Source organism: Rhincodon typus, chromosome 15, assembly GCF_021869965.1.
Source record: "Rhincodon typus isolate 14 chromosome 15, sRhiTyp1.1, whole genome shotgun sequence".
Taxonomy (NCBI): Eukaryota; Metazoa; Chordata; class Chondrichthyes; order Orectolobiformes; family Rhincodontidae; genus Rhincodon; species Rhincodon typus.
The window spans coordinates 61,807,680-61,879,768 of record NC_063346.1 but is presented as its reverse complement, the minus strand read 5'-3'; the positions used below and the strand labels follow the sequence as shown (position 1 = coordinate 61,879,768).

General features: G+C 41.0%; 3 protein-coding genes across 3 annotated transcripts; all 3 read right to left on the bottom strand.

Moving 5' to 3' along the window:
* Positions 1-10,854: 10,854 nt before the first annotated feature.
* On the bottom strand, positions 10,855-11,670 carry LOC125484939 (probable G-protein coupled receptor 139). Its single transcript, XM_048605582.1, has one exon. The coding sequence runs from the start codon at positions 11,668-11,670 to the stop codon at positions 10,855-10,857; it is 816 nt and encodes a 271-aa protein (XP_048461539.1).
* A 24,512-nt stretch (positions 11,671-36,182) lies between these two features.
* On the bottom strand, positions 36,183-41,770 carry LOC125484938 (probable G-protein coupled receptor 139). The gene is made up of 2 exons (XM_048605580.1): positions 41,686-41,770; positions 36,183-37,078 (listed from the first exon to the last, which is right to left on the bottom strand). Exons 1-2 carry the CDS (start codon positions 41,768-41,770, stop codon positions 36,183-36,185), a joined length of 981 nt encoding a protein of 326 aa, XP_048461537.1.
* A 27,425-nt stretch (positions 41,771-69,195) lies between these two features.
* Positions 69,196-71,412, bottom strand: LOC109935094 (probable G-protein coupled receptor 139). Its single transcript, XM_020533780.2, has 2 exons — positions 71,328-71,412; positions 69,196-70,088 (listed from the first exon to the last, which is right to left on the bottom strand). Exons 1-2 carry the CDS (start codon positions 71,410-71,412, stop codon positions 69,196-69,198), a joined length of 978 nt encoding a protein of 325 aa, XP_020389369.2.
* Positions 71,413-72,089: the final 677 nt, after the last annotated feature.

Below are 72,089 nucleotides of genomic sequence, written 5' to 3'. Positions count from 1 at the left end.
GTTACCCTGCTGGGTAATATCATGAGTGCAGCCTCCGATGAAGCGCCGTTGTGTTTTTCCACCTTGTTTTTAAACTCTGGAGTCCATTGAGCTGGATTACTTCACTTCCAGTTTTCCTTCACAATGGAGTGTATTTGGGGTCGAGTTCTATTTGTTTGTTTGTTGATGGCTTTCTGCGTGAATTACCAGGCTTCTAGGAAGTCCTGTGCCTAACTCTGCTTTGCTATTCCCAGAATTTTGGTGTTGTCCCAATCGAATTGGTGGTTCTCCTTATCCATGTGGATTGAGATGAGTGAGTATTGGTTGTGTCTTTTTGCAGCCAATTGGTGCTCGTGTACCCTTGTTGTTAATTTCCTTCCTGTTTGTCCAATGTAGTGTTTGTCACAGATTCTGTAGGGAATCTTGAATATGACATTGGTCCTGTTCATAGTGGGTAGTGGGTCTTTAGTTCAGGTGAGCAGTTGTCGTAGGGTTGATGTGGGTTTGTGTGCTACTCTGATGCCCAGTGCCCAGTTCCGATGTGTTCCTGATGTAAGGTAGCGTGATGAGTGTGTCGGAGCGTGTAGTATCTTCCTGGTGTTGTTCATGTAATAGGCATCTTCTGACCCAGTTTTTTGGATATCCATTATCCTTGAATACCTGGAAGAGGTATTCTTCTTCTTCTCAGAATAGTTCTGTGCTGCTGCAGTATGTTCTTGCCTGTTTAAATACTGTTCACATGCAACTTCGTTTGTGTGTGTTAGGATGGTTAATGTTGAAGTTAAGTACTTGGTCAGTGTGTGAGTCTTTTCTGTGTACTTTCATTTAGAATTCCCCATTTGTCCTGCGCACTACCATGATATCCAGGAATGGGAGCTGATTGTTCTTCTCCTCCTCTCTGGTGAATTTGATTCCGGTGAGGGTGTTGTTTATTAGTTTGTGTGTCTCTTCTAGTTTGGTCCATTTAATGATGACAAAGGTGTCGTCCACGTAGCGTATTCATAGTTTTGGTTGGATTAGCAGAAGGACCGTATTTTCCAGTCTTTGCATCACCACCGGGCTATTAGTCTGGAGATAGGTGATCCCACGGGTGTCCCGTTGATCTGTTCGTATGTTTGGCCATTGAAAGTGAAATGGTGATGAGGCATACGTCCAGTGGCTTCAGCATGTTGTCTGTGGAGATGGTTTCACTGGGGTCTTGTTCTTGTTCTTGTTCTTGTTCTAGTAGTGCTGTCATTGTTTTCCTTGCTAGTGGTATGTCTATTGATGTGAATAGGGCAGCGTCGTCAAAGGATACCATGGTCTCATCGTCATCTATCATTATGTTTTTGATGGAGTTGGGGAATTCTTGGGCTGGGAGGATTGAGTGGGGTGACTTGTTGACTAGGTGCCTTAGTCTCTTTTGTAGTTCCTTGGCTAATCTGTGTGATGACGTGCCTGGTAAGGAGACTATGGGTCTAAGCGGTACTTCCAGTCTGTGTACTTTGTGTACCCCTTGTTTGTTTTACCAAAACGTAATACCTCACACCTATCCAAATTAAACTCCATTTTCCAGTCCTCAGCATTTGACCCAATTGATCCAGGTGTCCGTGTAATCTTAAAAAGCCTTCTTTACTGCCCACTCAACCACCAGTTTTGGCATCATTCACAAAATTACCAACCACACATTCTATATTCTAGTCTAAATCACTTACATAAATGACAAACAAAAATGGAATCAACACAGATCACTGAGGAAAACTGCTGGTCACAGGCTTCCAACCTGAAAAACAACACTCCACCACCACTCTCTGTGTCCAGCCATTAAGCCAACTTTGTATCCAGTTGGCAAGATCACCTTGAATCCCATATGATTCAACTTTACTAATTAGTCTGCTTTGGAGAACATTGTGAAAGGCTTTACAAAAGTAAACCTTCTTCACTTATTCACTCTATTCTACTATAACCGAGCAAAGAAAACCAAGTGCTTTATCAGCAGTCTTCTCAATTTTTACTCCCATCTTCAAAATATATTTCAGACTTCTGTTCCATTCCCACTTCTAGGGGTGATTCTGACATTTTACAACTTGTGTCCAATTTGTGTCCAAGTAGCTGATCCTATATTTTCTGCCTAAGACTGTTTGAATTCAATTTATCCAGAATGAGCATTGGTCTCAATAATAATCACAAGCAGTTGCATGCCTATCCCAGCCTGAAACTAATACATCAACAGGTTCATTTTCCTCTGTGCTCACACCACAGCCACTGATCCACTGCTCCCATGAATGTCAACTTAACTGGTAAATAGTTCAGTTGCATTCTCCCAAATCCTTGTTACTTCTTTAAAATAAGGTTGTACACAGGCTGTAAATGAGTCAGTTAGCATTCCAATAATTATATTTTGTGATAAGCACAATGTAGTTATATCAAAACATTACAATGTTATAATCTTAAATATGTCAAGATTAATAAGTGATTCATGATGGATAGTACATTCTTAAATTCAACATGATAGTGGCTCAAGGCAGATTTTGTGCTCAAGAAAGAAGCAAGGTATTTTGCATGAAAACATGACAAAACAGTTTGATATTCTAACGCAGTTTTGAGCACAATTTGCAACTGAGTTGTGCATTGTAGTCAAAGTACAAACATTTGTCTAATTACAAAATGCTCACAGATATTAGTAATTTCGTGGGGACTCCAACAGCCCCAAGTACAGGGAAATAAATGAATTCAATATCGGTGAGTGTTGGAAGCAGATTGAATGAATAATTCATACTCAGAGGAAAGTGATTCGTCCATGGTTATCTGGAAATGTGATCACCATTGACACATCCTCCAGGAGTACAGATTGGCTGGATGTTTATTGATATTAGTTAGAATCATAGAATCCCTACAGTATGGAAACAGGCCCTTCGGCCCAACAAGTCCACACCGACACTTGGAGAATCCCACCCAGACCCATCCCCCTATAACCCACCTCAGCTACACATCCCTGGACACTATGGGGCAATTTAGCATGGCTAATCCACCTAACCTGCACATCTTTCGACTGTGGGAGGAAACCAGAGCACCTGGAAGAAACCCACGCAGACACGGGGAGAATGTGCAAACTCCACACAGACAGTTGCCCAAGAGTGGAATTGAACCCGGGTCCCTGGTGCTGTGAGGCAGCAGTGCTAACCACTGAGCCACCGTGCCACCCAGTTACAGTTCTTTTAACAAACTATCTGAGAAAGACATACAGTATCAGAATCAATATTAATTCTGAGACAGCAGTGTTGAATGATGGAGAGAAATAAGGATAATTTGAGGACAGCACACACTGAAGTCATGAGTATTAGAGTAGTGCTGTGAAAAATAGTGATCCTACTTTTTGGTTTAGCTTTTACAACCCCATCAGCATTTCAGATACTAAATGGTTCATTTATTTCTTTTTGTCATTCTCACCATTACCAAAATGAACAAGTGAGCCAGTAAAGTGTCAGTAAACAATTGAACTCATTCAAAAAAGAAAAGTAGCAGAAGAAAGTGGAGATATTCCATGAAGAAGAAAACAGGGTTAGTGTTAGGAGTTCTTTCACCCTTGACAAATGGAGTTCTTTGAATTAATTAGCATTTGGAGATTATCAAGAAAAGGAAAGGATTCATGCTCAAAAATAATCAGTTCTAAATATGTTTCAGAAGCAGGTCTAACACAGGAGATACAAAAGAAACATCAAATTGAGAACAAAAGAGACAAATGTAGATCAAGAGAAATGATAGTAAGAAGACTTTTGATTTTATCTAATGGGTTTTAGAGTTCTGGAGTAACTGATAGTTCGCATTTTTGTTGCCTCATTATTGACAGAGCATGCGAGCTACACTGCGAATTCATCTCAGCTTTCGAACAAAGTTTGTTTTGGGCTTATAAACTGTAACTTTACAATTTAGATAAAAACTGGGAATGGTTTTAATTCCAGAACTTTGTTCGTCCGGTGACCAACAGTGTGCCACAAGGATCAGTGCTGGGTCCACTGCTTTTTATCATTTATGTAAATGATTTGGATGTGAACAGCGGAGGTATCGCTAGTAAGTTTACAGACGACAACAAAATTGGAGTTGTAGCGAACAACGAAAAAGGTTGCTTCACAATACAATGGGACCTTGTTCAATAGACCAAAGGGCTGATGACTGGTAAATGGAAAAGCCCTGGGGAAAATTGATGCACAGAGAGATCTGGGTGTTCAGGTCCATTGTACCTTGAACGCAGGTTGATAGCCTGGTCAAGAAGGCATACGGCATGCTTTCATTCATCGGACGGGGCATTGAGTACAAGAATTGGTAGGTCATGTTACAGTTGTATAGGACTTTGGTTCAACCACGTTTGGAATACTGCATACAGTTCTGGTTGCCACATTACCAAGAGGATGTGGATGCTTTGAAGAGTGCAGAGGAGGTTCACCAGGATGTTGCCTGGTATGGAGGGTGCTAGCTATGATGAGAGGTTGAGTAGATTAGGATTATTTACGTTAGAAAGACGGAGGTTGAGGGGGGACCTGATTGAGGTCTACAAAATCATGAGAGGTATAGATAGGGTGGATAGCAAGAAGCTTTTTCCCAGAGTGGGGGACTCAATTACTAGGGGTCACAATTTCAAGGCAGGAGGGGAAAAGTTTAACGGAGATATGTGTGGAAAGTTCTTTAAGCAGAGGGTGTTGGGTGCCTGGAACGCGCTGCCAGTGGAGGTGGTAGAGGTAGGCATGATAGCATCATTTAAGATGTATCGAGACAGATACATGAATGGGCAGGGAGCAGAGGGATACAGATCCTTGGAAAATAGGTGACAGGTTTAGATAGAGGATCTGGATGGGTGCAGGCTTGGAGGGCTGAAGGGCCTGTTCCTGTGCTGTAATTTTTTTTGTTCTTTGTTCCTTGACTGGCAGTTGGAGTTTAATTTAAATAAATGTGAGATGCTACATTTTGGAAACGCAAATCAGGGCAGGACTTGTACATTTCATGGTAAGGTCCTGGGAAGTGTTTCTAAACAAAGAGTCCAGCTTCTTAGTTCCTTGAAAGTGGATTCACAATTAGATAGGATAGTGAAGAATTCATTTGGTATACTTGCCTTTATTGGTCAGTGTGTGAAGAATGGGAGTTGGGAGGTCATTTTGCAGCTGTACAGGACATTGGTTAGGCCATTAATGGAATACTGCGAGCAAATCTGGTCTCCCTGCTATAGGAAGGGTGTTGTGAAACTTGAAACTGTTCAGAAAAGATTGACAAGGATGTTGCCAAGGTTGCAGAGTTTGAGTTACAGGGAGAGGCTGAATAGGTTTGGACTACTTTTCCTGGAGCGTCGGAGACTGTGGGGTGACCTTATCGAGTTTTATAAAGTTATGCGGGGCATGGATAGTGTAAATAGACAAGGTCTTTTCCCTGGGTTGGGACAGTCAAAAATTAGAGGGCATAGGTTTAAGGTGGGAGGGGAATAAATGTAAAAGGACCTAAGGGGCAGCTTTTTTATGCAGTGGATGGTGCGCGTACAGAATGAGCTGCCATAGGAAATGATGGAGTCTGGTACAGTTACAACATTTAAAAGGCATCTCGATGCATATATGAATAGAAAAGGTTGGGAGGGATATGGGCCAACTACTGGCAAATGGGGCTAGATTTATTTAGGATATCTAGTCGCCATGGACAAGTTGGACCAAAAGGTCTGTTTCCATGCTGTACACCTCTATAATTAGCATTCGTGTTGAACAATTTATGATCTATATTTAATGATTCGGATGAAGTGACCAAATACTTTGTCATCAGATTTGCTCATCATACAGGTTGTTGAGAAAGCTTGTTGTGAAGATACAGTGAGTTTGTTTTGATATAGAGGTAGGTGAAGTGGTTGGACAACATTTGGGAGATAAAATATAATTTGGGAAAACGTACAGCAGTCCACATTCAAAGGAAGAATCGAAAAGCAAAGCCTTAATTAAAAGACCCTTTTCCAACAGAATGCTGCTGCCTAATTGCACTGTAAGGGAATAACAAATAAGTCAAATTTTCTAAAACTGCATGTACGTGGTATTGTATGGGGAGGCAATCACCTAGTCGTATGGGCAGGCAATGGCCTAGTGGTATTATAGCTGGATTGTTAATTTAGAGACCCAGATATTATTCTGGGGACCCAGGTTTGGATCCCAACATGGCAGACAACAGAATTTGAATCCATTGTCAATTGTCAGAAAAACTCTTCTATTCAGTAATGCCCTTTAGGGAAAGAAACTGCCCGCCTTACCTGGTCTGGCCTCCATGTGACTCCAGACTCACAGCTATGTGGTTGACTATTAACCATCCTTTGGGCAATTAGGGATGGGCAATAAATGCTGCCTGGTCAGCAACACCCTCATCCTGTGAATGAATAAAGGGGGCAAAAAATTCTTCAAAAGATAAATTGTATTTTAATTGTTCTTACAAAGTGTCAAGGTGCCGGTGTGGAACTGTGGTAGACAAAATCAGAAGTCACTCGACAGCAGGTAATAGACTGTGACAATCCTCTCACTGTAAAAAGGTTATTTTTTCCCGGGTTTTTTGAAGAGACCTGGTAAAGGCAGAGGCTTTGAATGTCAAGTTTAAAAAGCCTTTTCTGCTTTGTTAAAAAATAAACAGCTTAACAATGGAAGGGGAGTGGTCTGTTCTCACAGAACGGGCTTTCTAGTTTTATTAGCTCTAGAAATCACGAGATGTTTGAGACCAAAAAGGGTTACAAGCTTCAGGAAATGATTCCCAGCTGGGACTTGGTCTGAAATCTCTCTTGATGGTGTTCCCTTCTGGTTTGGAAACATGCCCATTAGAATCTGTGTTTGAATTTACCTTTTTAGCAAGGGGTGTATTTATGGGATGTTACTTTATTGGAACAGTTAATTAGTAATACTTACTGTATCTAGTGCACGGTTAAGTATTCCAACAGTTAAATTAGTCTCAATTCCCCTTTCTTTGGTTTGTGTTTTAACTACAGTGCTTAAATTTTTTTTTTGCTTAACATGGAGTGGTTTGACAAGTTGCATCACACCTGGAGCATCCACTTCACATATGCCTTAAAAAATTAGAAAAAGTTAGGGTCTGGGCTACCTTTTTAAAATATTCTGAAGGGTTCTGGCTTGGTCCATAACAAGTACAACAGGTTTTGTTCGTAATCACAAGCTTTCAAAGTGCTGCTCCTTCATCAGGTGAGGCATTACTCCTTTATCACATCACCTGATGTAGGAGTAGCGCTGTGAAAGCTTGTGATTTCAAATAAACCTGTTGGACTATAACCTGGTGTCATCTGATAGCGCATTGTTACTTTTCTCGAATTCCATACCTGTGTTCTTCTTTACCAGGGTGAAGATGAAGAGAGGTATTCATTCAACACAATTCCTATATGCTTTGGCTTCACACACAAGTTGCCCTCTTGGTCCATCATGGCCCTACTTCTTATCTTGTTAACTTCTACCCTTTAATATATTTATAAAACATCTTAGGAGTCTTCTTAATCCTGTGTGAAAGTCCTTTCTCATGACTTGTTTTTGCGCTTCTCATTACTTTCTTAAGTACCCTTCTGCGCTTCCTATTTCCCTGTCGGGCCACAGGTGAATTGCTCCCTTTGGACTTGCTAAAAGTCTTTATCTGGTCATGAATTTTCCTAAGTTAGAAGTCACATGATGCCAGGTTACAGTCCAACAGGTTTATTTGAAATCTCAAGCTTTCAGAGCATAGCTCGTTCATCAGGTGACATCACCAGTTTCTTCTGACTTTGTACTCACCAGTCCAACACCAGCACTTCCGCATCATGAATTATCCTAGACATCCAGATTTCTCTGAACTTATTCCGACTTTATTTCCCTCTAAAGCATATAATTGGACTTGTACACTCCCCAGCTCCTTTTAAAATGCCCCCAACTGCTCCACTGTAGAAATATCTTCAAGAAGTTGTTTGAATTCTCAATGCAAGATCTCATTCCTCACTTTGGCCATATCATTGATATCAACCTGTGCAAAGGCTTCTAACTCACCACCCTCTACTTTCAGTGACTCTCAGTGACATCCCTGACACTGGCATGAAAGAGGCAACACACCATCCTGGTGTTACGTCTTCCAGTGCAGAATCGTCTGTCTGCTCCTGTGCCTAAAGAACCCCCAGTCCCTGTTGCTCTTCCTTTCTCCTTCCTCCTACTCTGTACAGTCAAGATGCTTGTGGTGCCATTAGCAGCCACACTATCTTCCAAAATGTAATACCAGTTATTGATGCATCCCCATGGGACTCGTGCACATCTTGCCTTTTCGTTCTGGATTGTCTGGTTAGTTATTCACTCCTTTCCTTTAGCCCCTTGAATTGCAGTGTAAACACATCTCTAAATATGTTATACACGTAACTGTCAGCCTTACGGATGCACCACAATGTCACAAACAGTTTTTCAATCTTTAAGACCTGGAGCTCCAGCTTCTGAAGTTGGAAACACTTCTTGCACATGTGTTCATCCAGAACACTGGCAAGACCCAGGACTCCCCACATACAGCAAGCTGCACATTCTGCTTGGTTCGCCTCTCCTGGCATCCCTCATTTTGTTAGACTGCATACTCTATCAGTTGGGTCATGAAATGGTGAAATCTAACTCAGAACCTAGGCCTCTAAAACAATAGGATAAGATAAAGTTAACCGGTAATTGACAGTTGACCAGTACTCCCCACAAAGACCCTTTCTCAACTTTTGAATTTGTAACAATAACAGAAACTGCACTGCAGATTCTTGCTCTTTCCCTGCAGCTTATCGATTGCAATGTCCCTCCCCGCCTCCTATCTGTTGTTGCTGGGTTTCCCATCTGCTAGTCCAAGCTAACTCCCCTTCTGGATGTAATGTCAATCAAACAGGCTGCTTTATACTGGATGGTGTCATGCCTCTTGACTATCATTGGAGATGCACTCATCCAGACAAGTAGAGAGTATTCCATCACAATCTTGACTTGTGCATTCTAGATGGTGGTCAGGCTTTGCCGAGTCAGAAGGTGAGTTATTCACTGCAGTATTCTTAGCCTCTGTTCCCTAGCTGTTGTTCCCACTGTATTTATATGACGAGCCCAGTTTATTTTCTGGTCAGTCGTAATCCCCTGGATGTTGAGTACAGAGGATTTTGTGATGATAGTGCAAATGAATGTCAAGTGTCAGTGATTAGATTTTCTACTTTTGGAGATAGTTGGGGCCTAGCATTTGTGATGGAAATGTTACTTGCCACTTTTCAGGCAAAGTCTGAATATTAGCCCATCTCAATCCAAGTGCTTTTGTGCTACAAAGAGTGGAGTAAATAAAGTCTATGTACTACCAGGAAATAAATGGCCTAAACAGAGAGGTAGACTCTTGTGGTGGATGCCATTTGTGTGCTGCAAACATGTTCACAGTTGCTATTTAATGGTATAAACAACAGGGTGGACTGTCTCATTGTACAGATGTCTGGCGATCTGAATGGGAGGAAACAGTTTCATCCTTTGAGTGTGGCTGATACTTTGATTTGAAGGCATCCTGTCCAAATGCATTCTATCTTGGTATGTCAACTGCTCTGCCCAAGACTGCAGGAAATTATAGAGATTTGGGAACGCAGCACAGTCCATCACAAACAGCAGCCTTCCTTCACTTGTCACGGTCTACACTTCTGGGTGCCTCAGAAAAGCAGCAAACATAATCAAAGGCAATCCTGCCCTGTTATATTTTCTCCCAACCTCTTCCAATGGGTAGAAGATCAAAAAAGATTGAAAATGTGAACGAACAGATTTAAGCACAGCTTCTTCCCTGCAGTTATCAGACTAAAGAATGGACCTTTCCTATATTAATCTTTCTCTGCACTTTCTCTGTAGCTGTAACATTATATTCTGCATTCTGTTCTTTTAGCCTGACATATCTTTGCAAGTTATGATTTGTCTGGATAGCACTCAATGCAATACTTTTCACTCTATCTTGGTACATTTGACAATAATATGTCAAATCAGATCAGATCATAACTGGCCACTTACATTATTGCCCAAAACCTGTTCTGCCCAATTTTCCCTTAATATTATGAGAAGAGTAAGAACAGAAAAGTAAAGTAGAACTTCATTTAAGGGCATGTAGACTGCAGAGAAAAACATAAAGGAGAAGAGACTGAGTATTCACATACAAGGTGCTTTCTATGGATAAGGCACATGAAGCAAGTTGTTCTGTAAGCAAAGTGAGCATTTGCAGATGTAGAAATCAAAGCACAGTTAGCATATAATAATATGTTCTTTGTCTCCTTCCCTATCCAAATAGAGGTGTTAAATTGATGGTTTTCTACTCCACTGGAACTTATCTTGAAACGAATAATTCTTTGAAGATTACTACCAATCCATCCAATAACTCTGTAGTTACTTCTCTTCGGATCTCTGGATGTACACTCAGCATAAGTTGAAGGGGTTTGTGATGTTGTGTTTGGGATTAACTGCTTATACAAGGTTGAGGAATTTCGGTTCAGTGATGGGACTGCTGAAATAGAGGCAGTTCTTCAGAATCAGTTAAGAGGAATTGAACAGAAGTAGGCAAGATGATATACTGAATGAGAAGAAAATATCACACTGACATATTTGTAATAGCCATAAAGCAATTGAAAAGTGAGGTCAAAGGAAGCTGGAAATTAAAATATTTACTCACTGAGTTGTTACAATGTGGAATTGCCTGATTAGTGGATGGCGGAGGCTGATATAAGAGTCACTTCCAGAAGGAAAATGGATAAGTCCTTGAAAAGAAAAATGAAGAAAGACTTTCTCTGACCTCTGTTCTATGGGCTGAACCTGCTCCACTGTGTCGTAGGCTCAGCTCAGCGATAAGAAGATTTATGTGATGGAACCAAAATCTATTCCATGCAAACTGTCGCATTTACTGTTTGATGGATCTGAGAATCAGAGTGAAAGGGAGATTCACAACTGCTTTCAGCTGCTCTCGGAATTGCGTCTGGGTCACTGTGTACAAACACGTGTTTGTGCATGTACTAAGGAGCTGCAGCAGGTATCCGATGGTGCCTACAGTTGGGGAAAGTGGAGAATAATCATGTAGTATTGCAATTCGTTGATAAAGAAAACATGTACTATAGGGGGACCATAAAATAATGAAGCTTCCTGAGATAGAAAAGAGTAAAATGATGGATTTTCTGCGTTTGACCATCTCTGGGTCACTGTTTTTCTCCCTGTCACTGTCCTTCTGGAGTCTCCTGCGGGCTTTGCTTGCTAGTAACACATATCTGACAGTCAGAGTATTTAAAACAAGAATAATAATGAATGGCAGTGTCGGAGATAGAGCACGATGGAATATACCATATAATGTCCAGAAAATTGAAGTGTAATACTCTGGTTTTATGTCACAAAGCCATGGCAGGTTATTGAAGATATACTTGGATTGGAACTTGAAATACCAGGGAATGCTTTCCAAAAAGCTCAGCACACTCACTGTTGCAATAATCCTGACTGCAGTTTTCTCAGTGCAGTACTTAGTTTTAAGCTTCTGGCAGCAAATAGCCACAAATCTATCAAATGTGAAAGCAACAGTCAACCAGATAGAATTCATTGTCGTTGCAGGAATAAGAATCATAATCAAACAACAGACATAAGTAATATCCAGGAACGACACTGGGAAATACATCATAAGCCACCTCAGCATCACATCAGATATGACAACGAGGAAATCAGCCACCGCCATTGCTATCAGGTAGCACATCATACATCTAGAGAGACCGCAGCTCCTCCACGACAGAATCACAATCGCCAGCAAGTTAACTTGAACACATAAAGAAAACCAGGTGGTTATATATAATGCATAAGGTTAAACAGATCTGCTTTTCTGAAGAAGGGTCCTGACCTGAAACGTCAGCTATCCTGCTCTTCTGATGCTGCCTGGCCTGATGTGTTCCTCCAACTGCACACTGTGTTAGCTGAGACTTCAGCATCGGCAGTTCTTACTATCTCTATTGCTGAATTTGTTGCATCAAATATTTGCAAATTATATTTGATTCTACATGTGATTTTCACAGGCAATGGTTTGAGAAAATTATTCTTTACTGCAATTCTTAGACTTTGAAGCAATATCAATTTCAAAAACATGCATGGATGCTCAAATATATCACTGCAGACAATGTCACAGCCACCACTGTCACCATCCCTGGATATGACTTGTCCTGCTTGCAGGACTGACCCAGCAGAGATGGCGACACAGTGGTATACATTCAGAAGGGAATTTTCCCTGGAAGACCAAAACATTGACTCTGGATGTCATCAAGTCTCATAGAATCAGATTAAACATGGGCAAGTAAACATCCGAGTGATTACCATGATCTGCTCTTACTCAGCTGTTGAATTAGCTTTCTTCCACAAGCACTAAGAAAGTATGGATGGTGGCATTTGTGCAAAATGTACTCTGGCTGGGGAACTTAAATGTTCACCACTAACATTAGCTCAGCACTGCAGATCAAGCTGTTCAGGACTGAATGGACATAGCTGCTAGATTGTATCTGCAGTGAGTGATGATGGAATCAACATTAAGGGGAAAAGCATACTTAGCCTCATCCTTATCAATCTGCTGGCTGCAGATGCTTCAGTCCATGTCAGTACCTGTGAGAGTGACCACTGCACAGTCCTTGTGGAAATGAAGCTCCACGTTCATATTGAGAATAACCTCCATCATGGTGCATGGCACTATCATGGTGCTAAATGAGACAGATTACAAGCAGTTGTAGCAACTCAAGACTGGGCTTCTGTGAGGGACTGGGGGCCATTAGCAGCTGCAGATTTATATTCTAAAACAACTTGTTACCTCACTGCCCAGCATATGCACCACTGTACTATTACCATCAAGCCTGAGGATCAACTCTTGTTCACTGGAGAGTGGAGGACAGCCTGACAGGAGCAGGTCAAGGCACACTGGAAGATGAGGTATCAACCTGGCTAAGCTATCAAACAGGACTGCATGCGTATCGTACAGCATAAGCAACAAGTGACAGAAAGAGCTCAGTGATCCCACAACCTATGACACAAATCTACCATATCCAATTAAAAAACACACTGGAGAAGTAGAAGGCTACACACATGTCATACGTGGCATTGTTTTGAGTACCATTCTTGCCCAGATCCATTTCATTCTCAAACAGAAATGGTTGACAAAGTACACAGAAGTGGACAGATGTTACTTACCAGACACTCCAATAACCACAAGCACAGGACAGTAAATAAACTCAACATCAGCAAGTGTTGGTAGTGCATTGGAAGTATACTTCATTTTCTGTGTCAAATATTTCAACCTTCATTTGAATCTGGCACTAACACAAGGAGTTGATATACATAGCAACAAATTCCTCCAAGGACATAATTAGGTCAAGATTACTTACAGCCATATGAACAAACAGAAGTAAAACCTACACAGAAATGGTATCAGTATAGATTGAAGAAATGTCTAATGTGAATTTAGGATCACAGAAATGTAAGGCAGCCAGAACAAAATTCCGCAAAGCATCTGTGTGAATATCTGTAAAATGTTCCAAAAGGATGCAGGCCTGTTTTTGCAAGCAGGTGCACACTTCGTCAAGATGGGATGTGAGGTAGTTGATTCAGAGAATTCATACCTGAATCTTAATAAGGGAAATTACAGTGCAATGAAGTATGAGAAAGCTATGATGGATTGGAAAAGCTGGCTGAAAGGAATAACAGTTGATAGACAATGACAAACTTCGAAAGAATAAGTGGGTGAACTTCAAGAATAGCTTATTCCTGTCTGGTGCTGGAGTGCTATGAGAATAGTGGTCAAACAGTGGCATAGGAGGGAAGTTAGAGAGTCTTAGATGCAAAAAAGAGACATTCAAATTTGCCACAAAGAGGAATAGACCTGACAATTGGGAAGTCAGCAACATAGCTTCACCGACTTTCTTAAGAAGGGGAAATACAACATGAGAGAAAGGCTGTGTGGGAGAACATAGAAACTGACTGTAAAACTTTCTATGAGCAAATAAAGCGGAAAAAGACTGATGAAAACTAATAAAGGCCCATTACAATTAATCCACAAAACAGTAACCCCTCTTTATCTTAATTTGTCTAATTGTTCTGCCATTTCGTATGGATTTCACTTCTGCATTAAACATTTCAAAATGCATTAGCTCGCATTTGTGCAGATTAAGTTCCATCTTCCATTTCTTAAATAGGCGAGAGACTGAAGTAATGTCCTGTCGTGTCCTCTGGCAATCTTCCTCTCTATCCGCAGCTCCCCAAGTATACATGCCAATGACAATATTATGAATCAGAAAACCTACATTCTCCTCTAAATGACCAGTGTTTACCATCTTACCAGCTCATGGTTCCCATGTGAGTTCATCTTTTGTTCCAGCCTGGCATGAGGGACCATCACAAACATTTTATTAAAGTACATATAGATAAAATCTACTGCCCTCAACAATCATCTTTGTCACTTCCTCAAAGAACTCAATCAAGTTTGTGAGACACAAACTCCACCACTCCAATTCATGCTGCCTATCACTTATAAGCCCACATGTTTCCAACTTTGTGTAAATCCTATCCCTCCAAATCTTCTCCAATAATTTCCCTGACACTGCCCTAAGGATTACCAGCCTTTAATTGTCCGGATTGTTCCTGCTGCCCTTCAAAACAAAGAAACAATGTTGGCTCCTCTCCAGTCCTCCAGGACCTCTCCTTTGATTAAACAGGATACAGAGATTTCATACAAGGCCCCATCAATGTCCTTGATTAGATCCCTCAGTATCCTGGAAAAAATCCCAGATGATTTCCAAACAAGTGAATCTACCTATTTGCACTTGACTTTCTACAACACAGACCATAATAAATACCCAACTATCATGACCTTGAGGGTTAGAATTCACAAGTAACATGACTGGTACAGCCATGTAAGAGACAAAGTCTACAACTACTGTGATGGAAGAAACACCCCCTGACTTTCCAATGTTCACAATCAAGAAGCCAGATATGGAATGAAAATTATACATTTCTCTGAAAGAACAAATATGCTGAAAACTTTCAGTTGGTCAGGCAGAATCTACGCAGAGAAACAGAAAACATTTCATGATAATCATTTATCAGATTAGCCTTTACCAATCAGGAAAAATACCTTCAATTCTACATTTCAACAATACTTGACAGTTATCATGATCTCATGCATTTTCCATGTAATGCCCCTCTCATTCAGAGTCTGATTGTTGTCCAAGTTGCATTCTCCTCTCATGCAGGATAAATTTTCTTTTCAATTTGCGTTGCAATTTCTTGTGATTTATCTTGACAAGTGCAAAATGAAGAGCTACCACAGAATAAATCATTTTCCAGCAGTGTAGAAGGCTTATGTTTGATTTCATTTGATCAGATTTATTGTAGTCACATGTACCGAATTACAGTGAAAAGCTTTGTTTTGCAAACAGTGCAGGTAGAACATAAGGTGCTTAGACAGAGGTGACGGCTGCTCAGGAGATGCACAAAGCAAGATTAACATTAGCAGGATCACCATTACTTGAAGTTGAAGATTTCCATTCCGAAGTCTCATAATATCATGTAAGAAACTATTCTTGAAACTATTGGTTCAAGTGTGTTCAAGCTTCTGTATCTTCTGCCCAACAGAAGGTATTGGAAGAGAACATTACCTGGGTCTGAGGGTCTTTGATGGTGTTGGCAGCCTTTCCGCAGCAAAGACAATTATAAGTGAAGTCCATGGATGGGAAGTCAGCTTAGGTGATGGTCTGGGCTGTGCATGCAACTTTCTGCATTTATGGTCCTGGTCAGAGCAGTTGCTGTGCCAGACCATAATGCACCGGGATAGAATGCTTTCTATGGTGTAACTATAAAGGTTGTTAAGGGTCCTCGTGGACATGCTGCCTTTCCTAAACTTTCTTAAAAACAGGAAGTGTTTTGTGCCTCTTTGTGTGTCAGTGTTTATTTTCTCATTTCCCTGGGTGAGTGACACTTCAACTACACTCCAAATTCTTCATGTCATCCATGACAAAGCAATTATCTTGTTCCACATCTGCCCCCATCAGACGTTTGATTCTTCGGCACTGGAACAACTGAAAGAGGGTTCTTTGATAATCCCCTCCCAAACACTTTTGAAATTTGGGTAAGAAATTCAATTCAGCTTTATTCTCTTTGCCCAATGATGAAATGATTGAAGTGACTAAATCTTATTCAATATAAATAAGATTTGTCACATGCTAATATCTGAATTGTACAATGAAGTGCAACAATTTTATTATTTATACATTGGGTGTAAGTGTGATTTCCACGCAGTTCATTCATGTTCTTTCTATTTAATTCTGCAACTACAAATGTGTCAGCTACCTCGGCCCCATTCCTTTGTGATTTTCTGTCTGAAGGATAGTCTCTGATCCTTGGCTGACTGTCCCTGTCTCCCTTTCCAGGGGATTCCTTTTTGCATTGCCTTTCATAGGAAAGTTCATGGAGACTGATTTGTCTCAAGAGCAAAATACTGTAGATGCTGGAAAATATGAAAAAAAAAGCAGAAGGTACTGAATTAACTCAGCAAGTTTGTAGTGGAACATAATTAGCATTTTGAATTTCTTCTGTACTGAAGAGAAAGGTGGAAGAGTGATGGGACTTGTACAGGGAAAAGTTGGGGAGAAGTGAGTGGGACCTAAAAGCAGACTAGAGGGAGGTTGCAGAATGATGGAAAGTAGAGATCATAGTTTTCACAGGCAAAAAGGGTGAAGGGAGATGTATGGAGGTATGGATGACAGATCTTGGGAGAATGAGGGAAATATACCAAGAATACAAGATACTGAGGTAGGGGTAGGTGGAAGGCAATGGGAATGGAGAACAGGGTTCACAGTTTGAAGTTTTGGAATTCAATGTTAATACTGAAGGTTGCAGAGGGAAATATGCTGCTATTCTTCCAGCCTGCTTTGGGATTCACCAACAGAAATGTGAATGTGAGGACAAAATGGTATGTGGTCTCCATGGATTTTAGCCAGGCAATAGTTAGATTCTGACTCTCAATTCTATATCTGCATCTCATAATTTTATTCACTTCTTAAAAAGGCTTACCCTCAGCCACTGCCACTCCAGAGAAAAGAAACTGAGTTTTACCAGCCTCTCCTTATATCTCATACCCTCTAATCCAGAAAACAATCTGGTAAACCTCTCCTGTGCCTTATCCAAATCCTTCATATCCTTCTTGTAATGTGGCGACCAGAATTGAAGGCAATACTGCAAGTGTGGCCGAACCAAAGTCTTGTAAATCTGCAACATGACATCCTGACACTTGTATTCAATTCCCTGATAAATAACAGCAAGCATGCCATGCACCTTCTTTACCACCCAGTCTATTAGTGTGGCGAAATTCAGGGAGCTATGATGTTGAACCCCAAGATCCCTGTGCATCTTGTCTGAAACAGCAAAAACCTGGAAATTTCAGTCGCCAGTCCCATCCCTCTCTCAATCATACCTCTGCAATGGCCCATTGTCCCATGTGCAGATCTGGGCTCTAAGCTCATCTGTCTTGACTATAATACTTGTTGTGTTGACATAAAAAAATTTCTTTAGCCCATTAGTAAAATCATGTTCATTTACTTGTCTCTGCCTGCTGTGTCTTTCTGACTCACTGATCATAACATCTAACTTTCCCTCAATCCATCTACTTGCTAACTTGCTGCTCTGTTTCCCAGCGACCTGCCGCTCAAGTTTCAACCCTCCCACGTTGCACTAGCGAACATCCCTTCAAGGATTTATCCTTCTTGAACCACGGCAGTGCATAGGGGCTGTTGGTACTCACGTACTGCCCTTCTGGAGAGAATTCCTGGATTTCGACCCAGCAACAGCAAAGTAACAGTGATATATTTCCAAGTCTGGATGGAGATTCGCATGAGAATGGATCTTGTAGATTGTGGTGTTCACATGGCTCTGTTGCCCTTGTCCTTTCAAATGGAAGTGGTTGTGCGTTTTGAAGCAATACTTCACCTGCACTTCACACAATCTAGTCTACTGCATTTGCTGCTCACAATGTGATCTCCTCTACATTGGGGAAACAAAGCATAGACTGTATGACCGCTTTGCAGAAAGTCTAAGTTCTATATGCAAAAATGACCCTGAGCTTCCATTTGACTGCCACTTTAACACATCTGTTACCTGGCAAACGTCTCTGTCTTCGGCCTGCTGCAGTGTTCCAATGAAGCTCAGGTCAAGCTGGAAAAACCACACCTCATTTCACTCTTCAGGCCCCTGCAACCCTCCGGACTCAATATCAGGTTCAATAATTTCAGGCCTCGACACTCTCGTGTCCTAGCCCCCTACCCACACATAAGACTGTGTTATCACACAGTCTGCCATTATACACTACCCATTGTTAGCCATTAATAGTCTCCATTAACAGCAATTCACGCTCATTGCTGGATTGTTATCAACTCATTTCTCGGTCCAACTACTCTTCTTTCTCCTCAGACTCTGTCCCTGATATCGTCTACTCCTTACTGCTCCTCCACACTATATTCTCCATATAAGCCAACATTTTCCTTGCTTTGTAGGGACAGGACACATAAAGCAAGCTGTTACAAAAAGAAGTTGAGAACCCGTAAAATTATAAATTAATGTACATTTAGCCTATTTTTATATTTATGTCTTCATTACTTCCTTTCCTGTCTAAATAAAGGTTCACAATAGTAGTTTTCCAGTGCTCTGGGACTTGTCATGAATACAGGGATTCTTGGAAGATTACTCCCAATACTTCCATTATCTAGATAGATAGTTATCAACTCCTTTCTCTGTTAACAGCTCTTCACTCAATTTAGGCTCTAACCGCACCAATCATTTATTCATTATCCCTCCACCCACACTATCATCTGCATATAAAACAACATTTTATGAGCTACTATCAGTTCTGAGGAAGGGTAACCAGACCCGAAACGTTATCTCTGATTTCTCTTCACACCTGCTGAGCTTGTGCAGCATTTCTTTTATTTTGTGTTAAATTTCCTCCAATAGGAGATGGTCATTGCCTCGTATTTATTTGGTGCAAATGTTACATATCACTTGTCAGGCGAATTTTGGATATTCACCAATCTTAATCTAACTCTTTGTGTGCTATAAAGAGCAGTGTAAATAAAGTTTATATACCACCAAAAATGTATATGGCCTGAACAGTGAGCTCGACTCTTGCAGTCAACTCGATCTGTTTGCTGCAAACAGGTTCAGGGGAACTCGACTCAGAGTAAGAGTGGTGGGTCAGTTGTATAATTAGTGGGCTGGTTTGTCTCAGTATAACAGCGAAGAGGTCTGTGATTTGATGAGTTCGGTAGACTGTCTCACATTGCTAGAAGCAAGGTTGCATTCTGTGACCTTGTAACATAATCCAAATGTGGTGAAAACATTTCAATAGAGTGTAACAGGGTAACACTGTTACATCAATGCAATAAGTGGTGAGACCAATTATGTCAGTGTAGCCCTATCAAACTATGCTATAAACAGCTACATTGTCTCAGGTTCATTGTTTGTATTTGAAGGTATACTCAACACGGTGGACAGACTCATCGGAGCGATGTCTGGAGATCTGAATGGGAGGAAGCAGTTTCTTTCATTGAATGTGCCTCATCATTTGATTAGAAAGCATCCTATCCAAATGCATCATAGCTTGATATGGCAACTGCTCTGCTCAAGACTGCAAGAAATCACCAAGAGTTGTGAACACTGCCCAGTCCACCATGCAAACCAGCTTTCCTTCAATTGACATGGTCTACACTTCCTGCTCCAATGGGAAAACAGCCAACAGAATCAAAGACTCTCCCGCCCCTGTTGCACTCTCTTCCACTCTCTTCCATCAGGCAGAAGATACAAAAGTTTGAATACACATACCAATAGATTTAAGAACAGCTTCTTCCCCAGTTTTATCAGACTTAGGAACAGACCTCTCCTATATCAGGATGAATCTTTCTCTTGACATTCTCTGTCGCTGTCACACTATATTCTGCATTCCGTTCGATGGGCCTGATATACTGATGTAATCTTGGTACATGTGATAATAATAAATCAAATCAGATCATGGCTGGTCATTGACAGTATTGCCAAAATTCTATTCTATCCACTTTTCAAATTGACATCATTTGAAGAGGAAGAACAGAAAAGTAAAATAGAACTTCACTTAAAGGCATGCAGACAGAAGAGATAGAGAGAAATGCAAAAGAGTCCCGACTATTCACATACAAGCTGCTTTGTAGGGACAGGACACATGAAGTGAGCTGTTACAAAAGGAAGTTGAGTACCTGTAAAATTATGAATCAAAGCACGTTTAGCCTATATTTATATCTTCCTTGTCTCCTTTCCTGTCAAGATAAAGGTGTCACATTAGGAGATTTCCAGTCCCCTGGGATTTCTCATGACTCTAGGGATTCTTGGAAGATTACTACCAATACATCCATTATTTCTGTAGGTACTTCTCGTAGTATCCCAGGATGCAGTATTCATGAGTACACTAGGCATAAGTTGAAGTAGTTTTATGAGATCAGAGGGAGGTGGAAGATCTACTGTTTCACACAGGGATGAGGAATTCTAATTAAGTGGTGATACTGCAGAAATAGGGCCTGCTCTTTATATAGTCAGTCAAGAGAAATTGAAGACAAGTAGTCATGATGATGATGATGTAATCAATGAGGAGGAAATGTTCATACTGACATATCTGTAGTGGCCAGATAACCCAAGGGGAAAGTAATTGAAATTTGAAGTAGAAACATAGAAACGTAGAAGATAGGAGCAGGAGAAGGACATTCAGCCCTTTGCGGCTGCCCAGCCATTCATCACAATCATGGCTGATCATCCAACTCAACAGCCTGATCCTGCTTTCTCCCCATAACCTTTGATCCAATTCACCCCAAGTGCTATATCTTGATGTCTCTTGAATACATTCAATGTTTTGGCATTAACTACTTCCTGTGGTAATGAATTCCAAAGGCTCAACACTCTTTGGGTGAAGAAATGTCTCCTCATCTCTGTCTGAAATGGTCGACCCTGAATCCTCAGACTATGGCCCCTGGTTCTAGACACACCCACCATCAGGCACATCCTCCTTGCATTTACCCTGTCTTGTCCAAAAGAATTTTACAGTTTAAGTCTCCATGAGATCCCCCCTCATTCATCTGGACTGCAGCAAAAACAATCCTCACCTGAACAATAAAGGAATTAAGGGATACGGTGAGAATGGGGGGAAGTGGATCTGAGTCCACAAAAGGATCAGCCATGATCTTATTGAATGGCAGAGCAGGCTCGAAGGGCCAGACGGCCTACTCCTGCTCCTAGTTCTTATGTTCTTATGACCTAACAATCGCTCCTCGTATATCAGTACCACCATCTCCAGAACCAGCCAGGTAAACCTTAGCAGCACTCCCTCACGAAGAAGAGCAGTCTTCCAAAGAAAATGACACCAAAACTGTGTGCAAAATTCTACATGAAGCTTCACCAAAGCCCTGTATAACTATAACAACACATCCCTGCTCCTGTACTCAAAACATCTCACAATGATTGCCAACATATCTTTTGCCTTCTTTAACGGCCGCTGCACCTGCATGCTTACCTCCTGGGACTGGTGCACAAAGACACCCAGGCCCCACTGCACACTCCCCTCTCCCAATTTACCGCCGCATGATATCTGTAAATGCATTTTTTATTGCACCTGCATTCTTGGTAGGAAAAATGAAAATGCTCATGTTTAATTACAAAAACAAAGAGAAATACTAAATCTTTAGAAAGAGATGCAAACTGTGCAGTGTTTCACACATCACACAGATGAAAACAAGAATGTCGATTTGATCCAATTTAATTCCATTATTGAGAAATACCACATTTTATACTGGATTTTTCCCTGGCCAGGTAATTCTTTCTGAAGTGTAGATGGGAGTTGCAGACTGTGACCTCCTGGTGGCCCCAGGATAGCAGATTCAGTGAGTGAAGATTCCACTGGAAATTACCATATGCTTGAAACCGTCTAAAAGTACCAGTTTACCTTAGAGAATTTACAGGGTTCTACTGCAGTTAAGTAAATTGTAACTCACAAAATATTAGACTATTAAATACCTAATCTGACTCCTGAGCAAACTAATCATCTGAGTCCACAAATTACACAGAGTGGATGTTGGGAAGGTATTTCCATTTGTTGGAGAGACTTGGACTGAGGGCACAGCCTTAGAGTAAAGGGAAGACCATTTAGAATGGAGATAAGGAGAAACTTCTTCAGCCAGAGAGTGGTGAATTTATGGAATTCACTACTACAGAAGGCTGTGGAGGTCAGGTCATTGAGTACATTTATGACTGAGATAGATAGGTTCTTGTTTATAAAGGGGATCAAGGGTTACAGGGAGAAAGTGGGAGAATGGGGTTGAGGAACTTATCAGCCATGATTTAATGGCGGAGCAGACTCGATGGGCTGAATGGCCTAATGGCCTAGTTTCTGCACCTATTTCTTATGGTCTTATGGTCTTCTGTAAACACACATCCAGAACTGCTCCATCTTCACGCACGCCCTAACAATGCATACACACATTTACGCACAGACACAGATACAAACACATGCATACACCTGGAGAAGCCGTGAACTTGAGCCTACACCTACCCCCTTACATCTGGGTTCCACAACACATACAACTTTAAGACACTGTTCCCACAATCCCTGAAATCTGACTCCCATTCTCCCCTGCTGCCATATCTGATATCTCCCCTACTTTTCTGGGACCTGACATGCATTGGCACCCCTCCTCTAATCAGTCCTCACACATACATGAGACTTAACAAACTCCAACCACCAGAACCAACAAGCCCTTGCTCGAGATCCGACATCATGTCACCACTCCATCAGCACCTGAGAACTCTTTCTCACCATCTTAAACAACTCTTCCCAGCTATCAGTCATGGCCCTCTCCACCTAAACTTTAGGAACCTGATGACCTGGCACATCACTTACCTTGCACCCTACCCCTACGCACTTGAAAATTTGCCTCCTGGCACCATGCCCTGTAGAGATCTCACACCCTATTTATCTGTCACCCTACGCCTCCTACCTACCAAACACTTACCTACCTGAACGCCTACCGCCGACTTACCTGATACTCACCTTATCTGACCACCTAACCTTATGACCAGGGTTTTTACCAATCTGGCACCCTACCCAATTGGAAACTAACCCTCCCAGCAGCCTAACCTCACACTTGGCTCACATATGCAAACTTTCATAGAAGCTTTCAAGTGATGCTGGACCTTTAAATTATAGAATACAGCAACTGACTGGTGTGAGAAATACGTCATGCTTTACCCTTTGCATAACTGTTTTGCTGAATCTGTCAGAATGGAAGTACGTCCAATGGAGTCCTGATCAGAACATCCTCTCAAAAATGCAAACGTTTCATTCTGTGAAATTGTAGGAATACTGTGGCAATCTGTATATGGTATATAGTTGCCATCGTTGCAGAGGGCTGCTCTCAGAGAGAGAACGAGAGAGAGGACTGGTGATGGTTTAACTGATGGTCAGCATGCATCTGGCAAGGGTGAGGTTGAGAACTTCCCAGCTCGATCAGGGAGTTGAACCAATGCTGCTGGCAATAAGCTGCATGGCAAACCAGCCAAATGAGCTCAATTACTCGCAGTCTAAAAGGTAACTACATTCCTGAACAGTAACATAGATGTGTTGATCTCCAGGTTGGATCTGTGATGGCTTTGTAGTCCATCTTGGTTTGTTTAGAAACTGGGTCCAAAATATCATTGTTATTTTGTATTAGAATATGAAATAACTGTCTATAAATTTCCTGCATCAGTGATTTGTCATTTACCCCACTAAAAGCTGTCAATCCCAAACTGCTTTTCCAGTTTTTCTTCAGAATATCAGATCATACCCTGAAAGAATAACTATGCAAACTATGCCAAATACTTAGTTTGATGGTTAGGGTTACTTGGCCATACATGCTTCAGTATTTCAGTTTATTGTGATGTGTGTTGCTCATCAGAAATGGATAACTAACTATTGGGTCCTTTCAATATCTGCAACTTTATTCCTGGAAGATAGGAGATTGAGGGGTGAACTTATTGAAGTGTGTAAAATCATGAGGGGTATAGATAGGAGGAATGCATTTCATCTTTTTGCGAGGGATTGTGAATTGAAAACTAGAGGGCTTAGGTTTAAGATGAGAGGGGAAAGATTTAAGAAGGATCTGAGGGGCAACTTCTTCACGCAGAGAGTGGTTGAGGCAGGTACAATAGCAACGTTTAAAAAAACATTTTGATAGGTCCATGGATGGAAAGGGTTTAGAGGGTCAAGGACCAAATGTGGGTAATTAGCACTAGCTGAGTAGGCACCATAGTGCACACAGAGCAGATTTGGCCGAAGGAGCTGTTTCCATGCTGTATTACTCTATGACTCTATAAATGTTCATGACAATTTCACCGCCATTTTTGTTTGCATGGTAAACAAAAACACTGATTGTAGTTTCTTGAATTAATGCCACCATCTATCGAATGAGCATGCAACATACTTGACCCATTTATTAGTTTGAGGTTCAGCGAGTTAAGTTGGTTTGAGAGTTGGTTTTCAATGCATTGTAATGCCTATAGCATTGGTTCAGTTCCAAGATGCATCGGTCCTTTGGTGATACTATATATTTAATTAAGATTGTGAATGCCTGACCTTTTACTCAACAGTCAGTATCCTTATTCCTCTGACATATTAGGATCTATTTGAACTGATCCTGGTGATTAATAAACTTTATGTAAACCAACATATGTGACAGCAAGTCTTTGTCTGTGGTTTTCACTTATTGTTACTAATTAGTCATAGAGTCATAGAATTGTACAGCATGGAAACAGAATGCTCAGTCTAACAATTCCATGCTGATAATGTTCCCAAGCAAAACTAGTTCCACCTGCCTTCCCTCAATATGTATCACTTCAAACATTTCTTATTCATCTAGTGATCTAAATGTCTTCTGAAGTTATAACTGTACCCTCATCCATCACTTCCTACGAAAGGACATTTGACACATAAACCAAATTGATTTTCATGTCATTTTTTACACCTTTCTCCTCTCACCTTAAAAATATGTTCGCTGGTCTTGAAATACACCACCCAAGAGAAAAGTCACATCCATTCACCTTATCTATAACCCTCATTAGTTTATAAACCTATGTCAGGTCACCCCTTAAACTCACATGCTTCAGTGAAAAGCATCCCAGCCTACCCAGGCTCTCATTATAACTCAAACCCTCCATTCCTGGCAACATCCTGGTAAACCTTTTCTGAACACCCTCCAGCTTAATAATATCCTTCCTGTAACAAGGTGCCCAGAACTTGACACAGTACTCCAGGACAGATCTTGCCAATGTCCTATACAATTTCAAAAAAGTCCCAACTCCGATATTCAAAGGCCTGAGCAACGAAGGCAAGTGTGCTAAAAAATCTTGTCTCCCATCCTGTCTACATATGACGCAAACCTCAAAGAATTATGCACCTGAAACACCTAGGTCTCGCTGTTCTACAACACCACTCAAAGTCCTACATTTAATTGTATAAATCTTGCCCTTGTTTATTTTATCAAAACATAATACCTCACATCTGTCCAAATTATCTCCATCTGCCACACCTCAGCCCATTGACCGAATTGATCAAGGTGCCTGTGTATTCTTTGACAACCTTCTTTACTGTCCATTTAACCACCAATTTTTGTGTCATTCACAAAATTACTAACCACGCATTCTATATTCTCATCTAAATCACTAGTATAAATGACAAGCAAAAATGGAGCCAACAGCGATCCCTGTGGAATACTGCGAGTCACAAGCCTCCAGTCTGAAAAACAACATTCCATCACCACTCTCTGTGTCCAGCCGTTAGGCCAACTTTATATCCAATTTACAAGATCACCTTGAATCCCATATGGTCCAATTTTATTTATTAGCCTACTACGGGGAACATTGTCAAAGTCTTTACAAAAGTAAACCTTCTTCACTTATTCATTCCATTCTGCTATTACCGAGCTAAGAAAACTAAGTGCCTTATCAACAGTCTTCTCAATTTGTACTCCTGATCTAAAATATATTTTCGACTCCTATTCCATTCCCACTTCTAGGGTTGATTCTGACATTCTACAATTTCCCTCCAATTAGCTGATCCTGTAATTTCCGCCTGAGAAAATTTGAATTCAGTTTATCCAGAAAGAGCATTGGTTTCAATACTAATCACAAGCAGTTGCATACATAGCCCAGCCTGAAATTAAAACAATCATACATCTATACCTTCATTTTTCTCTGTGATCACACAGCCACTGATGCACTGCTCCCACAAATGTAAGCTTAGCTGGTAAATAGTTTTGTTGTATTCTTCCAGATCAGTTTTACTTATTTAAAATAAGGTTATACATGGGCAGTGAATGAGTCGGTTAGCATTCCAATAATTACATTTTATAATAAGCACAATGTTAACTGTAGTTGAATCAAAACATTACAATTTTATAATCTTAAAATGTCAAGATTTATAATTAATTCATGAAGTACAGTATATTCTTAAATTCAACATGACAGTGACTCAAGGCAAATTTAGTCAGACCGCACTTGATAGAATTCTTTGAGGAAGTGACAAAGTTGATAGATGAGGGAAGGGCTGTGGATGTCATATACATGGACTTCAGTAAGGTGTTTGACAAGGTTCCCCATGGTAGGCTGATGGAGAAAGTGAAGTCACATGGGGTCCAGGGTGTACTGGCTAGGTGGCTGGGCAACAGGTGACAGAGAGTTGTAGTGGAAGGGAGTTAATCAAAATGGAGAACTGTGAACAGTGGTGTTGGGATCCGTGTTGGGACCACTGTTGTTTGTGATATAGATAAATGATCTGGAGGAAGGTATAGATGATCTGATTAGCAAGTTTGCAGATGACATTAAGATTGGTGGAGTAGCAGATAGTGAAGGGGACTGTCGGAGAATGCAGCAGAATATAGATAGGTTGGAGAGATGGGCGGAGAAATGGCAGATGGAGGTCAATCCATGCAAATGCGAGATGATGCATTTTGGAAGATCCAATTCAAGAGCAAACTATACAGTAAATGGAAAAGCCCTGGGAAAAATTGATGCACAGAGAGATCTGGGTGTTCAGGTCTATTGTACCTTGAAGGTGGCAACACAGGTTGATAGAGTCGTCAAGGAGGCATATGGCATGCTTTCATTCATCGGACGGGTATTGAGTACAAGAGTTGGCAGGTCATTTTCCAGTTGTATCGGACTTTAGTTCAAACACATTTGGAATACTGTGTACAGTTCTGGTCGCCACATTACCAAAAGGATGTGGATGCTTTGGAGAGGGTGCAGAGGAGGTTCACCAGGATGTTGCCTGGTATGGAGAGTGCTAGCTATGAAGAGAGGTTGAGTAGATTAGGATTATTTATGTTAGAAAGACGGAGGTTGAGGGGGGACCTGATTGAGGTCTACAAAATCATAAGAGGTATAGACAGGGCGGATAGCAAGAAGCTTTTTCCCAGAGTGGGGGACTCAATTACTAGGGATCATGATTTCAAGGTGAGCGGGGAAAAGTTTAACAGAGATATGCGTGGAAAGTTCTTTACACAGAGGGTGTTGGGTGCCTGGAACGTGTTGCCAGCGGAGGTGGTAGAGGTGGGCATGATAGCAACATTTAAGATGTATCTAGACAGATACATGAATGGGCAGGGAGCAGAGGGAAACAGATCCTTGGAAAATAGGCAACAGGTTTAGATACAGGATCTGGATCGGCGCAGGCTTGGAGGGCCAAAGGGCCTGTTCCTGTGCTGTAATTTTCTTTGTTCTTTGTTCTTTGTTTTCAAGAAAGAAGCAAGTTATTTTGCATGAAAAAAAAACATAACAAAGCAGTTATATATTCTGACAGTTTGAAGAACAATTTGCAGCTGTGTTGTGCATTGTAGTCAAAGCATAAACATTTGTCTCATTGCAAAATAGTGAACTGGTATTAGTAACTTACTGTGTATTCCAATAGACCCAACTGCAGGGCAATAAATGAATTCAACGTCGGTGAGTGTTGGAAGCAGATTGAATGGATACTTCTTACTCAGAGGGAAGTGATTAGTCCACACTTATCTGAAAAGGTGATCACCATTTACACATACAAAACACATCCTCCAGGAGTACATCTTGGTTGGATAATAATTGATATTAGTTACAGTTCTTTTTACAAACTATCTAAGAGAGATATATAGTATCAGAATAAGCATTAATTCTGAGAGAGAAGAGTTGAATGATGGGGAGATATAAGGATAATTTGAAGATAGCACACACTGAAGTCATGAGTAACAGAATAGTGGTGTGAAAAATAATCATTCTCTTTTGTGATTTAACCTGTACAACCCCAACAACATTTCAGATACTAAATTGTTCATTTACTTCTTCTTGTCATTATCACCATTACCAAAATGAACATTGAATGTCAAGTGTCAGTGTTTAGATTTTCTGTTATTGGTGAAGTGTAAGTAAACAATTGAACTGATTCAAAAAAGAAAATTAGCAGAAGAAATGGTAATATTCCATGAAGCAGAAACCAGGGTAACTGACAGATGGAGTTCTCTGAGTAAATAGACATTTGGAGATTATCAAGAACAGGAAAGGATTCATGTTAAATAATAATCAGTTCTAAATACATTTCAGAACCAAGTCTGACAAAGGACGTACAAAAGAGCCATTAAACTGAGAACAAGAGAGACAAGGATAGATCCAGAGAAATGAGTGTAAGAACACTTTTATTTTTATATGTTGAATTTTGGAGTTCTGGAATGACTGTTAGTTCGCAATTTTTGTTGCCTCATTATTGACAAGACATGCAAGCCACAATGCAAATTCATGTGAACTTTCAAACAAAGTTTGCTTAGGCCTTATAAACTGTAACTTAATAGTTTAGATAAACACAGGAATGGTTCAAATTCCAGAACTTTCTTCCTCCAGTGAGCAGCAGTGTGCCTCAGGTATTGGTGCTGGGTCCACTGCATTATATCATATATCTAAATGATTTGGATGTGAACGTAGGAGATCTGGTGAGTAAGTTTGCAGGTGACACCAAAATTGGAGTTGTAGCAAACAGCGAAGAAGGTTGCCTCACAACACAATGGGATCTTGATCAACAGACCAATGGGCTGAAGACTGGCAGATGGCGTTTTAATTAGATACTTGTGAGATGCTACATTTTGGAAAGACAAGTCAGGGCAGGACCTATACAATTAATAGTAAGGTCCTGTGAAGTGTTGCTGAACAAAGAGCCCTTGGAGTGCTGGTTCATAGTTCCTTTTAAGTGGAGTCACCTGTAGATAGGTTAGTGAAGAAGGCATTTGTAATACTTGCCTTTATTGGTCAGTGCTCTGAGTATATGAGGTGGGTGGTCATTTTGCGGCTGTACAGGACATTGGTTAGGCCACTAGTGGAACACTGTACAAATCTGGTCTCCGTGCTATAGGGAGGATGTTGTGAAACTTGAAACTGTTCAGAAAAGATTTACAAGAATGTTGCCACGGTTGGAGGGCTTGAGCTACAGGGAGAGGCTGAATAGAACAAAGAACAAGAACAAAGAAAATTACAGCACAGGAACAGGCTCTTCAGCCCTCCAAGCCTGCGCCGATTCAGGTCCTCTATCTAAACCTGTTGCCTATTTTCCAAGGATCTGTACTCCTCTGCTCCCTGCCCATTCACCTATTTGTCTGGATACATCTTAAATGACACTATTGTGCCCACCTCTACCACCTCCACTGGCAACGCATTCCAGGCACCCACTACTCTCTGCGTAAAGAATAGGTTGGGACTATTTTGCCTCGAGCATCAGAGACTGAGGGGCGGTGTTACAGAGTTTTATAAAGTCATGAGGGGCATGGATAGGGTAAATAGACAAGGTCTTTTCCTTGAGTTGGGGAGAATCCAAAATTAGACAGCATAGGTGTAAGATGAGAGGTGAGCAATTGAAAAGGACTTAAGGGGCAGCTTTTTCACACAGTCAGTGGCGCGTGAATGATACAATTATAACATTTAAAAGGCATCTGGATAGGTACATGAATAGAAAATGTTTAGAGGGATATGGGCCAAATGCTGGCAAATGGGACTAGATTTATTTAGGATATCTAGTCGCAATGGGCAAGTTGGACCAAAAGGTCTGTTTACATGCTGTACATCTGTACAATTAGCACTCGAGTTCAACAATATATGGTCTATATTTAATGACTCGGATGAAGTGACCAAATACTTTGTCATAAGATTTGCTGATCATGCAGGATTTGAGAAAGCTTGTTGTGAAGATGACTGAGTCTGTTTAGAGGTAGTGATAAGTGAAGTGGTTGGACAAAAATTGGGAGATAGAATACAATTTGGGAAAACGTATAGGAGTCCACATTCAAAGGAAGAATTGAAAAGCAAAGCCATAAATAAAGAGCATTTTCTGACAGAATGCTGCTACGTAGAGGGACCTAATTGCACTGTAAAGGAATAACAAAAAAATAAAATTCTGAAATACTGCATGTATGTAATATGGTATGGGGAGTTACAGGGAGACAATGGCCTAGTGGCATGGGGAGACAATGGCCTAGTGGCATGGGGAGGCAATGGCCTCATGGTATTATCGCTGGACTGTTAATCCAGAGACCCAGAAAACATGCTGGGGTGCGAGGTTCAACACCCACCATGGCAGACAATAGAATTTGGATTCAATAAGTAGCTGGAATTAAAAACTAATGATGACCGTGAATCCATTATCAATTGTCGGAAACCCCACTTGGCTCACTATTGTCCATTAACTGTCCTTATAAGGTGTCGTGGAACTGGGGTAGATAAAATCAGAAGTCACACAACACCAGGTTATAGACTGTGACAATCTTCTCACTTTAAAAAGATAATTTTGTCCTTTTTTTTGAAGAGTTATGGTAAAGGCAGAGGTGTCTAAGTGTCTAGGTTAAGAACCCCTATGTTTTTTTTTAAAAATCAATTTAACAATGGAAGTGGAGTGGCCTGTTCTCCCAGATTAGGTTTTCTATTTCTTTTTTAGCTGTACAAGTCATTACATGTTTGAGACTGAGAAGGGTTACAAGCTTCAGAAAATGACTCTTAACTGGACCATTCTCTGAAGTCTCTCTTGATGATGTTCCCTTCTGGTTTGGAAACTTGGCTATAAGAATCTGCTTTTGAATTTACCTTTTTGGCAAGGGGTATGTTTGTGGGATGTCACTTTACTGGAACAGTAAATCAGTAATAGTTACTATATCTACTATATGGTTAAGTCCTCCAATCATTAAATTCATCTGAATCCCTCTTTCTTTCCTTTGTGTTTTAACTCTACTGTTGAATTTTTTTTTGCTTAACGTGGAGTGGTTTGACTAGTTGCATCACACCTGGAGCATCCACTTCACAGCTACCATTAAAATAAGAAAACTTTAGCGGCTAGACTACCTTCTTAAAGGAGGAGTTCTGGCTTTGTCCATAATGAGTCCGACAGATTTATTTGTAATCACAAGCCTTCAAAGTGCTGAGGCAATACTCCTTCATCACTTCACCTGATGAAGGAGGAGTGCTGCGAAAGCTTGTGATTTCAAATAAACCTGTTAGTCTATAAGCTGGTGTAATCTGATTCCTCATTGCCACTTTTCTTGAATTCCATACCTATGTTCTTCTTTACAAGGGTGAAGGTGAAGAGAGGTATTCATTCAACACCCTTCCAATATCCTGTGGCTTCACACACAGGTTGGCCTCTTGGCCCATCATGGCCCTACACTTCCCCTTGTTAACCACTTCCCTTTAATATGTTTATAAAATATCTTTGGAGTCTACTTAATCCTGTTCGCAAGTCCTTTCTCATACCTCTCTTTGCGTTTCTAATTGATTTCTTAAGTTCTCTCCTGCATTTCCCGTATTCATGTAGGGTACAATTGAATTGCTCCCTTTGGACTTGATAAAAGTCTTTATCCAGTCGTGAATTGTCCTTAGTCAGAAGTCACATGACTCCAGGTTACAGTCCAACAGGTTTATTTGAAATCTCAACTTTCAGAATATAGACAATTCATCAGGTGATATCGTGTTGTGGTTGTTGTCGCCGAAATGTTACTCTCCTGCCACATCAAACACTTGTCCGGCTTCTTTCCCCAGAAGCAGATGTCCCGTCACACCATGTCTTGTTGGGTCTCGTATGTATTGAGACAAAAAACTCCCCTGGATACATTACAAGAAATCCAACCCCTCTAAAATGCTTGACATTATGCCTGTGTCAATTTATGTTGGGAAAGTTGAAATTCCCTCATATAATTATCTGATCATTGCTTTTGCAAACCTCTGTAAACTGTTGACATGTTTGCACCTCTATTTCCCGCTCAATCTTTGGGGGCCAGTAAAGTAGCTGCCTCGTTATCATTCCTAAATTCTACTCCCAAAGCCTCTTTTGTGCATCCTACAAGAATGTCATCCCTCCTTATTGTAGTAAGTGACTCCTTAGTTAATCCTGTTACATCACCACACTTTCTTACACTCGTCTCTGCTTTGCCTCATGATTCAATACTCTGGATGTTGAGTTGCCAGTCCAGACCTTCCCTCAACCATGTTTCTGTGATGGCATAGTATCATACTTCGCTGCATCAATCTACACTAGCTACTCTGCAGTCTTACCTATTAAACACCTCTCATTAAAGTAAAGACGATCCAGCCTTACCTTTCTCTCTTGACACTCAACATAGCTGAGCTTACCATGAATTGTTTACTTCACTGTAACATGATGGGTCTCAGTTTCATCGATATGCTGTGTCTCCTGTGCCAGGCTGGTTTAAACTCCTCCCAATAACACGAGCAAACCACCCTGAAAAACTCTTGGTACCTTTGAGGTTCAGGTGCAGACTGTCCCATTTGTACATGTCCCACTTTCCCCAGAAACAGTCCCAGTGATTCAGGAATCTAAAACCCTCCCTCTTTCATCCACTCTTGAGCCACACATTACATGTCCTACTTCTAAACTCACTACCATGTGGTACTGGCAATAATCCAGAGATTACAATGATTGAATTATTGTTTTTCAATCTACTGCCTAGCTCCCCGAATTCTCTATGCAAGACCTCATTCCTCACTTTGGCCATATCATTGATATCATCATGTGCAAAGACTTCTAACTCATCACCCTCCACATTCAGGATGCCCTGAAGACTCTCAGTGATATCCCTGAACCTGGCACGAATGAGGCCACACACCATCCTGGTGTTATGTCTTCCGGTGCAGAATTGTTTGTCTGCTCCTGTGACTAAAGAACCCTCAATTCCTGTTGCTCTTCCTTTCTACCTCCTCCCATTCTGTACAGTCAAGATTCTAGTGAGGTCAGAAACTTGTCTCTGACTTCATTCCTCCGAGACAGCAGCAGACACACCATCTTCCAAAATGTAATACCAGTCAGTGATGTGCCCCCGTGGGACTCATGCACCACTTGCCTGTTCTTTCTGGGTTGCCTGGTGACCTATTCACTCCTTTCCTCTAGCCCCTTGAATTGCGATGTCAACACATCTCCAAACATGCTATCCATGTAATCCTCAGCCTGGTGGATATGCCGGAATGTTGCAATCAGTTTCTCAAACTTTGAGACCTGGAGCTCCAGCTTCTGAAATTGGGAACATTTTCTGCATATGTGGTCATCTAGGACACTGGAAGAATCAGGGACTCTCCACATAATCAAGCTTCACATTCCGTTTGGCTGGCCTCTCATGACATCTCTTATTTTGTGAGGCTTCATACTCTATCACTTGTGCCATGAAAGGGTGAACTCCAACTCAGATTCTAGGCCTATTAAACAAAAGGTTAATCAGTAATTGTTAGTTGACCACTACTCACCAACCAGAGCCTTTCTCAACTTTTGAATTTATAACAATAACTGGAGCCATACTGCAGATTCTTGTACTGTCCCTGCAGCTTATCGATTACTGTGTCCTTCCCCACCTCCCGGCTGTTACTGCGGGGTTGACCATCTCCTACTCCAAGCTAAGTCCCCTTATGGATGTAATGTCAGTCAAGCAGGCTGCTTTATACTGGATGGTGTCATGCTTCTTGACTATCATTGGAGATGCACTCATCCAGACAAGTAGGGAATATTCCATCACAATCTTGACTCGAGTATTGTAGATATTGGACAGGCTTTGGCGAGTCAGAAGGATAGTTCCTCACTGCAGCATTCCTTGACTCTGTTCCCTAGCTTTTGTTCCCACTCTGTTTATATGACTAGCCCAACTCACTTTCTGGTCAGTCATAAACGCCTGGATGTTGAGTACAAAGGATTTTGTGATGATAATACCATCGAATGTCAAGTGTCAGTGTTTAGATTTTCTGTTATTGGTGATGGTTATTGCCTAGCATTTGTAGCGCAAATGTTACTTGCCACTTTTCAGGCAAAGTCTGTAAAATAAGTGATTGTTTGTTATAAAGAGCAGAGTAAATAATGTGTATGTACCACCAGGAAATAAATGGCCGAAACAGAGAGATAGACTCTTGCAGTGGACTCCATTTGTGTGGTGCAAACAGGTTCATAGCTGCTATTTAATGGTATAAAAAACAGGGTGGACTGTCTCATTGGAGGGAAGTCTGGAGAGATGAATGTGAGGGAACAGTTTCATCCATTAAGTGTGGCCAGCCATTTGATTGGAAAGCATCCTATCCAAATGCATCATCACTTGGTATGGCAACTGCTCTGCCCAAGACTGCAAGAAATTTCAGAGATTTGTGAATGCAGCCCAGTCCATCACGAAAAGCAGCCCTCTTTCAATTGTCACGATCTACACTTCCGGGTGCCTCGGAAAAGAAGCGAACATAATCAAAGACTCTCCTGTCCTGTTCTGTTATACTCTCTCCCTCCCTCTTCCATCAGGCGGAAGATTTAAAAAAGAGTTTGAAAATGTGAACCAACAGATTTAAGCACAGGTTCTTCCCTGCTGTTAACAGACTTATGAATGGACATCTCCTATTTTAAACTTTCTCTGCACTTTCTCTGTCTGCATTCTGTTCCATTAGCCTGATATACCTTTGTAAGTCATGATTTGTCTGGGTAGCACACGATACAATACTCTTCAGTCCAACTTGGTACATGTGACAATAATAAATCAAATCATATTATGACTGGTCATTGACATTATTGCTCAAAACCTGTTCTGACAATTATCCTTTCATGTCATTAGAAGAGTAAGGGAAGGAAACTGCCATCCTTCGCTGGTCTGGCCAACATGTCACTCCAGACCCGCAGCAATGTGTTTGTCTCTGAGCTACCCTCTGGGCAATTAGGGATCAGCAATAAATGCTGCCTGGTCAGCAATGCCCTCATCCTGTGAATGGATAGAGGAAAACAAAATTTTCTTCAAAAGGCAAATTATATGCTAACTGTCATGATAAGGTGCCGAGGTCCTGGTTTGGAACTGGGGTAGACAAAATCAGAAGTCATGCAACACCCGGCTGTAGACTGTGACAATCCTCTCACTTTAAAAAGATTCTTTTATCCTGGTTCTTTTTTGAAGAGAGGTGGTAAAGACAGAGGTGTCAAAGTGTCTAGGTTAAGAAGCATTTTTTTAAAAAAAACAGTTTAACAATGGAAGGGGAGTGGTCTGTTCTCCCAGATCAGGCTTTCTACTTCTTTTTTAGCTGTACAAGTCACAACATGTTTGAGACGGAGACCTTCAGAAAATGATTCCTAACTGGGCCTTTCTCTGAAATCTCTCTTGATGGTGTTCCCTTCTGGATTGGAAACTTGCCTATAAGAATCTGTGTTTAAATTTGCCTTTTTCACAAGGTGTATGTTTATGGGATGTCACTTTATTGGAACAGTTAATTAGTAATAGTTACTGTACATACTACACGGTTAAGTTTTCCAGCAGTTAAATTCATCTGAATTCCTCTTTCTTTCCTTTGTGTTTTAACTCTATTGTTTATTTTTTTTTGCTTGACGTGGAGTGGTTTGACTAGTTGCATCACACCTGGAGCATCCACTTCACATCTACCATTAAAATAAGAAAATGTCAGTGTCTAAGCCACCTTCCTAAAATATTCTGAGGAGCTCTGGCTTTGTCCATAATGAGTCCAACAGGTTTATATGTAATCGCAAGCCTTCAAAGTGCCGAGGCAATATTCCTTCATTACTTCACCTGATGAAGCTGCGAAAGCATGTGATTTCAAATAAACCTGTTAGCCTATAAGCTGGTGTCATCTGATTCCTCATTGTCACATCCTATTGATGGATCTGAGAATCACAGTGAAAGGGAGCTTCACAACTGCTTTTAGCTGCTCTCGGAATTGCGTCTGGGTCACTGTGTATATGCAAGTGTTTGTGCAAGTACAGAGGAGCTGGAGCAGGTATCCGATGGTACCTGCAGCTGGGGAAAGTGGAGGATAATCATGCAGTAATGCAATTCGTTGATAAAGTAAGCATGTATTATAAGGGGACCATAAAATAATGAAGCTGCCTGCAATCGCAAAGAGTAAAATGATGGATTTTCTGCGTTTGACCATCTCTGGGTCACTGTGCTTCTCGTTGTCACTGTCCTTCTGGAGTCTCCTGCGGGCTTTACTTGCTACTAAAACATGTCTGACAGTCAAAGTATTCAGAACAAGAATGATAACGAATGGCAGTAAAGGGGATAGAACGCGATGGAATACACCATATAATGTCCAGAAGTTTGAAATGTAATACTCTGCTTTTGTGATGCAAAACCATGGCAGGTTATCAAAGATATACTTGGATTGGAACTTGAAATACCAGGGAATGCTTTCAATATAGCTCAGCACACTCACTGTTACAATAATCATGACTGCAGTTTTCTCGGTGCAGTATTTGATTTTAAGCTCCTGGCAGCAAATAGCCACAAATCGATCAAAGGTGAAAGCAACAGTCAACCAGACAGAATTCATTGTGGTTGCAGGAATGAGCACCATAACCAAACTGCAGACATAAGTAATATCAAGGAAGGATACTGGGAAATACATGATAAGCCACCTCAGCATCACATCAGAGATGACAACAAGGAGGTCAGCTGCCGCCATAGCTGTCAGGTAACACGTGATACATCTCGAGAGACCGCAATTCCTCCGCGACAGAATCACAATCGCCAACAAGTTAACTTGAACACATAAAGAAAACCAGGTGGTTGTATTTAATAAAGAGATAACAAGGTGTATATCTGGATGAACACATGAGTTTAACCATATCTTCTGCTGAATTTACCTCATCAAATATTTGATAATTATATTTGATTCTACAGCTGTTTTTCACAGGCAATGTTTTGAAAAAATATTATTATATGCATTTGTAAGAAACTGAAGGAATATATATCTCAAATAAATGCATGATTACTCAAATATTACACTGCAGACAAAGTCACAGACACCACTGTCACCATTTGTGGATATGTCCTGTCCCACTGGCACAACTGACCCATCAGAGATGGTGACACAGTGGTAAACACTCTGAAGGGATTTTTCTCTGGAAGTCAAAAACATTGACTCTGGATGTCATCAAGTCTCATATAATCACATTAAACTTGGGCAAGGAAATATGTCAGTGATTATCATGATCTGCTCTTACTCAGCTGTTGAATTGGCATTCTTCAACAATGAATAACACATCAAGAAAGTACTGACAGTTGCTATTGCGCAAAATGCACTCTGTCTGGGGAACTTCAATGTTCACCACCAGCAATGGCTCAGCACTACCGATCAAGTTGTTCAGGTCCGAAAGGACATAGCTGCTAGACTGTGTCTGCAGTGAGTGATGAAGGAACCAACATTAAGGGAAAAAGTATACTTATCAATCTGCTGGCTGCAGATGCATTGGTCCATAACAGTATCTTTAAGAGTGGCCAGTGCAGAGCCCTTGTGGAAACAAAGTCTCACATTCTCTTTGAGAATACCCTCCGTCCTGTTTCATGGCACTATCATGGTGCTAAATCAGACAGATTTCAAACAGTTCTATCAATTCAAGACTGGGCTTCCGTTAGGCACAGTGGGCCATCGGCAGCTGCAAATTCATACTCTAAAACAACTTGCAAACTCATGGCCCAGCATATCCTCCAATATACCATTACCATCAAGCCTGAGGATCAATCTTCCTTCACTGGAGAGTGGAGAAGGCCATGACAGGAGCAGGAGCACATCAGAAAATGCGGTGTCAACCTGGTGAAGCTATCAAACAGGACGACATGCGTAAAAAAACAGCATAAGCAACAAGTGAAAGAAGGAACTAAGTGATCCCACAACCAATGACTGAAATCTACCATGTCCAATTAAAAAAAAATCTTGAGGAGTAGGAGGCTACACAAATATCCCCATCCTTCATGTTGAAAGAGCTAAGCTCATCAGTGTAAAAGATAAATATGAAGTATTCATCACAAACTTTAGCCAAAAATGCCAACAGAATAATCCATCTTGGCCTGCCCCAGTGATCCCCAGCATTCCAAAGACACATTTCAGCCAATTTGATTCACTCTATATGATTTCAAGAAGCAATTGGAGGCACTGGAAGCTGCAAACGATACAGGTGCTGACAACGTAACAGCAGTCATACTGAAGATTTCTGCTTCCGAACCCCAGCCATGCTGATTCAGTTCAGTGACAACATTGGCATTTATGCGACAATGTGGAAAGTTGTCTGGCAGTGTTTGACATGTGAAAAGCAGGACAAATCCTCCAGATCATCCAATTGATAGAAGTTGTCATCAACAGTGCTATCAAACAGCAGTGACCTGCCCACTGACACCCAATTGGATTCCGCCAGAGCTACTCAGCTCCTGACTTCAAAAATGAACGAAAGAGCTGAATTCCAGAGGCGAGGTGACCATGACAGTCTTTGACCAAGTGTGGCATTAAGGACTCAAGCAAAGCTGGAATCAATGGGTATCAAGATGCAAACTCCCATTGGTTACAGTTATTCCTGGGATCTAGGATAACGTTGCTGTTGGAAATCAGTCATCTCAGCTCCAGGATATATCTGAAGGATGATTGATTGATTGATTTATTGTCACGTGTACCGAATACCATGAAAAGCTTTGTTAACGAGCAGTATGTGAAGGTCACAGCAAGCAAAAGATATACGGATCAAAAAGACTTAAAGGCATACAAGTTACATTGCAGGTTACATTATTTGAGCCGACAGTTTGTTCAATCATCTGATAACAGCTGGGAAGAAGCTGTTCCTGAATCTGCTCATGCGTGTGTTCATGCTTATGTATCTTCTGTCCGACGTAAGAGGTTGTAGGAGGTCATTACCAGGGTGCGATGGGTTTTGATGATGTTGCCCACCTTTCTGTGGCAGTGAGCCATATAAATAGAATCCAATAATGCAAGCTTGGTTTCCATGATGATCTGGGCTTTGCGCATGAACCTCTGTAGATTTTTACGGACCTGGGCAGAGCAGTTGCCGTACCAAGCCATTATGCACCCGAACAGAATGCTTTCAATGGTGCATCTGTAGAAGTTGGTGAGGGACTTTCTGGACATGCCCAATTTCCTGAGGTACCTGAGGAAGAAGAGGCATTGTTGTGCCTTCTTGACTGCTGCATTTGCATGGGAAGCCCAGGACAGCTCATTGGTTATCTTCACTCTGAGGGAACTTGATACTCTTCACTCTGTCAACCTCAGTTCCACTGATGTAGATGGAGGTGTGTTCTCATCCTTGCTTTCTGAAGTTGATGATCAGTTATTTCATTTTGCCGACACTGAGACACAAATTGTTTTCATTGCACCAGATCACCAAGGCCTCTATCTCCCATTTGTGTTTTGACTCATAATTGTTAGGTATCGTCGCCCTACGGTGGTGTCATCAGTGATTTTGTAGATGGCATTCATTCAGAATTTGACAACACATTTGTAAGTGTGGAGGAAGTACAGGAGGGGACTGAGGACGCATCTTTGGTGAGCTCCAATGATGTATGTTATTGTGGAATAGGTGCAGTTACCTTCACTGATTGCAGCCTGTGGGTCAGAAAGCTGAAGATCCAGCTGCAGAAGGCGTAGCTGAGACCATGGCCACACAGTTTTGAGACTGATCTGCTGTTCCTCAGAATAAAGTTCTATGCCCAACGTTCTTCAGCTGCTTTATCAATGACATTCCCTCCATCACAACATCAGAAGTGGGGATGTTCGCTGATGATTGTACAATGTTCAGCACCATTCATGACTCCTCAGATACTGAAGCAGTCTATTTTCAAATTCAACAAGACCTGGTCAATAAATACAATGGCTACAAGACTTCTTCACACAGAGAGTGGTGTGTATATGGAATAGGCTTCCAGAGAAAGTGATTGAGGCAGGCATGATAGCAAATTGAAAAAAACATTTGGATAGGTACATCGATGGGAAAGGTTTAGAGGGATATGTATCAAGGGTCGGCAGTTGGAACTAGCTGAGTGGGCACCATAATCAGCATGGAGCAGTTTGGGCCAAAGGGCCTCTTTATACGCTGCATTACTGTATGAATCTATGAAACTTAGAGCAAATCAGAATCTAAGAATGCTGCAGCGAATAACCTACCTCCTGAATCCCAGAGCCTGTCCACCATCTACAATTCACAATTCAGGAATGTGCTGGAATACTCCCCATTTGACTGGATGGTTGCAGCTCCTACAGCTCTCAAGATGCTTGACACCATCCAGGACAAAACAACCTCATTGTAATCCCTCCACCAACAAAGTTTCATCTCTGCAGTCTGTATTATCTACAAGATGTACTGCAGAAATTTGTCCAAGATCCTCTGACTCCACCTTCAAAATCAGTGAGTGCTTCCATTCAGAACTATCTAGCTGACACATGGGAAATTCAGCCCCTGCTAGTTACCCACAGGGTCAGTCACTATCTTGACTTGAAAATATATCACTACTCCTTCACTGTTGATGGGCCAAAATTCTTCAATTTTCAGCTGGGAGTCTACCTGTAACATGAGGACTGCAGTGTCAGCTACCACCACCTTCTCAAAGTCATACTAGTGTTGGGCAATAAATGCTGGGCAGCCAGCAACATCCATATTCCACAAGGTCAAGGAGAAATGGTAAATACTTTGTTCAACACCAAAGTATGTCCAAGAATGAGTTGCCATTTAGTACTTGAGCCTGAAGACCATGGATAAAATTATGGCTAAGCAGGTTGTGGTGATAACTTCACTAAGCTGTATGACCCTAAGGTAGGAAATTCCAATCAGTGGAAGTGGCTTTTCAGCATAACTCACCTGCAAACAATGAAACAGTTGCCAATGATCACTAAATTATGAGCTCAATTATGATTCTTTTTCATTCAAGTGCACTATTTTCTTCTTAAATATTGGCTTTTTCCTCAAAGTTGCATGTTTCCATGTCTAATCAATGACTGTAGGCTGTTTCCATGATTTGAACGTAGAGTAATTCAACAAAAATGGGATTAGATTTCAGATATACGTTCGAGTCTTTGATATCAGCAAATTCAATTTTTTTACATCACTCAAACTGCACAAATACACTTAAAAATTAGAAGGAATATCATGAAGTTTTTTTGTGAAAAAATACCATTACATTTGATAGGGGTTCCCGATTGGCTCGTAGGTGATGTTGAAAAATATTTAGGTAAGATTGAATGAACAGTTTAGAAAGAGAGACACTTGTCATAAGTGGCATTATTTTGACCACCATTTTTGCTCAAGTACAGTTAACTCTCGAACAGAAATGGTTGACAAAGTACGCAGAAGTGGACAGATGTTACTTACCAGGTACTCCAATAATAATGAGCACAGGACAGTAAATGAACTCAACATCAGCAAGTGTTGGTAGGGCATTGAAAGGATACTTCATTTTCTTTGTCAAATACTTCAAGCTTCACTTGAAACTGTAACTAACTCAACGAGTTTATATACATAACAACGAATTCCTCCAAGGACATAATTAGGTCAAGATTACTTACAGTCTAATGAACAAACAGAAGTAAAACTTGCAAAGAAATGGTATTGGAATAGATTGTAGAGCTCTCTAATGTGGACTGGGATCACAGAAACACAAGGCAGCCAGAAAAAATAAAATCCGCAAAGCATCTGTGTGAACATCTGTAAAATGTTCTGTAAGGACGTAGGGCTGATTTTGAAAGTGGCCACAGTATGTTCATTTCATTCTTTCCTGGCATGTGGCATCCTTGGCAAAGCCAGGACTTCCTGCCCACACCTAAGTATCCTTAAGAAGGTGGTGGTGTTTGGTGGTCCTGTACCACTGCCATCCATCTGGTGCAGATGCACACACATATTGTTGCACCCTTCATCAAGATGGAAAGTGAGGTAGTTGATTCACAGACTACAGTCCTGAATCTGAATAAAGGAAATTACAATGCAATGAAGCATGAACAACTATGATGTATTGAAAAAGGTTACTGGAATGAATAACAGTTGGTACACAATGAAAAACTTTGAAAGAACAAATGGGTGAACTTCAAAAATAGCTTATTCCTGTCGGATGAGAGTGCAATGGGAACAGTAGTCAAAACGTGTCACATGATGGAATTCAGAGGGTCTTAAATGCAAAAGAGAGACATTCAAATTGCTTGGAAAAAGGAATAGACCTGAGGACTGTGAACAGTTTTCAAGTCAGCAAAGGAGGTTCAACGACTTCCTTAAGAAGGGGAAACAGAACATGAGAGGAGGCTTGAGGAGCAACGTAAGAACTGACTGTAAAACTTTCTCTGAGTATGTAAAGAGGAAAACTCTGATGAATACTAATATAGGTCCATTACAGTTAATCCACAGTACTCTAATCCCTCTGTATGTTAATTTTTCTAAGTGTTCTGCCACTTATTGTAGACTTCCCTCCTGCATTAAACGGTCCAAGATGCAGGTCACTTTTGTCCAGATTAAATTTCATCTGCCATTTCTCTACTTCAGTTTCTAGCCTATCTATATCCTGTTGTATCCTCTGACAATCCTCCTCACTATCTGTAGCTCCCCAAACATTTGTGCCAACCACAATATTACTGATCAAAACACCTACCTTCTCCTCTAAATGACCAGTGTTTACCATCTTATCAGCTCACTGATCACATGTGCATTCACTTTTTGTACCAGCCTATCATGAGGGATCTTCAGAAATGTCTTGCTGAAGTACATATCAATAACATCTGCTGCCCTCAACAATCATCTTTGTCACTTCCTCTAAAAACTCAATCAAATTTGTGAGACACAACCTCTACCACTCAAATTCATGCTGCCTATCACTAATAAGTCCACATTTTTCCAACTGTGTGTAAATACTATCCCTAAGAATCTTCTCCAATAATTTCCCTGCCACTGACATAATGATCATTGGCCTTTAATTTTCTGGATTATCCCTGCTGCCCTTCAAAACAAAGGAACAAATTTGGCTACTCTCCAGTCCTCTGGGATCTCTCCTTTGATTAAACAGGATACAAAGATTTCATACAAGGCCCCATTAATGTGCTCCCTTAGTTCCATCAGTATTCTTGAATGAATCCCAGATGATTTCCAAATAAGCGAATCTAGCAATCACCCCTTGACTTTCAACAACACAGACCATGCTGAGTACCCAACTATCATGAACCTGAGGGTTAGAATTGACGAGTAAAATGACTGGTACAGCCACATAAGACACAAAGTCTAGAAATACTGTGATAGAACATAAACCTCCTCTCTTTGCACTACCTGCAATCAAGAAGTCAGATGTGTGATGAAAATTGCACACTTCTCTGAAAGAAAAAATAAAGATGCTGAAAACATTCAGCAGTTCAGACAGCATCTACGAAGAGAAACAGTGGACATTTCATGATAAAAATTTGTCAAATTAGCCTTTAACAATCAGGAAAAATACCTTCAATTCCATATTTCATCAATACCTGACAATTATCATGACGTCATGCATTTTCCAATGCAATGCCCCTCCCAATCAAAGTCTGACTGTTTTCCAACATGCAGTCACCTCTCATGCAATATGAATTTTCTTTTCAATTTGCGATGCAATTTGGTGTGAATTGTCTTAATAAGTGCAAAATGAAGAGTTACCACGGAATGAAACCTTTCCCAGCAATGTTTAAGGATTATATTTGATTTGATTGCATTTATAGTAGTCACATGTGCCTAAGTACAGTGAAAAGCTTTGTTTTGCAAGCAGTACAGGCAGGTCATAAGATGCTTAGACAGAGAAAGTCGTACTAGGCTCTGACTGCACAGGAGATGCACAAAGCAGGATCGCCATTATTTAAAGCTGGAGAAGTCCATTCAGCAGTCTAACAACATCAGTTAAGAAACTATTCCTTAAGATATTGGTGCGTGTTTTTAAGCTTCTGTATCTTCTGCCCAAGAGTTTGGACGAGAGCATTACCGGGGTGTGAGGTGTCTTTGATGATGTAGGCAGCCTTTCTGCAGCAAAGAGAATTATAAGTGGAGCCCATGGATGGGAAGTCAGCTTCCGTGATGGTCTGGGCTGTGCATACAACTTTCTGTATTTTCTTACAGTCCTGGTCAGAGTAGTTGCTGTATCAGGCCGTTTTGTATTGGGATAGAATGCTTTCCATGCTGTATCTGTAAATTTTGGTAAAGATCCTCATGGACATGCTGACTTTTCTAGGCTCCCAAAGGGAGAAGAGATGTTTTGCGCCTTTCTGACTCTAACTGTGTGTCAGTGTTTAATTTCTTATTTCCCTGGGTGAGTGACACTTCAACTACACTCAAAATTCTTCATATCTTCCATGACAAAGCGATTGTCTTATTCCACATCTGCCCCCATCAGACGTCTGCTTCTTTGAGCACTGGAACAGCTGAAAAATGATTATTTGACAATCCCTTCCCAAACAATTCTGAAATTTGGATAAGAAATTCAATTATGCCTTATTCTCTTTTTTCAATGATGAAGTGATTGAAGTGACTAAATTTTATTCAATATAAACAAGAATTGTCATATGCTGATATCTGAATTGCATAATGAAGTGCAACAATTTTACTTCTTATACTTTGGGTATCAGTTGATTTCCACACAGTTCAATCATGTTCTTTCTATTTAATGCTGCGCCTACAAATGTGTCACCTGCCTCAGCCCCATTCCTTTGTGATGGTCTGTCTGTAGGATGGTGTCTGATCCATGGCTGATTACCCTTCTTTCCCTTCCCAGGTGATCCCTTTTTGTATTTCCTTTCATAGTTCATGGAGACTGATTTATCTCAGCAGCAAAAAATTCTGGAAAATCAAGCCAAAAGCAGAAGGTGCTGAAGTAACTCAGCAAGTTTCTCGTGGAACAGAGTTGGCATTTTGAATTTCTTCAGTACCAAAGAGAAAGGTGGAAGATTGATGTGTTTTGTACAGGGAAAAGGTGGGGAGAAGCAAGTGGGACCTAAAAGCAGACTTGAGTAAGGTTGCAGAGGAAAAGTAGAAATCATAGTTATCACAGGAAAAAAAGGGGGCAAAGGCAGATCTGATACATACGACAGATCTTGGGAAGGTGTGATTAAGGGAAAAAAAAACAAGAATACAACATACTGATGTAGGGATGAGTGGAAGGCTATCGAAATGGAGACCAAGGTACACAGTTTGAAGTTTTTGATCTCAATGTTGTGTCCCAGATGAGCTGCTGTTCTTCCAGACCTGCTTTGGTTTTCACTAACAGAAATGTCAGCATGAGAACAAAATGCTGATTTAAAATATTAAGTGAATGCTGATTAGGCATATTCCACACAGTCTTCAAGTCTGCTATGTTGTTAACATGAATTTTAGTAATGCTTTAACTTGAAATACTCTGACTCTCAACTCCATATCTGCATCTCATAATTTTATTAAGTTCTAAGAAGGTTTACGCTCAGCCTCTGCCGCTCCAGAGAAGAGAACCTGAGTTTTCCTAACCATTCCTTTTTGCTCATTCCCTCTAATCCAGGCAGCAACCTGGTAAACCTCTTCTGCACCTTCTTCAAAGCCTCCATGTCCTTCCTGTAATCTGGTGAACAGATTGAATGCAATAATGTAAGTGTGGCTGAACCAATGTCTTATAAATCAGCAACATGACATCTTGACTCTTGTATTCAGTTCCCTGACAAATAAGGGCATGCATACCATACACCTTCTTTACCACACAATCTATTAGTGTGCCCACATTCAGGGAGCTATGGACTTGAACCTCAAATCCATCTGCCTCTTGTCTAAAACAACAAAACACTGGAAATTTCAGCAGCCAATCCCTTCCCTCTCTCAACCAAGTCTCTGTAATGGCCCATAGTCCCATGTGCAGATCCAGGCCCTAAACCTATCTGCCTTAACTATAATATTCTTTGCATTGACATAAACCATTTCTTCAGCCCATCAGTAAAATCATGTTCATTTCTCTGCTTGTTGTTCATTTCTGACTCACTGGTCATAACATCTAATTTCCCCTCAATCGATCCACTTGCTGACCTGCTGCTTTGGTTCCCAGCCACCTGCCACCCGGGTTTGAAGCCTCCCAAGCAGCACTACAAACCTCCATGTGAGGATATTGGTTACCCTCCAGTTGAGGTGCAACTGATCCCTCTTGTACGGTTCACCCCTGCCCCAGATGATGTCTCAATGATCCAAGACTCCCCCTCCCTCCAACAGCTCCTTAGCCACGCATTCATATGTCCTATCTTTATATTCCTTGCCTCATTAGCATGTGGTACTGGTAGTAACTCAGAAATTACCAACCTCGAGGTCCTGCTTTACAGCCTCTTTCCTGATTTTCTGTACTCACTCTGCAGGACCTCATCCACCTTTCTACCTATGTTGTTGGTATCAATGTCCAAAACAAAAACAGCTCACCCTCCCCCTTAAGAATTTCATGCAGCCATGCAGGGATATTCTTGACCCTGGCAGCAGGGAGGCAACACACCATCCTGCTGACTCGAACGCGGTCACAGATGGCCTGCCTGTGCCCCTTTCTTGCAAGTCTCCTACAACTATAGCTCGCTTGGACTTTGCCTGACCCTGCTGTACATTGTATTTGTTTCATACAGAATTATCCAGCTGTTTAAAACATCCAAATAGATTGGAAAACTACAAATCTAACATTTCTGCTCAAGGCAGGAGAGACACAGACAGCAGGGAACGATAGGCTAATTAGTCTAACATCAGAAAATGCTTGAATCCAGTATTCAGGAAGCAGTAGAAGGACATTTATACAATCATGATACCATTAGTTTTAACAGGCAGGATTAACGAAGAGTTCCAGTACCTGTACAACATATGGATTTTAAACAGGCACTTTTCTTATTCACCCATGAGATACGGACATTGCTAGCTGGGCAGCATTTGTTGCTTGTGTATGGTTGCCCTTGAAAGTTGGTGGGGAGTATTCTTCATGAACCATGGCAGTTCATAGGCTCTTGGCAGTCCTTATGGAGGGAATTCCTGGATTTCAACCCTGAAATAATTGTGATATTTTTCAACGTCCGGATGGTGATTAGCTTAGAAGGGAACTTGTAGTTTGTGGTGGCCCCATGTATCCGTTCCATGTGCCCTTTCAGATGGAAGTGATTGTGTGTTTGGAAGATTCTGTCTAATGTTGTATGGGGAATTTCTCCAGTGTATCTTGTAGATAATACATGTTATATCTACTGAGGGTCAGTTGAGGGTGTTCATGCATGTGGATGTGGTGCCAATCAAGCTGTTTGCTTTGTCCTGAATCGCGTCAAGGTTCTTGTGTGTTGTTGTAGTTGCACTCATCCAGGCTAGTGGGGAGCACTGCATCACATTCCTCAAAGATTCATAGATTCATTCAGTGTAGAAGAGGCTCTTAGTCACATTGGGTCTGCACTACCACTAAAATTGTGCTAATCACAATTTCCTACATTTGTCCCATATCCTTGAATGTTATGATACTTGAAATACACATCCAAATAACTTCTAATGATTTCCAGCCTCCGCCACCTTCCCAAACAGTGCTTTCGAGATTCCAGCTATCAGCTGAGTGAAAAAGTTTTTTTCACAAATCTCCCTGAACTAAATGCTCCTTACCCTAAAACTATGCGCTCTTATGATTGAACCCTCAACCAAGGGAACAGCTGCTCTCTACTCACCTGATCCAATGCCTCATAATATTATAAACCTCAATCGTGACCCCCTTCATCTTCTGCGCTCTAAAGAAAACAATCCAAGCCAATCTAATCTCTTCTCATAGCTCAATTTCTCCATTCCAGGCAACACCCTGGTGAACCTCCTCTGTACCCCATCTCGTACTGTCACAGTCTTCCTCTGGTGAGTTTACCAGAAGTGGACATAGTACCAGAGGTGTGGGGTGGCTAACACTCTGTACAACTTGAGGGATCTTGGGGTCCATGTCCATAGACACCTCAAAGTTGCTACCCAAATTGATAGGGTTATAAAGAAGGTGTATGGTGTGTTGGCTTTCGTTGGCAGAGGAATTGAGTTATAGAGCCGCAAGGTTATGCTGCAGCCCTATAAAACCCTGGTTAGACCACACTTGGAATATGGTGTTCAGTTCTGGGTGCCTCATTATAGGAAAGATGTGGAAGCTTTAGAGAGGGTGCAGAGGAGATTTACCAGGATGCTGCCTGGACTGGGGGTGCAGGTCTTATGAGGAAAGGTTGAGGGAGCGAGGGCTTTTCTCATTGGACCGAAGAAGGATGAGGGGTGACTTGATCGAGGTGTACAAGATGATGAGAGGCATAGATAGAGTGGATATCCAGAGACTTATTCCCAGTGTGTAAATGACAATTACGAGGGGACATAATTTTAAGGTGTTTTAAGGAAGGTAAAAGGGAGATGTCAGAGGTAGGTTCTTTACACAGAGAGTGGTGGGCATGTAGAATGCGTTGCTGGCAGTGATAATGGAGTCAGATACCTTACAGACTTTTAAGCGACTCTTGGATAGGCACATGGAGAATAGTAAAATGTCGGGTATGCAGGCTATTTGATCTTAGTAGGATAATAGGTCGGTGCCATACATGGCATGGTTGCACTGTGGTTAGCACTGCTGCCTCACAGTGCCAGGGACCTGGGTTCAACTCCACCCTCGGGTGACTATCTGTGTAGAATTTGGACATTTTCCCCATGTCTGCGTGGGTTTCCTCCCACAGTCCAAAGATGTGCAGGCTACGTGGATTGGCCATGCTAAATTGCCCGTAGTGTTCAGGGATTTGTAGATTAGGTTGGTTGTACGGGGATGGGTTTGGGTGGGTGCTCTGAGGGTCGGTGTGGACTTGTTGGGCCGTAGGGCCTGTTTCCACACTGTTAGGATTCTATGATGATCTATGAACATCCCGAGCCAAAGGTCCTGTACTGTTCAGTGTTCTAACTGCAACATGACCTCCATGCTCTTATACGGTATGCCATGACTGATGAAAGCAAGTGATCCAGATGCCTTCTAAACTATCCTATTCACACGTTCTGCTGACTTCAAGGATCTGTTAATAACTACCCCAAGATCCCTTTTTACCTCGAAGCTACCCAGTGTCCTGCCATTCAGTAAATACTCCCTCATCATGTTTCATCTTCCAAAGTGCTTCACCTTGCAGTTATCACAGTTATTTACCATGTGTCACTGTTCTGGCCATCTGACTAACCCATCTCTATCTTCCAGTAACCGCCAACCATCTTCTTTGGTATTAAACACTCTACCAATTCTGGCATCGTCTGCAAATTTGCATAATATTCCCTTCACATTTTTATTTATTTCATTCATGTGCAATACAGATGAATCCCAGTACTGATCCTTGTGGAGCCCTGATGGAAACCAGCCTCCAGTCACTCAAACAACCTCCTGCCACTACTCTTTGTGTCCTATTACTAAGTCAGTTTCTGATCCATTTCAACAAGTTTCCCTCATTTGCACATGCTTTAACCTTCTCAATCAATCTCCATCGTGGGACCTTTTCAAAAGCCTTGCTAAAATCCATATAACCTACATCAACCGAATTTCCCTTGCCGACTCATTTGATCTCATTTTCAAGTAAACTCTAACAAATTTATTAGGTATGACCTCCGTTGAACAAAGACATGCTGACTATCTCTATGTAACAAACGCCTTTCCAAGTCGGTATTAATTTGCTTCTTCAGAATGTTCTCCACTAGTTTCAGTATCACTGACATGAAATTCACTGGCCTGCAATTTCCTGGTTCATCCTAACCATGCCTCTTAAAACGTGAAACCACATTATCTGTTATCCAGGTATCTGGCACTTGCCCCATGTCCAGAGAGGAATTAAGAATTTACAACAGAGCCCCTGCAATTTCCTACCGAGCCACCGACAGCAGCCTGGGATGCAATTCACCTGGGCCAGGTGATTTCTCTGTTTTCAATCCTGACAGAGCCTCCAATATCTCCCCATTTCCTATGACAAACTTTGCAAGCTCCTCACAGTCCCTTTTCCTGAATTCCATATCCAACTTCTCCTTTTCCAGAGTGAAGACTGAAGAGAAGTATTCTTTCAACACCCCTCCAACATTCTGCAGCTTCACACGCAGCATGCCCGCTTGGTCCTTCATGTGACCTACTCTTTCTCTAGTTGACCTCTTCCCTTTAATGCAATTATAAAATACCTTAGGATTCTCCCAAATCCTGATCGCAAATCCATTTTCATGCCCCATTTTTGCTCTTGTAATTCTTTCTTAAATTACTTCCTGTATTCCTTGAGGTTCACAGCTGAATTATTCCCTTTGGACATGCTAAATGCCCTACTCTTCTTCTTTTTCTAGTCGTGAATTGTCCTAGACAATCAGGATTGTCTGTATTTATTGCTCCCATATTTCCATTTAAACATGTTGAACCTGTACGTGCCCCAGCTCCGTTTTGAATGTCCTCATTGCTCCACAATAGATTTACCCACAAAGAGCTGTACCCAGTCTACTGTGGCCAGATCCTGCTTTATTCTCATAAAATTTGCCATCCCCCAATCAAAAGTCATTTTGTGCAGGCCATTTTTCCTTGTCCAGACAAATTTATACCTGTCACCTAAATGTTTCCCCACTGCCACAAGGAAAACTTGTCCAGTTTCTTACCCCAGAACCAGATCCAGCATTGTGCTATGCCTTGTTGGTCTTCCTAAATATTGAGACCATAAACCTCCCCTGCGTACATTTCAAGAAACCTACCCCCTCTTAAATTCTTATCACTGTGACTATGCAAATTTATAGTGAGAATTTTGGCATTCCCTAGTAAAATTATCCAATTAATACTCTTTGAACGGTCTATATATTTGCATTTTGATTTCCTGCTGACTCTTTCAGGGACTATAATACATTCCCAATGAAATAGATGACCCCTTAGAACTCCTCAGTTCTACCAATAAAGCCTCATTTGTGCACCATTCAAATATGTTATTTCTCTTTACTGTAATAAGTGACTCCTTATTTAATACTGCCACACCACCACACTTTTTAAACTCTCCTCTGGCTTGGCTCATGATCCTATGCCCCAGAATGCTGAATTGCCAATCTGGCCCCTCCCTCAATTATGTTTCTGTGTGGCAACGATATCATACTTCCTGGTGTCAATCAATGCTGTTAACTCAGAAGTTTTACCTATTACATTCCTCGCATTAAAGACAATCTACCTTTGCCTTACTCTCCTGACACTACACGTAGCTGAACATTTTGGTGCTTAATTCCTTTGCTGCAGCATGATGTGTCAACGTTTCATTGATATTCTGTGTCCTTGCCACCAGTCAAACTAGTTTAAACACCTCCCAACATTACTTGCTAACGCACTTGCAAGGATGTCAGTACCATTGTTGTTCAGGTGCAGACTGTTGCATTTGTACATGTCCCACTTTCCCCAGAAATAGTGCCCGTGATCCAGGAGTCTAAAACCCTCTCTCTTGCACCAACTCTTGAGCCACACATTACCTGCCCAAATTCTAAACTCACTCGCACACGGCACTGGCATAATCCATTGAGTTACTGCCTTTTAATCTATGGCATAGCTCCCTGAATTCTCGATGCAAGACCTCATTCCACACTTTGCCCATGTCATTGGTACCAAACTGTGCAAAGACTTCTAACTCCTCAACGTCCCCTTCCAGGATGCCCTGTAGCTGTTCAGTGACATCCCTGACCCTGACACCAGGGAGGCAACACACCATCCTAGTGTTACATCTGTGGCCACTGAATCACCTGTCTGCTCTCCTGACTGAAGAATCCCCTATCACTATTGCTCTTCCTTCCTTCTTACCATCCCACTGTACAGCCAAAACCGCTTGTGGTGCTAGAAACATGTCTCTGACTGCATTCCTCTGTGGTATCAGCACCCACATCAGATTCCAAAATGGAATACTGCTTAGTGAGTGAGTCCCCAGGGGATTTCTGTGCCTGTTCATTCTCGACAGTGGTCAAGTATTCACTTCTTTCCTCTAGCCCCTTGAGTTGCAGTGTAAACACATCTAAACATTCTATCAACGTGACTCTCAGACTCACTGATATGCCACAGTGACTCCAACCGTTTGTCAAGCTTCGAGACCTGGAGATGGGAACACTTCCTGCAGATGTGGGCATCTGGGACACTGCCAGCATCCAGGGCTCCCCACATATAACAAGCTGCACATTCCACTTGGCTGGCCTCTCCTGACATCTCTCATTTTGTGAGACTTCGAACTGTATCACTACAGTTATGAAAAGGCTATCTGAAACTAAGTTCTAAAACTATCGGATAAGGAAGTGTTAACCAGTAATTCTCAGCTGACCGCTACTTAGCAATCCAGAGCTTTTCTCACATTTTGGAGTTATGACGTCAACAGGAGCTTCTCTGAAGATTCTTGCAGTGTTCCAGCAGCTTACTGGTTGCTGTGTCCCTCCCCACCTCCAGCTGCTGCTCTGAGATAAATGCCCTGTAAATACAGTTAGTGTGCGCCTCCAACTTCCTGGCTGCTGCTGCAGGGTGTCCCAACAGCTGCTCAAGACTGAGTCCCCTCATGGATGTAATGTCAATCAAGCAGGCTGCTTTGTCCTGGATGGTACCAAGCTGTTTGACTGCTGTTGGAGCTACACTCATCCGAACACGCAGGGAGTATTCTACCACAATACTGATTCATGCATTGCACATGATGGACAGGCTTTGGGGTGTCAGGAGGAGTGCTGCTCACTGCAGCATTCCTAGCTGCTGACCTGGTGATGTTCCTATTGAATTTGTGTGACTAGTGCAGTTCAGTGTGTGGTCAGTTGTAAACCACAGGAAGTTAATTGCAGAGGATTTAGTGATGGTAATGACATTCAATGTCAAGTGCCAGTTGTTAGATTAGTTGCCTGCCACTTTAACACACCACTCTGTTCCCTTGCCAGCATCTCCGTCTCAGGCCTGCTGCAGTGTTCTAGCGAATCTCAGGTCAAGCTGGAAGAACAACACTTCATTTCCCTCTTCAGGAACCTGCAGCCCTCCAGACTCAATATCAAGTTTAATAATTTAGGTTCTGAAGTCTCCCATGTCCTAGCCCTCTAACCCACCACCACACCTTGTTATCACATAGTCTGCCATGACACACTACCTGTTGTTAGACATTAACAGTCTCCATTAACAACTATTCCACCTCATAGCTAGATCATTATCTACTCCTTTGTCTCTCCAACTGCTCTTCTCTCTCTTTAGTATCGACTCCTACCTATTGTTTACTCATTACCCCTCGCCCTACACTATCATCTGCACATAAACCAACATTTTCCTAGCTACTATCAGTTTTGAGGAAGGCTCACCTGACCCAAAACGTTACCTCTGATTTCCCTTCACATCTGCTGAGCTTTTGCAGCAACTTTTTTAATAATTTGAATTAGATTTTCTCTAACTGGAGATGGTCATTGCCTCGTATTTGTGTGGTTCAAATGTTACATATCACTTTTCAGGCAATTTTTTGACATCTTAATACCAATCTTAAACTAAGTCTTTGAGTGCTTGAAAGAGCAGTGTAAATAAAGTTTATATACTGCAAAAAAAAATACATGGCCTACACTGTGAGCTAGGCCCTTGTGGTCAACTTCACCTGTGTGGTGGAGACAGGTTAGGGGAAACTGTACTCAGAGTAACAGTGGCGGGTCAATTGTATAAACAGTAGGCTGGTTTGTCTCAGCATAACAACAAAGAGGTCTGTGATTTAAAGAGTTAGGTAGACTGTCTCACATTGCTAGAAAGAAGGTTGCATTCTGTGACCTTGTAACATTATCCAAATGTGGTGGAAATATTTCAATAGACTGTAACAGGGTAACACTGTTGCATCAATACAATAAGTATTGAGACCAATTGCGTCAGTGTAGCCATATCTGACTATGCTGTAAACAGCTACACTGTCTCAGGTTCATCGTTTCTATTTACTGGTATAATCAAGAGGGTGGACAGACTCATCGGAGGGATGCCTGGAGATCTGAATGGGAGGAAGCAGTTTCTTTTATTGAGTGTGCCTCATCATTTGATTAGAAAGCATCCTATCCAAATGCATCATAGCTTGGTATGGCAACTGCAAGAAATCACCGAGAGTTGTAAACACACCCCAGTCCATTATGAAAACCAGCCTTCCTTCAATTGGCATGGTCTACACTTCCTGCTCCCATGGGAAAACAGCCAACAGAATCAAAGACTCTCCCACCCCTGTTATACTCTCTTCCTCCCTCTTCCATCAGGCAGATGATATGAAAGTTTGAATACAGGTACCAATAGATTTAAGAATAGCTTCCTCCCCAGTTTTGTTAGACTTAGGAACAGACATCTCCTGCATCAGAATGAATCTTTGTCTGCATATTCTCTGTAGCTGTAATGCTATGTTCTGCATTCTGTTCTATTAACCTGATTTTCTCAAGTAATCTTCGTACATGTTACAATAATAAGTCAAATCAGATCATGGCTGGTCATTGACATTATTGCCAAAATCCTGTTCTATCCACTCATCCACTTGACATCATTTGAAGAGTAAGAATAGAAAAGTAAAATAGAACTTCACTCTGCAGACTGCAGAAATGGGGAGAAATCAAAAAGAGACCTGAATATTCATGAACAAGCTGCTTTGTAGGGACAGGACACATGAAGCAAGTTGTTACAAAAGGAAGTTGAGTACCTGTAAAATTATGAATCAATGTACGTTTAGCCTACATTTATATCTTCTTTGTTCCTTCCCTATCTAAATTAAGGTGTCACATTAAGATATTTCCAGTCCTCTTGGACTTCTCATGAATCTAGAGATCCTTGGAAGATTGCTGCCAATACATCCATTATCTCTGTGGGTACTTCTCTTAGTGTCCCAGGATGCAGTATTAAATAGTACAGTAGGCATAAGTTGAAGGAGTTTGTGAGGTCGTAGTGGGGTGCAGGATTTACAGTTTATTCTAGGCATGATGAGTTTTAATGAAGTGGTGACACTGCAGATGTACGGGCTTCTCTTCAAAGAGTCAGTCAAGAGAAATCGAGCCGACATAGCCAAGACAGTGATATAATCAGTGAGAAGGAAACGTTCATGCTGATATAACTGGAGTGGCCAGATAACCCAAGTAGTAAGTAATCAAAAAGTGAATTAGAAACCTAAAAAACTTCGAAGATCGGAACAAGAGGAGGCCATTCAGCACTTTGACCCTGTTCCACCATTCATCACAATCATGGCTGATCATTCAACTCAATAGCCTAATGCTGTTTTTCTCCCACAGTCTTTGATCCCATTCACCCAAAGTGCTGTATCTTGCTGGCCCTTGAATACATTCAATGTTTTGGCATCAAGTACTTCCTGAGGTAATGAATTCCACAGGCTCACCACTCTTTGGGTGAAGAAATGCCTCCTCATCTCTGTCCTAAATGGTCTACCTCAATCCTCAAACTGTGACCAATGATTCTGCACGCACCCACCATTGGGCGCATCTTCCCTTCATTTACCCTGTCTTGTCTGTTAGAATTTTACAGTTTAAGTCTCTGAGAGATCCCCCCTCATTCACTTGAACTCCAGTGAAAACAATCCGAAACTAGTCAATCTCTCCTCATACATCAGTCCCGCCATCCCCAGAATCAGCCAGGTAAACCTTTGCTGCACTCCCTTGAGAAAACGAGAATCCTTCCTCAGAAAATGAGACCGAAACTGCACGTAAAATTCTACATGAAACCTCACCAAGGCCCTGTCTAACTGCAACAACACATCCCTGCTCCTGTACTCGAAACCTTTCACAATGAAGGCCAACATGCCATTTGCCTTTTTTACCACCTGCTGCACCTGCATGCTTACCTTCAGTGACTGGTGCACAGAGATGCTCAGGTCCCACTGCACATTTCTCTCTCCCAATTTACAGCCACATGACATCTGAAAATCAATTTTTATTGCACATGCGTTCTTGGTAGGAAAAATGAAAATGCTCAAGGCTAATTACAAAAACAAAGAGAAATACTAAATCTTTAGAAATAGATGTAACTGTACAGTGTTTCAAACATCACACCAATGAAGACAAGAATGTCCATTTGATACAATATAATTCCATGATCAGGAAATACCACATTTTTTTCCTGGATTTTCCTCTGGCCTGGTAATTATTTCTGAAGTGTAGATGGGAGTTGCAGAACGTGACCTTCTCACCAACTTAAGCAACTCTTCCCAGCTATTGGTCATGGCCCGATATTTCTGAATGGTAACTATATTTATGAAACGTAGCATACATGTCTTGATCTCCAGTTTGGATCTGTGATGGCTTTGTAGTCCATCTTGGTTTGGTTAGAAACAGTATCCAGTGTATCATTGTTATTTTCTCTTAGAATATGTAATAAATGGCTATAAATTTCTTGTATCAGTGATTTTTCATTTACCCCACTCAAAGCTGTCAATCACAAGTTTCTTTTCCAGTTTTTCTTCAGAATATCAGATCATACTCTGCAAGAATAACTATGTGAACTATGCCAAATACTCAGTTTGATGGATGTGGCCTTTCTTTTTCACTTGGCCGTACATGCTTCAGCATTTCAGTTTATTGTGATGTGTGTTGCTCAACTGAAACGGATGACTAACTACTGGGTCCTTTAAATATCTGCAGGTTTATTCTTGGAACATAGGAGATTTAGGTGTGACTTTATTGAGGTGTATAAAATCATGGGGGGGCATAGATAGGCTGAATGCAAATAGTCTTAATGGTAAAAAGTTGCAGTATGCTGCTATGCAGAGGGACCTGGGTGTCCTTGTGCATGAATCACAGAAGGTAGGTCTGCAGGTACAACAAGTAATTAGGAAGGCAAATGGAATTTTGTCCTTCATTGCTAAAGGGATTGAGATTAAAAGCAGAGAGGTTATGTTGCAGCTGTACAAGGTGCTGGTGAGGCCACACCTGGAGTACTGTGTGCAATTTTGGTCTCCTTACTTGAGAAAGGATGTACTGGCACTGGAGGGGGTGCAAAGGAGGTTCACTAGGTTGATTCTGGAGTTGAGGGGGTTGGCTTATGAGGAGAGACTGAGTACATTGGGATTATATTCATTGGAATTCAGAAGATTGAGGGGGGATCTTATAGAAACATATAAAATTATGAAGGGAATAGATAAGATAGAAGTAGAGAGGATGTTTCCACTGGCAGGTGAAGCAAGGACAAGAGGGCATAGCCTCAAGATTAGAGGGAGCAGATTTAGGACTGAATTGAGAAGGAACTTCTTCACCCAGAGGGTTGTTAATCTATGGAATTCCTTGCCCAGTGAAGTAGTTGATGCTACTTCAGTAAACGTTTGTAAAGATAAGGTAGGTTTTTTTTGAACAATAAAGGAATTAAGCGATACAGTGAGAACGCGGGTAAGTGGATCTGAGTCCACGAAAAGATAAGCCATGATCTTATTGAATGGCGGAGCAGGCTCGAAGGGCTGGACAACCTACTCCTGCTCCTAGTTCTTATGTTCTTATGTTCTATGTTCTTATGTTCTTTTTCTGAAGGATGGGGAATCGAAAACTAGAGGGCTCAGGTTTAAGGTGAGAGGGGACAGATTTAAGAAGGACCTGACAGGTAAATTCTTCATGCAGAGAGTGGTTGAGGCAGGTACAACAGTAACATTTAAAAAAACATTTTGATAGGTACATGGATGGGAAGGATTGAGAGAGATATGGACCAAATGTGAGTAATTGGAACTAGCTGAGTGGGCATTAGGGTCTGCATAGACCAGTTTTGGCTGAAGGGGCTGTTTCCATGCTGTATTACTCTATGACTCTATAATTATTCATGACAATTTCACCACCATTTTTAATTGCGTTGTTAACAAAAAAGCACAGATTGTAGTTTCTTGAATTAATGTCACGATCTATTGAATGAGCATGGAACATACTTGACCCATTTCTTAGATTGAGGTTCAGTGAGCTAAGTTGGTTGGACGGCTGGTTTTCAATGCAGTATCATGCCTATAGCATTGGTTTAGTTCCTAGATGCATCACTCCTCTGCTGATACCATATATTTAAGTAAGATTGTGAACATTTGACCTTTTACTCAACAGTCACCATCCTTATTTCTCTGACATATCTGGATCCATTTCAACTGACCCTGGTGATTAATACACTTCATGTAAACCAGCATATCTAACAGCAGTTCTTTGTTAGTGCTTTTCACTTATTGTTATTAATTAGTCATAGAATCATAGAGTTGTACAGCATGGAAACAGACCATTCAGTCCAACAATTCCATGCTGACCATGTTCCAAAACAAAAATAGTTCCACCTGCCTACCTTTAACTTGTATTAATTCAAAAATTTCTTATTCATGTATTTACCTAAACGTCTTCTGAAATTATAACTGTATCCTCATCCATCACTTCCTACGAAAGGACATTTGACACATAAACCAAATTGATTCTCATGTCTTTTTTAAACCTTTCTCCTCCCACCTTAAAAATTTGTCCACTTGTCTATGAATAAACCACCCGAGGGAAAGGTGACATCCATTCACCTTATCTATACCCCTCATGATTGTATAAACCTCTGTCAGGTCACCCCTCAAACTCCTCTGCTCCAAGGAAAAATGCACCAGGCTACCCAGCCTCTCCTTTAGCTCAAACCCTCCATTCCTGGCAGCATCCTGGTAAAACTTTCCTGACCAGTTTCCAGCTTAATAACATCCTTCCTATAATAGGGTGACCAGAACTCGACACAATACTCCAGAATAGATCTTGCCAATGTCCCATACAACCACAAAAGATGTCCCAAATCCTATATTCAAAGATCTGAGCAATGAAGGCAAATGTGATAAAAAAGTCTTCTTCACCATCCTGCCTACACATGACACAAACCTCAAGGAATTACATACCTGAACTACGAGATCTCTCTATTCTACAACACTCCTCAATGTCCTACTTTTAATTGTATAAATCTTGCCCTTGTGTGTTTTACCAAAATGTAAGACCTCAAATCTATCTAAAATAAACTCCATCTGCCACCCCTCAGCCCATTGACCCGATTGATCAACGCGTCTGTGTAACCTTAGACAACTTTCTTTACTGTCAAATTAGACACCAATTTTGGTGTCACCCACAAAATTACTCATCATGCATTCTATATTCTCATCTAAATCACTTATATAAATGACAAACAGAAGTGGAGCCAACAACGATCCCTGTGGAACACTGCTGGTCACAGGCCACCAGCCTGAAAAACAACACTCCACTACCACTCTCTGTGTCCTGCCATGAAGCCAATTTTGTATCCAATTTGCAACATCACCTTGAATCCCATATGATCCAACTTTACTAATTAATCTGCTCTGGAGAACATTGTCAAAGGCTTTACAAAACTAAACCTTCTTCACTTATTCGCTCCATTCTGCTTTTACCGAGCCAAGAAAACCAAATGCCTTATCAACAGTCTTCTCAACTTGTACTCCCATCTTCAAAATATATTTTAGACTTCTGTTCCATCCCACTTTGTGGGGCGATTCTGACAGTCTACAATTTGTCTCCAATTAGCTGATCCTCTATTTTCTACCTGACACTATTTGAATTCAATTTATCCAGAAAGAGCATTGGTCTCAAAACTAATCACAATCAGTTGCATACATATCCCAGCCTGAAACTAAAACAATCATACCTAAACTTTTCTCTGTGCTCACACAGCCACTTATACACTGCTCTCATGAAAGTCAGCTGAACTGGTAAATAGTTTTGTTATATTCTTCCAAAGCATTTTTAATTATTTAAAATATGGCTGCACACGGGTGGTAAATGAGTCAGTTAACATTCCAATAATTATATTTGTTGATAAGCACAATGTTAACTGTAGTTAAATCAAAACATTACAATTTTATAGTCTAAGAATATCAAAATGTATAATTGATTCATGAAGGACAGTATATTCTTAAATTCAACATGACAGTGGCTCAAGGCAAATTTTGTGCTCAAGAAAGATGCAAGTTATTTTGCATGAAAACATGACAAAGAGTTACATATTCTGACACATTTTGAAGCACAATTTGCAGCTGTGTTGTGCATTGCAGTCAAAGCAAAAGTGTTTGTCCAATCTCAAAATGCTGAACTGGTATTAGTAACATACTGGATATTCCAATAGCCCCAAGTACATGGCAATTAATGAATTCAACATCGGTGAGTGTTGGAAGCAGATTGAATGGATACTTCATACTCAAAGGAAAGTGATTAGTCCACACTTATCTGGAAATTTGAGCACCATTTATACATACAAAACACACCCTCCAGGAGTACAATTTGTCTGGATGATCATTTATATTAGTTACAGTGCTTTTTACAACCTATCTGAGAGACACATACAGTATCAAAATAAACATTAATTCTGAGACAGAAGGGTTGAATAATGGAGAGAAATAGGGATAATTTGAGGATAGCGCATGCTGAAGTCATGAGTACAGAGTAGTGGTGTGAAAAATAGTGATCCTCTTTTTTGTTTTAACCTCTACAACTCCAACAGCATTTCAAATACTAAATGGTTCACTCATTTTTTCTTGTCATTATCACCATTACCAAAATGAACAATGAGCCAGTAAAGTGTAAATAAACAATTGAACTCATTCAAAAAAGAAAAGTAGCCAAGCAAAGTGGAGATATTCCATGAAGCAGAAAACAGGGTAAATGACAGATGGAGTTCTTTGAATGAATAAACATTTGCAGATTATTAAGAAAAGGATAGGATTCATGTTACAAAATAATTAGTTCTAAATACGTTTTAGAGCCAAGTCTAACACAGGATGTACAAAAGAAATATTAAACTGAGAACAAAACAGACAAATGTAGATCAAGAGAAATGATTGTAAGAACACTTCTGATTTTATACATTGAATTTTAGAGTTCTGGAGTTACTGTTAGTTCACAATTTTAGTTGCCTCATTGTTGACAGTGCATGCAGTTCGAATTCATTTGAACTTCCAAAGTTTGTTTAGTGCTTATAAACTGGAACTTAACAGTTTAGACAAATACTGGGAATGGTTTTAATTCCAGAACTTTCTTTGTCCAGTGAGCAGCATTGTGCCACAAATATCGGTGCTGGGTCTTTTTATCATTTGTGTAAATGATTTGGATGTGAACATAGGAGATATGGTTCATAATTTTGCAGATGACAACAAAGTTGGAGTTGTAGCGAACAGCAAAGAAGGTTGCCTCACAATGCAGTGGGATCTTAATCAGGTAGAACAAAGGGCTGAAGACTGACAGATGGAGTTTAATTAGATAAATGTGAGATGCTACATTTTGGAAAGACAGATCAGGGCAGGACTTATACACTTAATGGTAACGTCCTGGGTAATGTTGCTGAACAAAGAGACCTTGGATTTTAGGTTTCTTAGTTACTTGTAAGTGGAGTAGCAAGTAGGTAGGATAGTGGACCTTTATTGGTCAGTGCATTGAGTATAGGAGTTGGTAGGTCATTTTATGGCTGTACAGGACATCGGTTTGGCCACTACTGGAATATTGCTTGCAAATCTGGTCTCCCTGCTGTAGGAAGGATATTGTGAAATTGAAACTGTTCAGAATAGATTTACAAGGATGTTGCCAGGGTTGGAGGGTTTGAGCTACAGGGCGAGGCTGAATAGACTGGGGCTATTTTCCCTGGAGCATCGGAGACTGAGGGGTGACCTTATACAGGTTCATGAAGTCACGAGGGGCGTGGATAGGCTAAATAGACAAGGTATTTTCCCTGAGGTGGGGGGAGTCCAAAATTAGAGGGCTTAGGTTTAAGATCAGAGGGGATAAATTGAAAAAGTACCTAAGGGACGGCTTTTTCATGCAGTGGGTGGTGCACATATGAAATGAGCTGCCAGAGGAAACGATGGGGCCTGGTACAATTATAAAATTTAAAAGGCATCTGGATTTGTATATGAATAGAAAAGACTTAGAGGCATATGGGCCAACTGCTGGCAAATGGGATGAGATTTATTTAGGATATCTAGCCGCCATGGACAAGTTGGACCAAAGGGTCTGTTTCCATGCTGTACATCTGTGCAATTAACAATCGAGTTCAACAATACATGATCTATATTTAATGACTCAGATGAAGTGACCAAGCACTTTGCCATAAGATTTGCTGATCATACAGGCTGTTGAGAAAGCTTGTTATGAAGATCCAGTGAGTCTGTTTAGAGATAGAGATAGGTGAAGTGGATGGACAAAATTTGGAGAGTATAATTTGGGGAAACATACAGCAGTTCAAATTCAAAGGAAGAATTGAAAATCCGAACCTTAATTAAAAGACCTTTTTCCAACAGAATGCTGCTGCATGAAGGGACCTAATTGCACTGTAAAGGAAAAGCTAAAAAATAAAATTTTCAAATACTGCCTGCATGTAGTTTGGTATGGGGCGGTATGGGGAGGCAGTGGCGTAGTCATATGGGGAGGCAATGGCCTAGTGGTATTATCACTGGATTGTTAATCCAGAGACCCAAATAACGTTCTGGGGAACCCGGTTTGAATCCCACCATGGCAGACGATGGCATTTGAGTTCAATAAATATCTAGAATTCAGAATATAATGATGACCGTGAATCTATTGTCAAAAAAGCCCATCTGGTTTACTTATGTCCTCTAGGGAAGGAAACTGCCATTCTTACCTGGTCTGGTCTGCATGTGACTCCAGACCCACAGCAATGTGGTTGACTTTAACTGCCCTCTAGACAATAAGGGATGGGCAATAAATGCTGCCTGGTCGGCGACACCCTAATCCTGTGAATGAATAAAGGGAAAAAAAACATTCTTCAAAAGGCAAATTATATTTTAACTGTTATTACAAGGTGCCAAGGTGCCAGTGTGGAACTGGGGTTGACAAAATTCGAAGTCAACCAGAACCAGGTTATAGACTGTTACTATCCTGTCACTTTAAAAAAGGTTATTTTTGTCCTGTGTTCTTTTAAGTGAGCTGGTAAAGGCAGACAAGTCAAAGTCTCTAGGTTTAGAAGCCGTTATGCTTTTTTTAAAGCAGTTTAATAATCGAAGGGGAGTGTCCTGTTCTCACAGATAAGGTTTTCTGGATTTTTTTTAGCTGTAGAAGTCACAAGATGTGTTACAAGCTTCAGTAAATGATTCCCAACTGGGATTTACTTTGAAAACTCTCTTGATGGTGTTACATTCTGGATGTGAAACTTGCCCATAAGAATCTGTGTTTGAATTTACCTTTTTGGCAAGGAGTGTGTTTATGAGATATTAATTTATTGAAACAGTTAATTAGTAATAGTTACTGAATCTAGCACACAGATACATTTTCCAGCAGATAAATTAGTCTAAATTCCTCTTTCTTTGGTTTGTGTTTTAACTATGGTGTTTATTTTTTGTTTTGCTTAACGTGGAGTGGTTTGACTAGTTTTATCACACCTGGAGCATCCATTTCACACCTACCTTTAAAATAAGAATAAGTTAGGGGCTAGGCTACCCTCTTAAAATATTCTGAGATGGTCTGGCTTGGTCCACAGCAAGTCCAACAGGTTTTTTGTAATCATAAGCCTTCAAAGTGCTGCTCATTCATCAGGTGAGACATTACTCCTTCATCACTTCACCTGATGAAGGAGCAGCGCTGTGAAAGCTTGTGATTTCACATAAACCTGTTAAGACTATAAGATGGTGTCATCTGATACTTCATTGTCCCTTTTCTTGAATTCCGTACCTATGTTTTTCTTCACCAGAGTGAAGATGAAGAGAGGTATTGATTCAACACCCTTCCACTATCGTTTGGCTTCACACTCAGGTTGCCCTCTTGGTCCATCATGACCCTACTCCTTCTCTTGTTAACCTCTTCCTTTAATATATTTATAAAATATCTTAGGAGTTTCTTTAGTCCTGTTTGCAAGTCCTTTCTCATGTCTCTTTTTGTGCTTCCAATTACTTTACTAAGTTCCCTCCTGCACTTCCTGTATTACTGTAGTGCAACAGTTGAATTGCTCCCCTTGGACTTGCTTAAAGTCTTTATCTGGTCATGAATTGTCTTTAGTCAGAAATCATATGATGCCAGGTTATAGGCTAACAGTGTTTATTTGAAATCTCAAGCTTTCAGAGTGTATCCCGTTCATCAAGTGTGTCACCTGATGAAGGGGTTACACTCCGACAGCTTGTGATTTCAGTCAAACTCGTTGGACTCTAATCTGGTTTTGTGTGACTTCTGAAATTGTCCACCTCAGTCCAATACTGGTGCCTCCACATCATGAATTATCCTCGACATCCAGAGTTCTCTGAACTTATTCCGACTTCATTTCCCTCTAAAGCGTATACATTGAACTTGTACACATGCCAGCTCCTTTTTCAAATCCCCCCAACTGCTCCGCTGTAGAAGTATCCTCAAGGGGTTATTCTTACCGATCCAGCTTTATTTCAATAAAATCTGCCTTCTACCAAACCAAAACTGTCTTCTGCTTTTTTTTTTCTTGTCCAGAACAAATTTGAAATGTCCCTTGTTGTGGTTGCTGTTACCGAAATGTTCCCCACATTGAACACTTGTCCGTCTTCCTTCCCCAGAAGCAGATCCGTCATCATGCCATGCCTTGTTGGGCCTCATATGTATTGATGCAAAAATCTCCCCTGGATACATTTCAACAAATCCACCCCTTCTAAATGCTTGAAATTGTGACTATGCCAATTTATATTGGGAAAGTTGAAATTCCCTCATATAATTATCCGATAATTATTCTTGCAAACCTCTGTAAACTGTCTACATGTTTGCACCTCTATTTCCTGCTCAATCTTTGGGGGCCAGTAAAGTAAATGCTCCGTTAACATTCATAAGTTCTACTCCAAAAGCCTGTTTTGTGCACCCTTCAAGGATGTCATCTCTTCTTATTGCAGTAAGTGACTCTTTAGTTAATCCTGCTACATCACCACACTTTTTAAACTCTCTTCTGACTTGCCTCATGATCTAATACCCTGGAAGTTGAGTTGCCAGTCCAGCCCTTCCCTCAACCATGTTTCTGTGATGGCAACAGTATCATACTTCCATGTGTCAATCTGCATCATCTACTCAGCAGTCTTACCTATTAGACTCCTCGCATTAAAGTAAAGACCATCCAGCCTTACCTTTCTCTCTTGACTTTCAAAATAGCTGAACTCACCATGACGTTCTTCTTTGTTGTAGCATAATGTGTCTCTGTTTCATCGCTATGCCGTTTCCCTCCAACCCCACCTGCCGCCCCACATACCATCCCCCACTCCCAGCTGCCAGACTGGTTTAAACACCAAAAAACAAAACCAAACCTACCTGCAAGCATGTTCGTGTCTTTGAGGTTCAGGTGCAGAATGTCCCATTTGTACATGTCCCAGTTGCCCCAGAAATGGCCCCAGTGATTCACGAATATAACACCCTCCCTCTTGCACCAGCTGCTGAGCCACACATTACCCATCTTATTTCTAAACTCACTACCACACGGCACTAGCAATAATCCAGAGATTACAATTATAGAATGACTGCTTTTCAATCTACTGCCTAGCTTCGTGAATTCTCAATGAATGACCTCATTCCTCACTTTGGCCATATCATTGATGTGAACATGTGCAAAGACTTCTGACCCATCACCCTCCATTTTCAGGATGCCCTGAAGCCGCTCAGTGACAGACCTGATGCTGGCATGAGAGAGGCAACACACCATCCTTGTGTTATGTCTTCCGGTGCAGAATCATCTGTCTGCTCCCCTAACTAAAGAACCCCCAATCCCTGCTGCTCTTCCTTTCTTCCTCCTCTCACTCTGTACAGTCAAGACACTTGTGGTGCCACTAGCAGCCACGCCATCTTCCAAAATGGAATACCAGTTATTGATGCATCCCCGTGGGACTCGTGCATTACTTGCCTTTTCTTTCTGGATTGTCTGGTGACTTATTCACTCCTTTCCTCTAGCAACTTGAATTGTGATGTAAACACATTTCTAAACATGCTATCCATGTAACTCCCAGCCTCACAGATGTGCTACAATGTCACAAACAGTTTTTCAAGCTTTGAGACCTGGAGCTCCAGCTTCTGAAGTTGGGAACACTTCCTGCACATGTGGGCATCTGGAACCATCCAGGACTCCCCCCATATACGCAGCTACACATTCCACTTAGCTGGCCTCTCCTGACATCTCATATTTTATTAGAGTGCATACTCTATCACTTAGGTCATGAAAGGGTGAAATCTAACCCAGATCTTCGGCCTCTAAAACAATAGGATAAGATAAGGTTAGCCAGTAATTGTCCGTTGACCAGTACTCACCAACCAGAGCCTTTCTCAAATTCTGAATTTTTCAATATAACAGAAGCTGCAATGTCCCCGCAGCTTATTGATTACAATGTCCCTCCCCACCTCCCGGCTGTTGCTGTTGGGTTTCCGATCTGCTCGTCCAAGCTAACTCCCCTTACGAATATAATGTCAATCAAGCAGGCTGCTTTATTCTGGATGGTGTCATGCTTCTTGATTATCATTGGAGATTTTTTTTCCTCTATTCATTAACTGGATGAGGGCATTGCTGCCTAGGCAGAATTTATTGCCCATCCCTAATTGCCCAGAGGGCAGTTAAGAGTCAACCACATTGCTGTGGGTCTTGAGTCATATGTAGGCTAGACCAGGTAAGGATGTTTCCTTCCCTAAAGGACATTAGCAACTCGATGGGTTTTTCCGACAATCGACAATGGATTCTTGGTCATTGTTAGATTGTGAATTTCACATATTTTATTGAATTCAAATTCCACCATCTGCCATTGCAGGATTCGAACCTTGGTCCCCAGAACATTATCTGAGTCTCTGGATTAACAGTCCAGCGATAATACCATGAGGCCATCGCCTCCCCCAGATGCACTCATCTGAAGAAGTAGGGAGTATTCCATCACAATCTTGCTTTGTGAACTGTCGATGGTGGACATGCTTTGGGGAGTCAGAAGGTGAGTTACTCATCGCAGTATTCCTAGCCTCTGTTCCCGAACTGTTGTTCCGACTGAATTTATTTCACCAGCCCAGTTCATTTTCTGGTCAGTCATAATCCCCTGGATGCTGATTACAGATGATTTTCTGATGGTAGTGCGTTTGAATGTCAAGTGTCAATGATTAGATTTTCTGCGTTTGGAGATAATTATTGCCTAGCATTTGTGGTGTAAGTGTTACTTACCACGTTTCGGGCAATATTAACCCATCTCAATTTAAGTGGTTGTGTGCTACAAAGAGTACATAAAGTCTATGTACTATGAGGAATTAAATGGCCTAAACGGAGAGGTAGATTCTTGTGATGGACTCCATCTGTGTGGTGCAAAGAGGTTCACAGTTGCTATTTAATGGTATAAACAATGGGGTGGACTGTCTCATTGGAGGGATGTCTGTAGATCTGAATTGCAGGAAGCAGTTTCATCCATTGAGTGTGGCCAATAACTTGATTCGAAGGCATCCTATCCAAATGCATCATATCTTGGTATGCCAACTGCTCTGCCCAAGACTGCAAGAAATTACAGAGATTTGTGAACCCAGCCCAGTCCATTACAAAAAGCAGCCTTCCTTCAATTGTCACGGTCTAAACTTCCGACTGCCTGAGAAAAGCAGTGAACATAATCAAATGCACTCCTGCTCCATAATACACTCTCCCATCCTCTTTCATCGGGGAAAAGATAAAAAAAAATTGAAAACGTGAACCAACAGATTTAAGCACAGCTTCTTCCCTGCAGTTATCAGACGAATATATTAATCTTTCTATATCCTATATTAATCTTTCTCTGCACTTTCTCTGTAGCTGTAACACGAAATTCTACATTCTATTCTTTTAGCCTGACATATCTCTGTAAGGTATGATTTGTCTGGATAACACACAATATAATACTTTTCACTCGATCTTGGTACATTTGACAATAATAAGTCAAATCAAATCAGATCGTAACTGGTCATTGACATTATTGCCCACAACCTGTTTTGTCCAATTAGCCCATAATGTTATTAGAAGAGTATGAACAGAAAAGTAAAGTAGAAAACAAAACAGAAATTGATGGAAAAGCTCAGCAGGTCTGGGAGCATCTGTGAAGGAAAAAACAGAGTTAACATTTCGGTTCCGGTGACCCTTCCTCAGAACTGTAGAGTAAAATGAATTAGAACTTCATTTAAAGGCATGCAGACTGCAGAGACAAAGATAAAAGAGAAGAATCTGAGTATTCACATATAAGGTGCTTTCTATGGATAATAGCCATGAAGCATATTGTTATGTAAGCAAAGTGAGCATTTGCAGATGTACAAATCAAAGCACAGTTAGCATATAGTAATATGTTCTTTTTCTCCTTCTCTATCCAAATAGAGGTATTACGTCGATAGTTTTCTAATCCTCTGGAATTTATTTTGAATTTAACAATTATTTGAAGATCACTACTAGTCCATCCAATAACTCCGTAGTTACTATTCTCAGGATCACAGGATGTGCATTTAGCATCAGTTGAAGGAGTTTGTGAATTTGTGTTCAGGATTTACTGCTTATACAAGGATGAGGAAATTCAGTTAAGTGGTCAGACTGTTGAAAAAGAGGCTGTTCTTCAGATTCAGTCAAGAGGAATTGAATACAAGTAGGCAAGACCGTGATATACTTAATCAGAAGAAAATATCACACTGACATATTTGTAATAGCCAGAAAACCCAAGTGGAAAGCAATTGAAAAGTGAGATAGAAGGAACCTGGAAATCAAAATATTTACTCACTGAGTTGTTACAATGTGGAATGGACTGATGAAAGGATGCTGGAGGCTGATATAATAGTCACTTCCAGAAGGGAAATCGATAAGTCCTTGAAAAGAAAAATGAAGAAAGACGTTCTCTCATCTCTGTTCTATGTGTAAAATCCTGCTCTACTGTGTCGTGGTCTCAGAGAGCTCAGCTCAGCTATAAGAAGACAGATGCGATGGAACCACAATCAATTCCATGCAAACTATTGCATTTACTGTTTGATGGATCTGAGAACCAGAGTGAAAGGGAGCTTCACAACTGCTTTTAGCTGCTCTCGGAATTGCGTCTGGGTCACTGTGTACAAGCACGTGTTTGTGCATGTACTAAGGAGCTGCAGCAGGTATCCGATGGTGCCTACGGTTGGGGACAATGGAGAATAATCATGTACTAATGCAATTCGTTGATAAAGGAAACATATACAGTAAGGGAACCATAAACTAATGAAGCTGCCTGAGATTGCAAAGAGTAATATGATGGATTTTCTGCGTTTGACCATCTCTGGGTCACTGGTCTTCTCCCTGTCACTGTCCTTCTGGAGTCTCCTGCGGGCTTTGCTTGCTACTAAAACATGTCGGACGGTCAGAGTATTCAAAACAAGAATAATAACGAATGGTAGTGTAGGGGATAGAACACGATGGGATACACCATATAATGTCCAGAAGATTGAAGTGTAATACTCTGGTTTTATGACACAAAGCCATGGCAAGTTATTGAAGATGTACTCCGGTTGGAACTTGAAATACCAGGGAATGCTTTCCAAATAGCTCAGCACACTCACTGTTGCAATAATCCTGACTGCAGTTTTCTCGGTGCAGTACTTGGTTTTAAGCTTCTGGCAGCAAATAGCCACAAATCGATCAAATGTGAAAGCAACAGTCAACCAAACAGAATTAATTGTGGTTGCAGGAATAAGAACCATAATCAAACAACAGACATAAGTAATATCCAGGAACGACACTGGGAAATACATTATAAGCCACCTCAACAGCACATCAGATATGACAACGAAGAAATCAGCCACCGCCATTGCTACCAGGTAGCACGTCATACATCTTGAGAGACCGCAGTTCCTCCACGACAGAATCACAATCGCCAACAAGTTAACTTGAACACATAAAGAAAACCAGCTGGTTAAGTTTAATACATAAGGTTAACCAGATATTCTGTTGAATTTGTTGCATCAAATATTTGATATTGATATTTGATTCTATATGTGATTTTCACAGGCAATGTTTTGAGAAAATTATTTTAATGCAATTGTCATAATTTAGAGCAATATGAATTTCAAAAACATGCATGAATGCTCAAATATATCACTGCCGACAATGTCACAGACACCACTGTCACCATCACTGGATATGACTTGTCCCACTCACAATACTGACACAGCAGAAATGGCAACATATTGGTACACATTCAGAAGGGATTTTTTTCCCTGGAAGACCAAAACATTGACTCTGGGTGTCATAAAGTCTCATAGAATCAGATTAAACATGGGCAAGGAAACATCACAGTGATTACAATGATCTGCTCTTACTCAGCTGTTGAATTAGAATTCTTCCACAATAACTATGGAAGTACTTTAACTTCACCACCAATATTCGCTCAGCACTCGAGATCAAGCTGTTTAGGTCCTAAAGGACATAGCTGCTAGACTGTGTCTGCAGTCAATGATGAAGGGATCAACATTAAGTGGAAAAATATGCTTAGCCTCATTCTTATCAATCTGCTGGCTGCAGATGCATCGGCAATTGCCAGTATCTGTAACAGTGACCACTGCACAGTTCTTGTGGAAATGAAGTCCCACATTCATATTGAAAATATCCTCCAACATGTTGCATGTCACTATCGTGGTGCTAAATGAGACAGATTTCAAACAATTGTAGCAACTCAAGACTGAGCTTCAGTGAGGCACTGGGGGCTTTCAGCAGCTGCAGATTCATACTGTAAATCAACTTGCAACCTCATTGCCCAGCATATGCACCACTGTACCATTACCATCAAGCCTGAGGATCAAACCTCGTTGACTGGAGAGTGGAGGAGGGCATGACAGGAGCAGGACCAGGCATATTGGAAAATGAGGTGTCAACCTGGCTAAGCTATCAAACAGGACTGCATGCGTTTCAAACAGCATAAGCAACAAGTGACAGAAAGAGCTAAGTGATCCCACAACCGATGACTGAAATCTACCATTTCCAATTAAAAAAAAACACACTGGAAGAATAGGAGGCTACAGAAAGGTCATAAGTGACATTGTCTTCAGTACCATTCTTGCCCAGATACAGTTCATTCTCAAACAGAAACAATTGATAAAGTACACAGAAGTGGACAGATGTTACTTACCAGACACTCCAATAACCACGAGCACAGGACAGTAAATGAACTCAACATCAGCAAGTGTTGGTAGTGCATTGGAAGTATACTTCATTTTCTGTGTCAAATGTTTCAACCTTCACTTGAAACTGTCACTAACTCAAGGAGCTTATATACATAACAACGAATTCCTCCAAGGACATAATTAGGTCAATATTAGTTACAGTCTTATGAACAAACAGAAGTAAAACCTGCAAAGAAATGGTATTGGAATAAGTTGTTCAAATATCTAATGTGGACTGGGATCACAGAAACATAAGGCAGCCAGAATAAAATTCCATAAAGCATCTGTGTGAAATTTTGTAAAATGTTCCGTAAGGACGCAGGGCTGATTTTGCAAGCAGATGCAGTATATTAATTACATTCTTCCCTGGTATGAGGTCATCCTTGGCAAAGCCAGGACTCGCTGCCCACTCCTAAGTATCCTTGAGAAGGTGGTGGTGAGTGGTGGTCTTGTACCATGCCATCCACCTGGTACAGATGCACACACATATAGGTGCACACTTCATCAAGTTGGAAAGTGAGGTAGTTGATTCAGAGAATTCAGTCCTGAATCTTAATAAAGGAAATTACAATGCAATAAAGCATGAGAAAGCTATGATGGATTGGAAAAGTTGGCTGAAAGGATTAACAGTTGATAGATAATGACTAACTTTTAAAAAGTAAGTGGGTGAAATTCAAATATAGCTGATTCCTATCTGGTGCTGACGTACTATGAGAATAGTGGTCAAA

What these genes read in the sequence shown, in the direction of transcription:
- LOC125484938 (XM_048605580.1), bottom strand. Translation starts at nt 41,770, where the DNA reads ATGAAGTATCCTTTCAATGCCCTACCAACACTTGCTGATGTTGAGTTC. An exon ending in CATTATTATTGGAGTACCTG is followed by an intron (nt 37,079 to 41,685) that starts GTAAGTAACATC and finishes TATGTGTTCAAG; the next exon opens with TTAACTTGTTGGCGATTGTG.
- LOC125484939 (XM_048605582.1), bottom strand. Translation starts at nt 11,670, where the DNA reads ATGGCGGTGGCTGATTTCCTCGTTGTCATATCTGATGTGATGCTGAGG.
- LOC109935094 (XM_020533780.2), bottom strand. Translation starts at nt 71,412, where the DNA reads ATGAAGTATACTTCCAATGCACTACCAACACTTGCTGATGTTGAGTTC. An exon ending in CGTGGTTATTGGAGTGTCTG is followed by an intron (nt 70,089 to 71,327) that starts GTAAGTAACATC and finishes TATGTGTTCAAG; the next exon opens with TTAACTTGTTGGCGATTGTG.